The sequence below is a fragment of the Phyllobates terribilis genome, unplaced genomic scaffold (genome assembly GCF_046119375.1).
Source record: "Phyllobates terribilis strain yellow unplaced genomic scaffold, ASM4611937v1 Scaffold_1__5_contigs__length_1240528914, whole genome shotgun sequence".
Lineage (NCBI taxonomy): Eukaryota > Metazoa > Chordata > Amphibia > Anura > Dendrobatidae > Phyllobates > Phyllobates terribilis.
Window position 1 is genome coordinate 1,119,702,743 of NW_027362761.1, and position 72,089 is coordinate 1,119,774,831.

The window sequence follows — 72,089 nt, forward strand, 5'->3', positions numbered from 1 at the left end:
TAGGCATACTGATATCAGCAGCCAGGTTGGGTACTTTCCTGTCAGCAGAATATATAGGCACACTGATATCTGCAGACAGGTTGGGCACTTTCCTGTCAGCAGAATAGATAGGCACACTGATATCGGCAGACAGGTTGGGCACTTTCCTGTCAGCAGAATAGATAGACACACTGATATCAGCAGCCAGGTTGGGTGCTTTCCTATCAGCAGAATATATAGGCACACTGAAATCAGCAGCCAGGTTGGGCACTTTCCTGTCAGCAGAATAGATAGGCACACTGATATCGGCAGACAGGTTGGGCACTTTCCTGTCAGCAGAATAGATAGGCACACTGATATCAGCAGCCAGGTTGGGTACTTTCCTGTCAGCAGAATATATAGGCACACTGATATCAGCAGACAAGTTGGGCACTTTCCTGTCAGCAGAATAGATAGGCATACTGATATCAGCAGACAGGTTGGGTTTTTTCCTGTCAGCAGAATAGATAGGCATACTGATATCAGCAGCCAGGTTGGGTACTTTCCTATCAGCAGAATATATAGGCACAATGATATCAGCAGACAGGTTGGGTACTTTCCTATCAGCAGAATAGATAGGCACACTGATATCAGCAGCCAGGTTGGGTACTTTCCTGTCAGCAGAATAGATAGGCACACTGATGTCAGCAGACAGGTTGGGTACTTTCCTGTCAGCAGAATAGATAGGCACACTGATATCAGCTGACAGGTTGGGCACTTTCCTGTCAGCAGAATAGATAGGCACCCTGATATCAGCAGCCAGGTTGGGTACTTTCCTGTCAGCAGAATATATAGGCACACTGATATCAGCTGACAGGTTGGGCACTTTCCTGTCAGTAGAATAGATAGGCATACTGATATCAGCAGCCAGGTTGGGTACTTTCCTGTCAGCAGAATATATAGGCACACTGATATCAGCACACAGGTTGGGTACTTTCCTGTCAGCAGAATAGATAGGCATACTGATAGCAGCAGCCAGGTTGGGAACTTTCCTGTCAGCAGAATATATAGGCACACTGATATCAGCACACAGGTTGGGTACTTTCCTGTCAGCAGAATAGATAGGCACACTGATATCAGCTGACAGGTTGGGCACTTTCCTGTCAGCAGAATAGATAGGCACACTGATATCAGCTGACAGGTTGGGCACTTTCCTGTCAGCAGAATAGATAGGCACACTGATATCAGCACACAGGTTGGGTACTTTCCTGTCAGCAGAATATATAGGCACACTGATATCTGTAGACAGGTTGGGTACTTTCCTGTCAGCAGAATATATAGGCACACTGATATCAGCAAACATAAAACAAAATATTTAGGAATATTAATAAATGGAACCTATCTGGCGATTCATGCTGCTCAAACCATGTACAGTGTGAATCAGAGCCTGGCTGCATAATTGTAATCAGATATATTTTTCTCAGAAATGCTCTGGTATTTCAAAGAGAATATAGTTTGGAGGCCCATCTGGGGACCAAAGGAATAGACGTGCTTTGTCTGGTGCTGCCCTTGCCTGGCTTTTCCTAGCACAGTTACAAGTCATTCACAGATATATCCTGGCTATGTGCCCAACTGGCTCTTCAAACTATATTCTGAAACCCTGGAGCAATCATGCACCCAAGCTCTGATTCATGCTCCATTTGGTTTATGCAGCATCAATCACATAACAGGTTCTCTTTAAGATAGTAAGATTTTATATATTACTAATAGTAGGTGCGCAGAGGATTTTTTTTTTTTAAACATGCATAGGATAAGAAGGCCGGGTACTTTATAGTATGCTGTTTCATGGTGGCACAACATATAATTACTTGGACTATTTTACAAGATTGTATTGTAAACTGAAATTGTAGTTGGCATACCACCATAACTTGCATCATGGGGCCTTGCATTCCTTTACTTTTCATGAAACACCACTTACTAGAAGGGTAAATAAAAAGTTTTAAAAACATTTTTTTTGAATTTTTTTTGGGGCTGTTTTGATGCTTTTTTTGTTTGTTTATTGATTTCTTAAGGTTGAAAACTTTAAATGTTATTCAGTCTGTAAAATGATTATACCAACTGCAGTAATCCATAGTTAAATCAATTATATAAAAAAAATCATTTATCATATAGCTGGACATAAAGTTAAAAGGATTTTTCTAACTGACCTGTAATCAATAGGGTCGAACTCATTGAACCCCTGCTAATTCGCAGTACAAAGAAGCTGTGGCACTCACCGAAATTTAATGATCCCTTAATTTATTTTATACAGGCATGAACGTGTTTGTGTGTTCCTGGTCCTGCAGCTCAACCCCTTCAATTTGCTCATTGCTAGAGGTGTAAGTCTCCTGACAGTCGCCAGTCACAGACCTTTTGATCTGCCCGCTTATGGAAATCCCTGAGCTGGATCTGGATGGATCGTACACTGACTAGAGTTTAGCTTGCAACAGAGAAGGCTGAGAGGAGACTTAATAGCTGTCTACAAATATCTCAAGGGATGTCACACTGTAGAGGGATCAGCTTTATTCTTATTTACACAAAGAAAGACTAGAAGTAATGGGATGAAACTGAAAGGGAGAAGATACAGATTAGATATTAGAAAAATCTTTTTGACAGTGAAGGTGATCAATGAGTGGAACAGTCTGTCACGAGAGGTGGTGAGTGTTACGGATCCGGATGGTGGAACCTCTGTGCTGCGGTGCAAGGAGGGACCAGAGAGGCTTAACTAGGTATCAACTCGTACTGACCAAAGTCGCACGGCGGCTCAATCGACTCCGTGAACCAGGGAAGGACCGAGCAGAGGGACCAGGTGCTACTCTGGGTGAGTCCTTGTATGAGAGCAGGTGACTCCCACGGGTCAGAAGGCAGGGACTGACCGGTACAGCAGATGAGCATGGCAGGCAGGCTGACGGGTGATCCGGGTAGACAGACTGGCAGACACCACGGGAAACTGGGAGGAGCCTCCAGGTAGGCTGGCTGGTAGGCACGGCAGGTAACTGGTACTTTTTCCGGGTAGGCAGGCAAGCCTGGCCCATAGACAGACTGGCGGGTTTGGACTGCAGGCAGACCGTCGGGCTGGAGAGTGTACTTGGCTGGCGGAGACAGGTAGTCAGGCTGGCGGATTGGACTGGTAGTCAGGCTGGCGGACTGGACAGGTAGTCAGGCTGGCGGACTGGACTGGTAGTCAGACTGGCAGACTGGACTGGTAGTCAGGCTGGCGGACTGGACTGGTAGTCAGGCTGGCGGACTGGACTGGTAGTCAGAAAAGCAGCGGGACCTGAGGGCTGAAGCAGAGTTTAGAACACAAAGCTACAACCTTGCACGGGCACCTCCATTTTGGAGGAGGTGCCTTTTATATGAGAAGTCCTCCGGCCATTGGCCGGGGACTCCTTAGGACGGCGCGTGTGGCCCCTTTGAGAGGGAGGGAGCGCGCATGCGCCCTAAGCACAGTGCCCGGGAAGCTGCGCGTGCCTGCAGCAGCAGCAGGAGAGCCGGAAGACGCCTGGCCGGGAGAGCGGCGGTAAGGGGGGCATCGTCTCTGCCTTTTAGGGGTCAGAGACGCCGATGCTACAGTGCGTTCTCCTTCAATGTAAGTCTTCAAACAGAGGCTGAACAAATAACTGTCTGAGATGGTTTAGTGAATCCTTCATTGAGCAGGGGGCTGGACACGATGACCCTGGAGGTCCCTTCCAACTCTACCTTTCTATGTTTCTATGTCAGAGATGAGAGAACCCAAACTTAAAAGTTTCTGGTCCATACCAGACAGCTAGTGTCCGACGGTAAATGCCAAACACAGACTACTCCCGGAAGTCTGTTGCAAAGTTCGGAGTTTCGGGTGAAGTGTAGCAGAGAGAGATATAGAGAGAGAGAGAGAGAGAGAAATTTTTTCCAGATCCAAAGTTCGGGTCTTCATTGTTTTCAATGGGGTTTGGATTCTGGTTGAAGAACCAAACTTTGGAATAAAGTTCGGGTAAGGTAGCAGGACCCAAACTTCCATGGGTCCCCTCATCCCTACTGATGGCCCATCCTCAACATAAGCCATCAATTATAAATCCTGGTAAATCTTTTTTTTTAACTGTATGTGTTTGGATTCAGAATTAGTAGTATACTTTACAGCTTGAATAAATTTTGATTTTGAGATTTGATATTGAAACTTATTTTGGCAACCTATCGATGGACAAGAACTCTCAATGTCTTCTCCAAGTCACTTATAGACCAGTTCCAACAAGAGAGCAAAGAGTTTCCTATTTTGAGTTTATTGTGCAGCAAATTTACAATAGTGACAGAATGTTTAAGTCAATGGCTAGTTGCTTCTCTCTCCGGTGCTATAGATTTAACCTCCTTCTTTGAATTATAAGTCTGTTAATCTTGGTTTTAAGTTTCTTTAATCAATGCAGTAACATATGTAAAGTAGAATGCAGTAAATCTCTCTTCACACTGTTCAATGGAGACTATCAAGCTTTGAATGGAAAGCCACATTTCAAAGCTTCTGTTCACAAACTGAGCAGCACCATACTGGCCTTAAATCAGGATGTTCCTAATCTGATTTACAGCGCTCATATAATACAGTAGGACACCTTGATACAGTCTTCATAGTTTGCAAGGTGAAACTGCCTAATTTTCTCTTTGTCTCAATTTCCTTACTTCAACATAAAATTAAATATTCACTTAAAGGGAAATTAACTAAAAAATAAAGAAGTGATAAATTCCATGTGGCTAGAGGTTTCAATACACAACAAAGCAGATTATCCATTAAAACGTACCTGCTATTTCAGTAATTGCTCAGAATAATGGCAGAACTGTAGAAAAAATACATGGACCGCACATCCAAAAATCATACGTTGATCTAATGCCGCTAGGCAAAAATTTATAAAACTGAACATGAGGTTCTTAGTTTAACATTCTGATTGTATAAAGCCCACGGCCACGTCACGGCAAACCTCTTAGTGGGTGCCTAGCTTTTACTAGTCTTAAAGGAGCAGTGCAACCACTGCCATAGCAACAGTGCACCAGCAGGGGGGACACCTGGTGCCCCACAGTACCCATTCTACAAGGCTGAGTCCCCATGATTCTAGGCCACAGCACCCCACAGGCACAAAACCACAGCAACAATGGCCACAATACAGCACTAACACCAAGTGAATACACCTAAAAACTAGCCCACATATTCTCTGACTGTGAGCTGACGAAGGCTCATGTCCGGAGCCAATGTATCATACTGTGGACTTAAATTAAATTAATATTACTTGCCAAATATTGCACTTTATACATTTAATGGGCAGCGTACCCCCCACATCGCTGATTCCTTTGTTCTCCATCATGACAGTCAATCCCTGGCTGCACTGATTCTCCACCATCCAAAGTTACATTACCAAATAGATTGTTTTACTAACACCAGCATCATCACAGTTTACCTTACAAGAAAGAAAACAATTGCGTTCCAAAATAAGTTAACAATTTCAAGTTTAATAAATACAGCTGCAACTAGAGCTGTACATAATGTGTTATCGTACTGTGCCTTTACCAGCAAAACTTACATAATATTACTGGGCTCTCATGAGAATTCACACTTTCATTGTGCCACCTAACACAATCTCACACCTTGCTTACGCTTTCCCACCACTTGTCAGACACCTGTCTCTCTCATAGTCCTACGCCAAGATGTCGACTTCTAATTCCAGACCCTGATCTCTAGGCCTTGTCATTCCATCTGCCATTGCCCCAGTATCTTGAGAGATTTTGTTCACACGGGTATAGGTTCTGTCACAGTTCCCTGACTTTTAAAGATTCTGCCTATTTATCACTAGTGATGGGTGAACCCTTTGATGTTCGGGTCCGTCAGGTTCGCCGAACATTTAAAAAAAAGTTTGGTTCGGGTACCAGAATGGTACCCAAACTCAAACCCGGAACCCATTCACATGAATGGGGAGCCAGAACATCCGATGTTTCCCATGCTGTCATCTGTGTGATAGTGCGAGAAACACCGGCTCTGATCGGTGGTAAGTTTGTTACCGCTGGTCATAGTGCTGTGGTTCCCAAACAGCAGCTGTGACCAGCAGTAAAAAGCTTAGTAATACTCTAATCATCCTACACCTGGAGTATTCATCAGCCGGCGCCTGTGCAATAAATAGATACATTTAAAAAATGACCTGCGGTCTCCTTTATTTTTGTTATCTAGCACAAGTAAAGCTGACAGTTGCGGGCTGAATCCCCCAACTGTTAGCTTTATATTGGCTTGTTATAAAAAATATAGGGTTCCAACGCCGTTTTTTTAAATTATTTAAATAAATAATTTAGAAAAATAGCATGGGGCCCCCCCATTTTTGACAACCAGCCAAGCTAAATCAGACAGCTGGGGGCTAGTATTCTCAGACTGGGAAAATGGATATTGGCCCTCCCCAGCCTGAAAATAGCAGCCCACAGCCACCCCAGAAAAGGCACATCTATTAGATGCGCCAATTATGGCACTTTGCCCGTCTCTTCCCAGTTACCCTGGTGCGGTGGTAAGTGAGGTAATATTTGTGGGGTTGATGTCAGCTTTGTAATGTCAGCTGACATTAAGCCCACAGAATAGTAATGGAGAGGTATCTATAAGGCTAGGTATTCAGCTGAGGGCTAATATTAGTAGCCTGGGAAGCTACGTGGGTATTACCCCCTTCCCAGGCTTCAAACATCTGCCCCAGCCGTCTGCTTAACCTCCGCTAGAGACTAGAATTACGGGGGACCCCACGCCAATTTTTTTTTTTTATAAATCCTTTATTTTAAAACTAAATGACAAGTACAGTAACCAACACTGTCACTGTACTTATTATATATGTGACTGACATGTTTCTATCTATCTAAACTATGTGTGATGCTCTATTCTTTCTGTTCTAAATTGTCGGGTACTGATGTTATAACTGTATGCAGCTGCTGAATTGCCGGCTTTTTTAAAGAGATGGGTGCGTGAAAATCGGAGGGCACTAGTGTGTTCCAAGAGCCCTGCTATGTTTTTCATGCACCCTCTTATATACCCTGCCTGCCTGTCTGCATATATATTCAGCCTGCCTGCCTGACATGTTTCATTGAGCAATGTTCCCATCGATTTGGGCAATTTTTGACCTTCTGCCGACCGCCGGGGGGACCGCCGGAAAAATGCTCGAGTTTCCCATAGACTTACATTGGGCTCGTTGCTCGGGTCGAGCACCCGAGTATCACGATGTGCTCGGCCCGAGCTTCGAGTACACGAGCATTTTAGTGCTCGCTCATCACTAATTATCGGCGAAAAGGTGAGGAATATGGTGCTTTTTTATTTTTACTTTTACATTAATAAATAGGTGAAAGGATGTGGAGTGTTTCTTTCAAATAAAGGAGTTAGTGTTTTTATTTCAAATAAAGGATTTTACTCTGGCTGTGTTTTTATTACATTTGACTTTGGGGTTAGGAATGGGAGTGACTTATAAACGCCTCTCCATTACTAATCTGTGAGCTTGATGTCAGCTTGATGTCAAAAATAGGGGGGACCCCATGGCGTTTTTTAAAATTATTTATTTAAATAATTTAAAAAAACACATAGGACCCTCTATTTTTGATATCCAGCCAATATAAAGCTGATATCTCATCAGCCGATGCCTGTGACCACCAGTAACCTTTTTACCGCTGGTCACAGCTGCTACGTGGGAACAGCACAACTCTGAATGGTGGTAATGAACTTACCACCAATCAGAACCAATGTTTCTTGTGCTGTCACACAGTTGACAGTGTGGGAAACACTTGATGTTTGGGCTGCCGCACCCGAACAGTAGCATGGACTTCCCGGAGATGTGTTCGGTACAGACCTCGAACTTCTGGTTCGCCCATCCCTATTTATCACTATCCAGTGTCTTTCTATCACCACTTCTTGACTTTAAGGGATTAGGTCTTAAAGGTATCTTTCTTTCTTCCTAGAACCTCGGTCCAACAGGTGTCCTCTTCCAAGAGATTCTTACAAACTAACTGTAATCCTAGATCCAGAACTACAAAACCACAGATTTCAGTTGTTATCCCCCTCACTGCAGAATGACAAGTTATCATCTACAGTGACTTTTTTTGACCACCAATATTACGGCTCAGCTCTTCACGTAATATAATACACTCTCATCCTAATGGCATAAAACTTTGCAAATTTAAGGGCTTCCTCAAGTTGCCTACTACTAGTACAATCATGAATCATATTACCATCTCAATAGCATGTCCACCTAATCAACACCAAGCTCTTCTTAAGAATAACCAGGACAAAACATTCCTTCATTGTAATATTCACACACATCGATGTCACAGGGCACTGAGGTCCATCTGCTGCAGATTTGTGTTGCAGATTGTGATGCAAAATTACCTGCAATTGAAGTCTATGATAAATCTCTACATCTATAGATGTCACCAAATGCTGGGATTCCTCCTTTGTGACTCTTTGCCAGGCCTTTAGTGCAGCTGAATTCAGTTGTTGCTGGTTTTTGGGTCTTTCTGCCATAAATTTTGTCTTAATCATGTGAAATGCCGCTTGATGGGGTTGAGATCTGGCGATTGTCTCGGCCATTGCAGAACATTCCATTTCTTTGCCTTGAAAAACTCAGGGTTGCTTTCACAAAATGTTTTTGGTCATTGTCCATCTGTAATGTGAAGCGCCATCCAATCAACCTTGCTGCATTTGGTTGAATCTGAGCAGATAGTATCGCCCTGTACACTTCAGAATTCATCCGGCTGCTTCAGTCATCAATAAACACTAGTGACCCAGTGACATTTGAAGCCATGTATGCCCATGCCATCACACTGTCTCCACCATGTTTTACAGAAGATCTGCTGTGTTTTGGATCTTGTGCCATTCCAAGCCTTCTCCATACTTTCTTCTTCCCATCATTCTGGTAAAGGTTGATCTTAGTTTCATCTGTCCAAAAAATGCTTTTCCAGAGCTGGGCAGCTTCTTTAAGTGTTTTTTGACAAAGTATAGTCTGGCCTTTCTATTTTTAAGGCTGATTAATAGGTTACACTTTGTGGTGAACCCTAAATATTTGCTCTCATGAAGTCTTCTCTTTATGGTAGACTTAGATACTGAACCACATACTTCCTGAAGAGTGTTCTTCTCTTGGGTGGATGTTGTGAAGGAGTTTTTCTTTCTTAACCATGGAGATGATTCTGCGACCATCCACCACTGTTGTCTTCCATGGACGTCCAGACCTTTTTGAGTTCCCAAGCTCACCAGTGCGGTCTTTTTTTTGCAGAATGTACCAAACTGTTGATTTGGCCACTCCTAAAATTTCTGCTCTCTGATGGATTTCTTCTTTTTTTCAGTCTAATGATGGTCTGTTTCTCTCTCTCTATTCAATGCTGAGAGTCTGCACTTTAATCCCACATTCATTATGTAACTGTATCTTGAATATGTTTTTGGTAAACAGTTGAAATGCCAAAACCTATGTCACTGTCCAAATATTTCTGGACCTAACTGTAAATTATGCCATTCATGAATCCCCCTTAGAATCGATTTACATGGAGTTTATTGGAAGCAAAAAATAAATTGAGCTTTGGCAGATGATGAATCATGGTATAGGTCCCCCCCAAAAATTCAGTAGAAGTTGTACTATAAATGTGATTGCTATCTCAAAACAATTCCACATTTGTGAGTAAATATAATTTAGAGATATTCTTGTTTAGATTGGTGTATGAAAAATAAAAATGTTTAGACTTTTATTCTGCAAAACTTAAGTAAGTGAACATATCACTAAATGACTGATCCTATAACATGCCATGTAAATCCATGTTAAAATCCAAGGTAATTGGAATCTAGATTTGTTTTTGAGGCTCGCCTTTTACATTCTGCAGTCTCCAGGGCACAATTTATACCACAGCCACTGACTAGACCTAAATAAAATGGATGTTGTTAGTCACTTAAAAATACACTCACTGGATATACGTCAGGTTTGTTGGCAATTGGAGTTGGCATTCGGTGCTATAAAAATCTATAGACTGTGATGCCATCTGTTTAACCAAGTGAATATTGACCAATGTACTATCAAGCATGCTGATAAAATGGACACAGTCTAGCTTCGGAATATGTTTTATTCAATATGAGTCACTGGAGATGCATTATTGAAAAACGTGTGCAGACATCAAGCAGAATAAAGCTGAGAACGTTTCAGCCTTCGCAATAGAGAGCTCCATTTTACAAGAGACACATCTTATAAACGAGAGCCATTCCCAGCATCCTTATAATTCTTTAGTATTTATGATTGCTGCAGAATCGGCTCCGTATCTCTGGACAATATGACTTTATACCACCCAGCAGCCGATACTTCCTGGAAAGAACTGATGGGAAGAAGATACGTTGGGTGTCTATGGGTAGCTAGTATAATTTTATTGATCTCTTCGGTTAGCGAGCAGCTTAATCTGATACAAAGAGCCACTAAAGAAAAAAAGAAGAGGCTATATTTTCTTAACTGTCTCTTCCTCAAACAAGGCAATAGATCCATCAATCACTGTCTGTACACAGTTCTAGCTTTTACAAGCACTTGATTGTTGATTGCCCTTTCACATAAAACCTTCCGAATAGCATGGTCTGCCAGCCCTCATCCCTTACAACAAGTTAAAACTGTTTTAAGGGAACATAGCAGTCTAATAGGCCCAGGATATGTCCTCATGTTCTGTAGCTTGCTATCCTTTCTTTTTAAATAGTTGCTTCCTTTATATATTATAATTTTGTCAGCACTATTGGTGCAGGAACTCCATTTCTCTCACTTCCCAGCACTCAATGTGCCTGTCATTATCCAAAGGCTTGCTTGTCCTGATCTGATAGCCTGACTTTGTGATATCTCTGTATGTAGTTTGAGATGAAGAAGAGCAGGATGAGAGGGATAAAAATCCACTTCCACTTCCTGTAAATTCATCTTGATGTATTTGCTGCTTGAGATGGATTACACTTGACAACAGGCAGTGGAAAGTAAGTTAGACAGAAAGTAGACATCTAGTGATTGACACTTTTGAGTGATTTTTCAAGGGTAAAACAACATAATTTTTTTTAAAGATAACTGCAAATTTTAACTTATTACATGATTTTTAAAATGTAACAACAAAAATCCAAGATACATATACTCAGATTAAGAAGTCACTCATGGAATCTTTATTTTTAAAGCATTTTTTTTATTATAGAGAAATGTAAAAAACATGTAAAATAGTAAACAGAAGCTTTCCCAAGTGTAGTTGTAATGCCCCCTGTGGAAGAAGCTTAGGCGAAACGGCAGCGTCGGGGTGGTAGCCCTGACTTGCACAGACCTTGCATTCTACAAATTGCAAGTACACTGTCTCCTGAAAATGATTGCCATCATGAGTAGCCCAAAACTATATTCCATACATAAAGTTTATATGAATTATATAAGCACTTGCACTTTACCTAAGTTTAATATGTTTAAAAACTTTGCTGTGGTTAAAATTGCTTAAAGGCTGCTAGGCTGATACAAAAGTGGATTTATATGTACTTCGGTATTTAAACTGGCAAGTGTCTAGCATGATCAGTTGGCTACACTTGGGAAAGCTCCTGTTTACTATTTTACATGGATTTTACATTTCTTCATAATAAAAATAAATGTTTTAAAGATAAAGATTGCATGAGTGCCTTTTTAATCTGACTATATATATCTCGGATTTTTGTTGTTACATAGTTGACTCTAAGGTTAAATGTACCCATATTTTTTACATATTGTGTACAATGATTTTTAAAATGCAAGTTGTTTGAAAGTACAATGCCCATTTAACTTCCAACCATGGACATTTTCCAATACTCTTGCCCACAAAGTTTCAAAAACAAAAAAGTTGACTTGTTGGTAAAAGAGTTAGATTATTAATAGTGTTGAGCGAGCATGCTCGACACTGCTCGGTACTCGCCCGAGCATCTCACTACTCGGGATGTTCGGCGAGCACCGAGCATTTCCAGGTTACTTGGGCGGTAGCCAATGAACATGCAGGGATTGCCAGCCATTCACTGTAATGCCGCAGCCATGTTGGTTGTGGGCATTACAGTGATTGGCTGGCCGCACAGCGTCACCTCGAGTATTTAAAACCGGGCGCCACCATCTTGGACACAGTCGCTCTGGATCAGACAGTGTAGGGAGAGTGCTGCTGAGCTAGGGAGAGATTTATACTGCGAAATAGGTAGTGTAGGGTCTCTAAAGCCTGCAAAATCAAACAAACAATCCTTCTCAGGACTAATATCGATCCCAGATATCAGGCAGGCAGGCTGTATAGGAGACGCAGTGGTTATACCAACAAACACTGCATTACAGTCCTGTGTGCTGCTGCTTCTTAATTTGCTAGACTTAGCCCCAGCTATCAGGGGCCAGGAAAAATCCTTTTTTTTTCATCCAAATACTCTTTTTTTTTTTTTTTTCCTCAGTCAGACTGTACAAATACCCATCTTATGCTACTTGTGAACATAGCCCAAGGTGTGTAGGAGTATTTTTGTTTTTGGTTATTTATTTTACTTTATACACAAGTCTTTACCCTGGAAAGGATGTTCCTTAACATATTTCACAGGAAAACAGTTTCATTTTCGTTTTTGAACGTTTTATTGTGAGCTTGTAAAAGTGGCTTAATACCTCTGACCACGTTGTTGACAGCAGTGACCTTGGGGTCAGAAATGCTTCCTGCGGCGATCCCCATGCTGTCCCCATGTCATTTGAGCACTGTCACTATTGTTTTGGGCACTTTTTAGGCTTTCTACAGACTGCTGGGGGTGCCGCCGCAAAAATGCACGGGTCTCCCATAGACTAACATTGGGCTCGTTGCTCGGGTACCCGAGTATCACGGTGAGCTCGGCCCGAGCTTCATGCACCCAAGCATTTTAGTGCTCGCTCAACACTAATTATTAAGTGTTGATGTGCTACACCGGGCCACGTGGGGCCACAATTTAGCCTTTCCACAAGATGATGATATTGATTGTATTCCAAAGGAAACCTGTGGTGGGCACTATACGGAGGGATTTGTAGATGACACTTTGACAATCTCCATGGCAGGTAATTGAGAAGTGACTGAGAAAACTAGCTGCATATACTCTTTGGGTTCAGATTAAAATAAAAAGACAATCACTTTTCAAAAATCACTCAAAGCACTAAAACTTTCCTCCAATCCAATTCTTAACTTTCAGTTAGTGGCACCAAAATACTTACACTATTAGTACTTACACCTTGTTGTGGCAAGTGTAATCGATGCCGTGTCTCGTGATGCACAGAGGAGGGAGGGGCGCCTTCAATATTTGCGGAGATATGACGAAAACAAACTCACTTGGGATCCAATGAACCCCACATGACTAATTATAGATTAGAGGGGTTATCCCAGGAAAAAAAATATTCATCTATACAAATTATAGGTTGTATATTTTTGTGAGGCTCCAGTGCTTGAACACACAAGAAAACAATAGAATGAGGTCCCAAGACCAATTCTGGAGAAGTTTATATGGAGCGATGGTCACTCATGTTCCATCACACTCCATTTAAAGAGTTGTCTGGCCTTAGGGTTCAAGGCTAAAGTCACTCTGTGACTGCAGACTTGTAAATCCTCGCATTGCATGCACTGCACTCTGTAAGGATTCTCCAATGCCAGGAACAACGGAAGTGTGACCGCAAATATGTGATTTGCATATAAGTGGTCATATGCCGAATAGATGGGTGCAGACTTGCACAATGCAAGTTTATTGAGTGAGGCCGGACACAGGCTAGTCGGAATGTGGCAGAAAGTATGCATATTGCATACTTCTGGCTATATGACATCAGCTCCTGGCACCGGAACCCAAGATTCCTCACAGTGCGCAGTGAGGTTCAGGCTTTTAGCGTAGGCCTGACCACCCCTTTAATGTTTATGGGACTGATTGAGCCAGCTAAGTACATTAAGTAAATTGATCATCAGAGGGCAAACTTTAACGTAGTGTTATCTTGAGCTATAATGGTACACTTGAAATCACTTTTGCCTATTTGTTGTAACGGGTCTGGGAGGCGGAACCTCTGAGCAACTTGTACAAGGGGGTGGTCCTTGTAAGGAAGCGGGTGGCGTCCAGGGAAGACAGGCAGGCAGTCACAGCAGGTGACCGGGACAGTCTCTGGGTAAACGGGCAGGAGGTCACGGCAAGTGACCGGGACAGTCTCTGGGTAAACGGGCAGGAGGTCACAGCAAGTGACCGGGACAGTCTCTGGGTAAACGGGCAGGAGGTCACGGTAAGTGACCGGGGCAGTCTCTGGGTAAACGGGCAGGAGGTCACAGCAAGTGACCGGGACAGTCTCTGGGTAAACGGGCAGGAGGTCACAGCAAGTGACCGGGACAGTCTCTGGGTAAACGGGCAGGTACGACCTGTGACAGCTGAGCCTCCAGGTAGGCTAGCAGGCAGATGGCAGATGAGTGCTCCCAGGTGAGCAGGCGAGAGTCTCAGGATAAGCAGGTGGTCACAGCATGTGACGGCGGAGCCTCCAGGTAGGCTAACAGGCAGGTAGCAGATGAGCGCTCCCAGGTGAGCGGGCAAGAGTCTCTGGACTGGCAGGTGGTCACGGCACGTGACGGCGGAGCCTCCAGGTAGGCTGACAGGCAGGTAGCAGATGAGCGCTCCCAGGTGAGCGGGCAAGAGTCTCTGGACTGGCAGGTGGTCACAGTACGTGACGGCGGAGCCTCCAGGTAGGCTAACAGGCAGGTAACAGATGAGCGCTCCCAGGTGAGCAGGCAAGAGTCTCTGGACTGGCAGGTGGTCACAGCACGTGACGGCGGAGCCTCCAGGTAGGCTAGCAGACAGGTAGCAGGTGAGCGCTCCCAGGTGAGCGGGCAAGCTGGTCCATAGACAGACTGACAGGTGTCGGAAGGCAGACCGTCGGACCTCAGGCTAGCAAGCAGGAAAGCGGATGACAGGCAGGAATCAGGCAGCAAACTGGCAGGAAACTGGCAGGCAACTGGCAGGCAACTGGCAGGTAACAGGCAGGTAACAGGCAACGGGACCTGAGGGCTGAAGCAGAGTAGTGAACAGTGCAACAACATTGCTCGGGCACCTCCATTTTGGAGGAGGTGCCTTATATATGGAGGGATCCTCCGACCATTGGCCGGGGACTCCTTAGGGCGACGCGCACGGCCCCTTTAAGAGAGGGGGAGCACGCGCGCCCTAAGCACAGTGACCAGGGGAGAGCGGGCGCTGCAGGCAGAGTGGGAGGAAGCCGCCAGGCACGGAGCAGAGAGGTGAGGGGAACAGCGTCCCTGCCTAGCAGGAGGCAGGGATGCCGACGCTACAGTACCCCCCCTTTAGGCCCCCCCTTTTTTAGGCCAGACAGAAATTTAGCAAGGATGAGAGGGGCATGGATGTTCTCCCGGGGCTCCCATGTTCTCTCCTCAGGACCAAACCCCTTCCAATCCACTAGATAAAAGGTCTTTCCTATTACCCTTTTGGTGGCCAGAATGTTCTCTACCTCAAACTCGTCTTCAGCAGAAACCGGAGCAGGAGGCATACCTGTAGACTTGGAAAAGGAGTTAAGTACCACGGGTTTGAGAAGAGATACATGGAAGGAGTTAGCGATCCGTAAGTTGGCTGGGAGTTTCAATTTATAGGCCACAGGGTTGATCTGTTTGATAACCTCCAGTGGGCCGATGAACCAAGGCCCTAACTTATAGGAAAGAATCTTGAGCCGGACATATTTGGATGAGAGCCAGACTTTATCTCCGGGACGAAATTGTGGGGAATCCAGGCGTTTTTTGTCGGCGTGTCTCTTCATCCGCTCGGACGACTGAAGGAGTGCGGATCGGGTACTCTCCCAAATGGAGGAAAATTTGCTAACGAGAGATTCCGCGGCCGGGTTGTCCACAGAGGTGGATACAGGAAAAGGGATCCGAGGATGCTGACCGAAGACTACAAAAAACGGGGATTTAGAAAAAGATTCGCTCTCGTGATTGTTGTAAGAGAACTCGGCCCATGGTAGGAGATCCACCCAGTCTGAATGGTGGGTATTAACGAAGTGCCGGAGGTAACTGGTCAAATTCTGATTGATCCGCTCCACTTGACCATTGGACTGTGGGTGGTAAGCGGAGGAGAAGTCCAGGGTGACGTCGAGCAGTTTACATGTGGCTCTCCAGAAGCGTGAGGTGAACTGAACCCCACGATCCGACACGATGTGGAGAGGCAGACCATGGAGATGGAAGATGTGGCGGATAAAGTCCTTAGCTAGCTCGGGAGCAGATGGGAGGCCTGGCAGGGGAATAAAATGAGCCATTTTGGAAAAGCGGTCAGCGACCACCCAAATGACAGTACAACCGGCAGAGACGGGGAGATCTTTTATGAAGTCCATAGCTATATGTTGCCACGGGGCAGCAGGCACAGGCAGAGGAAGAAGGCGGCCAGCAGGCAGGTGTCTCGGAACTTTGTTGCGGGCGCAGGACACACAGGCAGAAACAAAGTCAATTACATCCTTGTGCAGGGTAGGCCACCAGTAGTGCCGGGTAATAAGCTGGAGGGTCTTTTTCTGACCGGCATGCCCAGCTAGCTTAGACGAGTGACCCCAGTGTAGAATCTTCTCCCGATCGGACTCCGTTACGAACATCTTACCGGGAGGGAGACGATTTAGGCCCACAGGGGCTACCTGCATTACTCTGGCGGGATCGATGATGTGTTTAGGCTCCTCCTCAAGATCAGACACCAGAAAGGATCGGGACAGGGCGTCAGCTTTGATGTTTTTGTCAGCCGGACGAAAATGAAGAATGAAATCAAAGCGGGCAAAAAACAAAGACCACCGGGCTTGGCGCGGGTTAAGTCTCTGGGCGCTCTGGAGATATGCCATGTTCTTGTGGTGAGTGTAAATTATTACCGGGTGAAGAGCCCCCTCGAGCAGGTAACGCCACTCCTCCAGTGCCATCTTAATGGCCAACAATTCTCGGTCTCCTATAGAATAATTGCACTCAGAAGAGGAGAAAAGTTTGGAGAAAAAGCCGCAGGTTACCTTTCTTCCGGAAGAAGATTTTTGGGTAAGTACCGCCCCAGCTCCGGAGGTGGAGGCGTCAACTTCTAGGAAGAATTGTTTGTTGCCGTCCGGACGATGCAGCACCGAGGCGGAGAGGAAGGCCTGTTTTAAGGAAAGAAATGCCTCCTCTGCTTTGGGCGGCCATTCTCTGGGGTTCGTACCTTTACGGGTGAGAGCAGAGATAGGGGCGGTCCGGGAAGAGAAGTGCGGTATGAACAGGCGGTAATAGTTGGCGAAGCCCAGGAACCGCTGAATAGCCTTCAACCCCTCTGGTCGGGGCCACTTCTGGATGGCAGACAGTTTCTCAGGATCCATTTGTAGACCAGTCTGAGAGATTATGTAGCCCAGAAATGGAAGAGAGGTCTGCTCAAAGAGGCACTTCTCATATTTAGCGTAGAGGTGGTTCTGCCTGAGCCTGAGCAGGACCTGACGAACGTCCCTCCGGTGAGTAGGAAGATCCGGAGAGAAGACCAAGATATCGTCCAGGTACACCACCACGCAGGAGTAGAGAAGATCACGGAAGATGTCATTGACCAACTCTTGAAAGACGGCAGGAGCGTTACAGAGACCGAAGGCCATCACAAGGTACTCATAGTGGCCGTCCCGGGTATTGAATGCCGTCTTCCACTCATCCCCCTGACGGATACGGACCAGGTTATACGCCCCACGGAGATCCAGTTTGGTGAAGATTCTAGCCCCCCTCAGACGGTCAAATAATTCAGGAATAAGCGGAAGGGGGTATTTATTCTTCACAGTAATCTGGTTTAGGCCTCTATAGTCTATACATGGACGAAGTGAGCCGTCCTTCTTTTTGACAAAGAAGAAGCCTGCTCCCGGCGGGGAGGTAGATTTCCGGATAAATCCCCGGGCCAGGTTCTCCTCAATATATTCAGACATGGACCGGGTTTCAGCAGCGAACAAAGGGTAGATTCGCCCACGGGGAGGAGTAGAGCCGGGCATCAGGTCGATTGGGCAGTAATATGGTCTATGAGGAGGTAAAGTCTCTGCCTCTTTTTTATTGAAGACATCCGCATAAGACCAATAGGGAACCGGAAGACCGGGCAGATTGGCTGGGGTAGGAGAAGGATGGGCAGGATGAACGGGAACTAGACAAGTCTTATGGCAGTCCTGTCCCCAGCGAAGGACCTCTCCGGTCTGCCAGTCAAGCACGGGTGCATGTTTCTGGAGCCAAGGCAGGCCAAGCAATAGTGCGTGAGAGAGTCCAGGCAGAACATGAAAGGAGATGCTCTCAGAATGCAGCATTCCCACCTGTAGAGTCAGAGATTCGGTGATGAGTTGGATGGGATGTGGTAAGAGACCCCCATCCACGGCGGCGACAGATATAGGTACGGCCAGAGGTATGGTGGGAATGTGGTATTTTTCTACCAGGGATTGAGAGATGAGATTTCCAGCAGCTCCAGAGTCAAGTTGAGCCAGTTTGAAATAGCGGTTCTCTCCGCAGAGGATAGAAACAGACAGCATCAGGGATGGAGAGGGTTTACTTTTGTTTAGGGCGACCTCTCTGAGTGATCCTAGACACAGGCGTTTCCCGACCTCTCAGGGCAGGAACGGATCCGGTGCTCCTTACTGCCACAGTAGAAACAGCACCCCTCGGCACGACGTAAGTCTTGACGGGTCTTGACCATCTTGGTCTGGTCGTCCTGCATAGGCTCAGGTGAGTGTGCCTGGGGAGTAACAGAGGGAGTGACGGGTCTCTGGAAGGTAGGGACTAGACGTGGAATCCTCCTCTCACGGGTGACCTCCCTAGCGCGCTCCTGGAACCGGATGTCAATCCGGGTGGCAAGTGTAATCAAGTCGTCGAGAGTGGTAGGAATGTCCCGACCGGCGAGTTCATCCTTAATACGGCCGGACAGACCCTCCCAGAAGACGGACACCAGGGCGTCGTTATCCCAGGCCAGCTCCGAAGCAAGGGTACGGAACCGTATGGCATATTGGCCCACGGTGAGACTCCCTTGACGGAGGCGTAGCAGAGATGAGGCGGATGAGGTCTTCCGTCCGGGTTCGTCGAAGACCTTCCGGAAAGCCGTGAGAAAGGCTGGCAGGTCGGACACCAGAGGGTCTCCTCTCTCCCATAGAGGATTTAGCCAAGCCAGTGCCTCTCCCGTGAGATGGGACATGATGAAGGCTACTTTGGCCCGGTCGGAATTAAACTGGTGGGACTGGTGTTCAAAGTGCAGGGTGCACTGGTTAATGAAGCCCCGAGCTTGAGCGGAGTCGCCTCCGAAGCGAGGAGGTGCAGAAAGCCGGATTCCAGAGCAGGATACTATGGTATTGGTGGGCAGCGGAGCAGCCGGGCTGCGAGTCATGACACTAGCGGTGGTTGCTGGTGGGGCAGTCAAAGTGTCCAGGCGAGTATTGACATTCCGCAGGTGACCCAGGATGGACTCCTGTTGGGACCTCTGTCGGGACAGTTCATGACAAAGGTCCGAGAGCGAGGGAGCTTGGGTGCCACCGGGTTCCATGGCCCAAGCAAACTGTAACGGGTCTGGGAGGCGGAACCTCTGAGCAACTTATACAAGGGGGTGGTCCTTGTAAGGAAGCGGGTGGCGACCAGGGAAGACAGGCAGGCAGTCACAGCAGGTGACCGGGACAGTCTCTGGGTAAACGGGCAGGAGGTCACGGCAAGTGACCGCGGCAGTCTCTGGGTAAACGGGCAGGAGGTCACAGCAAGTGACCGGGACAGTCTCTGGGTAAACGGGCAGGAGGTCACAGCAAGTGACCGGGACAGTCTCTGGGTAAACGGGCAGGAGGTCACGGCAAGTGACCGCGGCAGTCTCTGGGTAAACGGGCAGGAGGTCACAGCAAGTGACCGGGACAGTCTCTGGGTAAACGGGCAGGAGGTCACAGCAAGTGACCGGGACAGTCTCTGGGTAAACGGGCAGGTACGACCTGTGACGGCTGAGCCTCCAGGTAGGCTAGCAGGCAGATGGCAGATGAGTGCTCCCAGGTGAGCAGGCGAGAGTCTCAGGATAAGCAGGTGGTCACAGCATGTGACGGCGGAGCCTCCAGGTAGGCTAACAGGCAGGTAGCAGATGAGCGCTCCCAGGTGAGCGGGCAAGAGTCTCTGGACTGGCAGGTGGTCACGGCACGTGACGGCGGAGCCTCCAGGTAGGCTAACAGGCAGGTAGCAGATGAGCGCTCCCAGGTGAGCGGGAAAGAGTCTTTGGACTGGCAGGTGGTCACAGCACGTGACGGCGGAGCCTCCAGGTAGGCTAACAGGCAGGTAACAGATGAGCGTTCCCAGGTGAGCAGGCAAGAGTCTCTGGACTGGCAGGTGGTCACAGCACGTGACGGCGGAGCCTCCAGGTAGGCTAGCAGACAGGTAGCAGGTGAGCGCTCCCAGGTGAGCGGGCAAGCTGGTCCATAGACAGACTGACAGGTGTCGGAAGGCAGACCGTCGGACCTCAGGCTAGCAAGCAGGAAAGCGGATGACAGGCAGGAATCAGGCAGCACACTGGCAGGAAACTGGCAGGCAACTGGCAGGCAACTGGCAGGTAACAAGCAGGTAACAGGCAGGTAACAGGCAGGTAACAGGCAACGGGACCTGAGGGCTGAAGCAGAGTAGTGAACAGTGCAACAACATTGCTCGGGCACCTCCATTTTGGAGGAGGTGCCTTATATATGGAGGGATCCTCCGGCCATTGGCCGGGGACTCCTTAGGGCGACGCGCGCGGCCCCTTTAAGAGAGGGGGAGCGCGCGCGCGCCCTAAGCACAGTGACCGGGGGAGAGCGGGCGCTGCAGGCAGAGCGGGAGGAAGCCGCCGGGCACGGAGCAGAGAGGTGAGGGGAACAGCGTCCCTGCCTAGCAGGAGGCAGGGACGCCGACGCTACATTTGTGTTCAACACCATAATATAACAATGACCCCAATAATACCTACAGGGTTCTGGATCCTCATTTTATTTTATTATAGCACCTTAAATTAATATTTTATACATTACTTTCCTCTTGACTTGAAATATATTCCGAGATGATTGGCCCAAGATGGCCAGCTTTAAGAAAAAACTTACGATAGTTGGATGAGAGATGTTTATGTGTTATTTGTCCATATGTGGCCATACTGTAACTGTAATATGGACTATAGTTTTTCTACTATATTGTAATAAGGTATTGACTTTGTATTGTGAGAAATAAGACTCCTTATCAAAATTTAAAGAAGACTTATCACTATGTCCAAAACACACAGGTTTATTTTTTGTTTATCACTTCTATGTGGCTCCGTGTTTGGGATTTTTTTTTATAAATTGCTCTTCACAGTTAACCTATGAGCAACATCTTCTTAGTAAAGACCGTAAAAATTGTTACTAAATAGAAAGGACAATATCACTGGAACTGTTTGGCAGATTTTTTTTTAAAAAAAGCAACAACCAAAAAACAGAATAAATACCTATAAATGGCCACTAGATAATGAAGGTGCTTTCAACACATATACAAATTCGAAAAACAAAGGAAGCATAGAAAGCAAAAAATAATAATAATAATCTTTATTGATACAATAAAGCATGATGGCTCAGTGGTTAGCACTGCAGCCTTGCAGCGCTGGGGTCCTGGGTTCAAATCCCACCAAGAACAACATCTGCAATGAGTTTGTATGTTCTCACCGTGTTTGCGCGGTGTTTCTCCAGTTTCCTCCCATGCTCCAAACACATAGTGATAGAGAATTTAGATTGTGAGCCCAAATGGGGAGAGCGTTGATAATGTATGTAAAGCGCTGCAGAATATGTTGGCTGTATATAAAAATAAAGATTATTATTATACTAATCCAAAACAAATAGGTTAAAAGAGATAAAATTGGCAGTGTGGAACAAAAGAACCCCACTCGCTCAGGAGCCAGCTACACAATAATGACATCTACTGATGAGTAGAGATGAGCGGTGTTCGACTAGAACTGTTCGCCAATCTCAAATGCGAGCTGTTTTGGGCGGTGTTCGAGTTGTTCGACGAACCCGAACGATTTGCAAAAAATTCGGCTGTTCGAGGTTATGTTCGATAACTGTTCGTGCACCAAAAGCGTGTCCTGCATGTCTGGCGCTATTTAGAGCACCAATCATGCAGGGATTGTCTGCCACTCACTGTAATGCCACAGCCATGGTGGTTGTGGCATTACAGTGATTGCCCAAATCGATGGGAACAGTGCCAACAGTGAAACATGAAAAGCCGGCAATTCAGCAGCGGCATACACCGGTACCCGACAATTTAGAACCGAAAGAATAGAGCATCACAAATAGATTAGATAGATAGAAACATGTCAGTCACATATATATGAAGTACAGTGACAGTGATGCTTACTGTACTTGTCATTTAGTGTAAAGGATTTATAAAAAAAAATATTAGTGTTTTCATGCACCGTCTCTTTAAAAAAGCCGGCCGGCAATTCAGCAGCGGTACCCGACAATTTAGAATGGAAGCAATAGAGCATCACACATAGATTAGATAGATAGAAACATGTCAGTCACATATATATGAAGTACAGTGACAGTGTTGATTACTGTACTTGTCATTTAGTGTTAAAATAAAGGATTTATTTAAAAAAAAATTGGCGTGGGGGTCCCCATAATTTTAGTCTCTAGCGGAGGTTAAGCAGACGGCTGGGGCAGATGTTTGAAGCCTGGGAAGGGGGTAATACCCACGGAGCTTCCCAGGCTACTAATATCAGCCCCCAGCTGAATGCCTAGCCTTTACTAGCTATTAAAATGGGGGACCCCCCAAAAAATTGACGTGGGGTCCCCCCTATTTTAATAGCTAGCAAAGGCTAGGCAGACAGCTGGGAGCTGATATTAATAGCCCAGGAAGGGAGCCATGAATATTGGCCCCCTCCCAGGCTAGAAACACCAGCCGTCAGCCGCCCCAGAAATGGCACATCCATAGGATGCGCCAATTCTGGCACTTAGCCTCGCTCTTCCCACTGCCCTGTAGCGGTGGCAGTGGGGTAATAGGGCTGGGGTTGATGTCAGCTTATAATGCCAGCTGACATCAAGCCCAGGTTAGTAATGGAGAGGCGTCTATAAGACACCCCCATTACTAACCCCATAGTCAAAGTTAAAAAAACACACAAACACCCAGAATAAAGTCCTTTAATTGAAATAAAGACACAATTCTTTATTGTTCTAAATTAAACTCTACTTACCATCACGCCCATTCCAGCTGAAGCCAACGATCCCCTGCAATAAAAGAAAAATAATAAAGCAACATAATCCTTACCTTCCCATGGTTCCCACGACAGCTTCAGCTCTGCTACATCGAGATGACAGGCTGGACCGCAGCAGAAAGCTGCCATCCAGCCTGTCATCCCGCAGACACTGAGAAGCGCAGGCTTGCTTGCGCTCCTCAGCGTCTCTCTGTGACGGCATCCAGATGAGCCGAGTTCATGTCCAATGAACTCGGCTCACCTCATGCACATCACTGACAGCGTGGGAAAAATCTCACGCTGAAGCGCTGAGTGCAGGAGAATTCTCCCACGCTGTCAGTGACGTGCATAAGGTGAGCTCATGTCCAATGAACTCAGCTCACCTCCTGCACGTCACTGACAGCGTGGGAGAATTCTCCTGCACTCAGCGCTTCAGCGTGAGAATTCTCCCACGCTGAAGCGCTGAGTGCAGGAGAATTTTCCCACGCTGTCAGTGACGTGGATGAGGTGAGCTGAGTTCATTGGACATTAACTCGGCTCATCTGGATGCCCTCACAGAGAGACACTGTGGAGCGCAAGAAAGCCTGCTCTTCTCAGTGTCTGCAGGATGACAGGCTGGATGGCAGCGTTCTGCTGCGGTCCAGCCTGTCATCTCGATGTAGCAGAGCTGAAGCTGTCATGGGAACCATGGAAAGGTAAGGATGATGTTGCTTTATTATTTTTCTTTTATTTCAGGAGATCGTTGGCTTCAGCTGGAATGGGCGTGACGGTAAGTATGGTTTAATTTAGAACAATAAAGAATTGTGTGTTTATTTCAATTAAAGGACTTTTTTCTGGGTGTTGTGTTTTTTTTAAATACTTTACTAGAAATTCATGGTGATCATGTCTAATATTGGCATGACCCCATGAATTTTGGGCTTAGGGCCAGCTGATAATGCCAAGCTGGCCCTAACCCCTTTATTACCCAGTGAGCCACCGCATCAGGGCCCTGGATGAGTTGGGTACAGCGCCAGAAGATGGCGCTTCTATGAACGCGCCATTTTCCGAGGTGGCTGCGGACTGCAATTTGCAGCGGGGGTGGCCCAGAAAGCTTGGGCCTCCCTGCGCTGCGGATTCCAGCCCCCAGCTGCCTAGTTGTACCTGGCTGGACACAAAAACAGGGCGAAGCCCCACGTCAATTTTCTTTAAATTATTTCATGAAATAATTAAGAAAAAAAGGCCTTCCCTATATTGTTGTGTCCGGCCAGGTACAAATAGGCAGCTGGTGCTTGGGGGCAGCCCGTTCCTGCCTGCTGCACCTGACTGGACACAAATATAGTGCGAAGCCCCACGTCAATTTTTTTTTAATTATTTCATGAATTTCCTGAAATAATTTAAAAAAATTGAAGTGGGGCTTCGCACTATATTTGTGTCCAGCCAGGTACAGCAGGCAGGAACGGGCTGCCCCCAACCACCAGCTGACTATTTGTACCTGGCCGGACACAACAATATAGGGAAGGCCTTTTTTTCTTAATTATTTCATGAATTTCATGAAATAATTAAAAAAAAAATACGTGGGGCTTCGCCCTATTTTTGTGTCCAGCCAGGTACAGCAGGCAGCTGGGGGCTGGAATCTGCAGCGCAGGGAGGCCCAAGCTTTCTGGGCCCCCCCCCGCTGCAAATTGCAGTCCGCAGCCACCCCGGAAAATGGCTCGTTCATAGAAGCGCCATCTTCTGGCGCTGTACCCAACTCATCCAGGGCCCTGGTGCGGTGGCTCACTGGGTAATAAAGGGGTTAGGGCCAGCTTGGTATTATCAGCTGGCCCCAAGCCCAAAATTCATGGGGTCACGCCAGTATTAGACATGACCGCCATGAATTTCTAGTAAAGTATTTAAAAAAAACACAACACCCAGAATAAAGTCCTTTAATTGAAATAAACACACAATTCTTTATTGTTCTAAATTAAACTATACTTACCATCACGCCCATTCCAGCTGAAGCCAACGATCTCCTGCAATAAAAGAAAAATAATAAACCAACCTCATCCTTACCTTCCCATGGATCCCACGACAGCTTCAGCTCTGCTACATCGAGATGACAGGCTGGACCGCAGCAGAACGCCGCCATCCAGCCTGTCATCCCGCAGACACTGAGAAGAGCAGGCTTGCTTGCGCTCCACAGTGTCTCTCTGTGACGGCATAAAGATGAGCCGAGGTCATGTCCAATGAACTCAGCTCACCTCATGCACCTCACTGACAGCGTGGGAAAATTCTCCTGGACTCAGCGCTTCAGCGTGAGAATTCTCCCACGCTGTAAGTGACGTGCATGAGGTGAGCCGAGTTCATTGGACATGACCTCGGCTCATCTTTATGCCGTCACAGAGAGACACTGTGGAGCGCAAGCAAGCCTGCTCTTCTCAGTGTCTGCGGGATGACAGGCTGGATGGCGGCGTTCTGCTGCGGTCCAGCCTGTCATCTCGATGTAGCAGAGCTGAAGCTGTCGTGGGATCCATGGGAAGGTAAGGATGAGGTTGGTTTATTATTTTATTTTTATTACAGGAGATCGTTGGCTTCAGCTGGAATGGGCGTGACGGTAAGTATGGTTTAATTTAGAACAATAAAGAATTGTGTCTTTATTTCAATTAAAGGACTTTATTCTGGGTGTTTGTGTTTTTTTTAACTTTGACTATGGGGTTAGTAATGGGGGTGTCTTATAGACGCCTCTCCATTACTAACCTGGGCTTGATGTCAGCTGGCATTATAAGCTGACATCAACCCCAGCCCTATTACCCCACTGCCACCGCTACAGGGCAGTGGGAAGAGCGAGGCTAAGTGCCAGAATTGGCGCATCCTATGGATGAGCCATTTCTGGGGCGGCTGACGGCTGGTGTTTCTAGCCTGGGAGGGGGCCAATATTCATGGCACCCTTCCTGGGCTATTAATATCATCCCCCAGCTGTCTGCCTAGCCTTTGCTAGCTATTAAAATAGGGGGGACCCCACGTCATTTTTTTGGGGGGGTCCCCCATTTTAATAGCTAGTAAAGGCTATGTATTCAGCTGGGGGCTGATATTAGTAGTCTGGGAAGCTCTGTGGGTATTACCCCCTTCCGAGGCTTCAAACATCTGCCCCAGCCGTCTGCTTAACCTCCGCTAGAGCCTAAAATTATGGGGGATCCCCACGCCAATTTTTATTTTAATAAATCCTTTATTTTAACACTAAATGACAAGTACAGTAACCAACACTGTCACTGTACTTATTATAAATGTGACTGACATGTTTCTATCTATCTAATCTATGTGTGATGCTCTATCTTTCTGTTCTAAATTGTCGGGTACCGCTGCTGAATTGCCGGCCGGCTTTTTTAAAGAGACAGTGCATGAAAACACTATTATTTTTTTAAATAAATCCTTTACACTAAATGACAAGTACAGTAAGCAACACTGTCACTGTACTTATTATATATGTGACTGACTTGTTTCTATCTATCTAATCTATGTGTGAAGCTCTATTCTTTCTGTTCTAAATTGTCGGGTACAGATGCTGAATTGCCGGCCGGCTTTTTTAAAGAGACGGTGCATGAAAACACTAATATTTTTTTTAATAAATCCTTTACACTAAATGACAAGTGCAGTAACCAACACTGTCACTGTGCTTCTTATATGTGTGACTGACATGTTTCTATCTATCTAATCTATGTGTGATGCTCTATTCCTTCTTGTCTAAATTGTCGGGTACCGGTGTATGCCGCTGCTGAATTTGTCGGCCGGCTTTTTTAAAGAGAGTGTCTTCTGAGCAGTTTGTCAGCTTTTGGACACCTTTGCAGGTGTTTTCTATGTGTTTCTATGTGTTTTTGTTTGCCTGCCATTGGTTTTAACGGTGTTCGACGGTGTTCTAAGGTGTTCTACGAACAGTTCGACGAACAGTTCCTCGAACATCCCGGTGTTCGACGAACCGAACCGAACCCGAACACTACGGGGGTGGCTCAACACTACTGATGAGACTCTAAGGTGCAACAATTATATCAATACATATATATATATATATATATATATATACATATATATATATATATATATATATATATATATATATACACTGCTCAAAAAAATAAAGAGAACACTCAAATAACACATCCTAGATCTGAATGAATGAAATATTCTCATTGAATAGTTTGCTCTGTACAAAGTTGAATGTGCTGACAACAAAATCACACAAAAATCATCAATGGAAATCAAATTTATTAACCAATGGAGGCCTGGATTTGGAGTCACCCCCAAAATTAAAGTGGAAAAACCCACTACAGGCTGATCCAACTTTGATGTAATGTCCTTAAAACAAATGAAAATGAGGCTCAGTATTGTGTGTGGCCTCCACGTGTCTGTATGACCTCCCTACAATGCCTGGGCATGCTCCTGATGAGGTTGCGGATGGTCTCCTGTGGGATCTCCTCCCAGACCTGGACTAAAGCATCTGCCAACTCCTGGACAGTCTGTGGTGCAACGTGACGTTGGTGGATGGAGTGAGACATGATGTCCCAGATGTGCTCAATCGGATTCAGGTCTGGGGAACGGGTGGGTCAGTTCATAGCTTCAATGCTTTCATCTTGCAGGAACTGCTGACACACTCCAGCCACATAAGGTCTGGCATTGTCCTGCATTAGGAGGAACCAAGGGCCAACCGCACCAGCATATAGTCTCACAAGGGGTCTGAGGATCTCATCTCGGTACCTAGTGGCAGTCAGGCTACCTCTGGCGAGCACATGGAGGGCTGTGCGGCCCTCCAAAGAAATGCCACCCCACACCATTACTGACCCACTACCAAACTGGTCATGCTGAAGGGTGTTGCAGGCAGCAGATCACTCTCCACGGCGTCTCCAGACTCTGTCACATCTGTCACATGTGCTCAGTGTGAACCTGCTTTCATCTGTGAAGAGCACAGGGCGCCAGTGGCGACTTTGCCAATCTTGGTGCTCTGTGGTAAATGCCAAGCATCCTGCACGGTGTTGGGCTGTGAGCATAACCCCCATCTGTGGACGTCGGACCCTCATACCACCCTCATGGAGTCGGTTTCTAACCGTTTGTGCAGACACATGCACATTTGTGGCCTGCTGGAGGTCATTTTGCAGGGCTCTAGCAGTGCTCCTTCTGTTCCTCCTTGCACAAAGGCGGAGGTAGCGGTCCTGCTGCTGGGTTGTTGCCCTCCTACTGCCCCCTCCACGTCTCCTGGTGTACTGGCCTGTCTCCTGGTAGTGCCTCCAGCCTCTGGACATTACGCTAACAGACACAGCAAACCTTCTTGCCAGAGCTCGCATTGATGTGCCATCTTGGATGAGCTGCACTACCTGAGCAACTTCTGTGGGTTGTAGAGTCCGTCTCATGCTACCACGAGTGTGAAAGCACAACCAACATTCAAAAGTGACCGAAACATCAGCCAGAAAGCATTGGTACTGAGATGTGGTCTGTGGTCCCCACCTGCAGAACCACTCCTTTATTGAGTGTGTCTTGATAATTGCCAATAATTTCCATCTATTGTCTATTCCATTTGCACAAGAGCATGTGAAAATGATTGTCAATCAGTGTTGCTTCCTAAGTGGACAGTTTGATTTCACAGAAGTTTGATTTACTTGGAGTTATATTCTGTTGCTTAAGTGTTCCCTTTATTTTTTTGAGCAGTGTATATACATATATGTATATATTGTAGGGATTGTACTTAGGTGCGTGTGAGATAAACAGGAGGCATGTTCCTTGAAATGTTTATAGCTGTTTATTGCCTTCATAAACCGGTCAGAAAGTAAAATGCAAACAAACAGTCTTTAGGGCAGGCAAAAACAAAGTAAACAGTCCTTTAAGAAAAGTCTTTGGTAAACCAGACCTGTGGTCTCACAGGTTGGTCCGTATCCAGCACACAGCCCAGTCTGGAGACAACACAGAGGAGGACTTCTCCCTCCAAACACAGACCATGTGTCAAACAACTGCCTCCATTATATTGGCTGTTAACCACACCCAGAGGTGAGGTACAGTGGTGGCCAAAAGTATTGGCACCCCTACAATTCTGTCAGATAATACTCAGTTTCTTCCTGAAAATGATTGCAATCACAAATTCTTTGGTATTATTATCTTCATTTAATTTGCTTGCAAGGAAAAAACACAAAAGAGAGTGAAGCAAAAATCTAATTGTTGATCATTTCACACAAAACTCCGAAAATGGGCCAGACAAAAGTATTGGCACCCTCAGCCTAATACTTGGTTGCACAACCTTTAGCCAAAATAACTGCGAACAACCGCTTCCTGTAACCATCAATGAGTTTCTTACAATGCTCTGCTGGAATTGTAGACCATTCTTCTTTGGCAAACTGCTCCAGGTCCCTGATATTTGAAGGGTGCCTTCTCCAAACTGCTATTTTGAGATCTCTCCACAGGCGTTCTATGGGATTTAGGTCTGGACTCATTGCTGGCCACCTTAGAAGTCTCCAGTGCTTTCTCTCAAACCATTTTATAGTGCTTTTGGAAGTGTGTTTTGGGTCATTGTCCTGCTGGAAGACCCATGACCTCTGAGGGAGACCCAACTTTCTCACACTGGGACCTACATTATGCTGCAAAATTTGTTGGTAGTCTTCAGACTTCATAATGCCATGCACACGGTCAAGCAGTCCAGTGCCAGAGGCAGCAAAGCAACCCCAAAACATCAGGGAACGTCCGTCATGTTTGACTGTAGGGACCGTGTTCTTTTCTTTGAATGGCTCTCGTTTTTTCCTGTACACTCTATGTTGATGCTTTTTCCCAAAAAGCTCTACTTTTGTCTCATGTAACCAGAGAACATTCTTCCAAAACGTTTTAGGCTTTCTCAGGTAAGTTTTGGCAAACTCCAGCCTGGCTTTTTTATGTCTCGGGGTAAGAAGTGGGGTCTTCCTGGGTATCCTACCATACAGTCCCTTTTCATTCAGACGCCGACGGATAGTACGGGTTGACACTGTTGCACCCTCGGACTGCAGGGCAGCTTGAACTTGTTTGGATGTTAGTCGAGGTTCTTTATCCACCATCTGCACAATCTTGCGTTGAAATCTCTCTTCAATTTTTCTTTTCCGTCCACATCTAGGGAGGTTAGCCACAGTGCCATGGGCTTTAAACTTCTTGATGACACTGCGCACGGAAGACACAGGAACATTCAGGTCTTTGGAGATGGACTTGTAGCCTTGAGATTGCTCATGCTTCCTCACAATTTGGTTTCTCAAGTCCTCAGACAGTTCTTTGGTCTTCTTTCCTTTCTCCATGCTCAATGTGGTACACACAAGGACACAGGACAGAGGTTGAGTCAACTTTAATCCATGTTAACTGGCTGCAAGTGTGATTTAGTTATTGCCAACACCTGTTAGGTGCCACAGGTAAGTTACAGGTGCTGTTAATTACACGAATTAGAGAAGCATCACATGATTTTTCAAACAGTTCCAATACTTTTGTCCACCCCCATTTTTAGGTTTGGTGTGGAATTATATCCAATTTGGCTTTAGGACAATTCTTTTTGTGTTTTTTCATTGAAGACAAATTAAATGAAGATAATAGTACCAAAGAATTGGTGATTGCAATCATTTTCAGGAAGAAACTGAGTATTATCTGACAGAATTGCAGGGGTGCCAATACTTTTGGCCACCACTGTATGTGGGTAGCTGGACCCACCCATTCTCTCCTAGCTACCCATAACCCAGCTCCCAGGTGCATCAAACAATCCTCTTAATGCTTATGTGCACTAGAGAAACACTCCGGGTTACATCACAGAGACCAGCCATCTCTGTGATACATACCTCGCATCGCCTACGTGACCATTAGCCACCGTAGATACCTCCCCCTCTGCCTAAAGTCTTGGGGCTTGGCACCTTCGACTACCAGACAGGGTATTCTTGAGAGGGTATTGGCATTCCCATGTAGCTTTCCTGCTCTATGTTCTACATGGAAGTTGAAGTCCTGTAGGGCTAAAAATCAGCAGGTGTCCCTGGCATTTTTTCCCTTTGTTTCCTTCATCCATCTGAGTGGGGCATGCTCGGATACTAATCTAAATTTTTGACCTAACAGATAGTACCATAACGTGTCCACCGCCCACTTTATGGCCAAGCACTCCTTCTCTATGACCGAATAATTTTTTTCGCAAGAGGACAACTTTCTACTCAAGTAGAAGACAAGGTGCTCCTCCCCGTGTATCTCCTGGGAAAAGACTGCTCCTAAACCGATATCTGAGGCATCTGTCTGGAGTATAAACTCTTTCTTGAAGTCATGGGTCAACCAGCACCGTTTGCCTACACAGAGCTACTTTCATCTCTTGAAAGGCCATTGCCACTTTTCAGACCATTCGGCCATTGCCGATTTCGTCCCCTTAAAGAGGTCAGTCAGGGGTGAGGCCATCATGACGAAGTCTGGGATGAACCTCCTGTAGCATCCCACGATCCCCAGGAAGACTCTAACCTGCTTTTTTGACAGTGGTCTTGGCCAGGTTTGGATTGCCTCCACTTTACTGATTTGGGGTTTGATCTCGCCTTTACTAACTGCATAACCCAGGTATAGGGCTTCTTCTTTACCCATGGCACATTTCTTCAGGTTTATTGAAAGCCCCGCCTTCCTTAGAGCATCAAACACCACCTGGACCTTTTCCAGATGACTCTCCTAGTCCAGGCTGAAGATAACAATATCGTCCAGGTATGCTGCAGCGTATTGCTTATGGGGTGCAAGGATTCGATCCATAGCTCTCTGGAAGGTTGCATGGGCCCCCTGCAGTCCAAACGGCATCCGGACATACTGGAAGCATCCATCCGGTGTAGAAAACGCAGTCTTCTCCTTGGTAGTGTTGAGCCTCCCCCGTAGTGTTCGAGTTCGGTTCGGTTCGTCGAACACCCATATGTTCGCCGAACTGTTCGTCGAACTGTTCGTCGAACACCTTCGAACACCGTTAAAACCAATGGCAGGCAAACAAAAACACATAGAAACACATAGAAAACACATAGAAAACACTTCAAAGGTGTCCAAAAGCTGACAAACTGCTCAGAAGACACAACTAACATATGGAAAAATGACAAGTACATATAGTCATGCGAAAAGAAAAGAGGTGGAGGAGTAAAAGGAGGGGGAGACACAGATATAGGCATGTCATGCCCTTCTAAAATCAAGAAAGGCTGGAGTAAAAATATAAAATCAGCCTACAAACACCCAGACGTCGTGACAAGAAAATTGAAAAAAGAAATATCTTTAGGTAGAATGGCGGTTCCATTCAGAACACTTTCCTTACAAGACGTAGTGGTATCCCCGTTGTGAGTTGTGCCAAAAACGGAACCCAATACATTCGGACTAATCCACCATTTGTCATATCCAAGGGGCAGGTCAGTAAACGACAACATCGACGCGGAATCAAGTACAGTAGTATATATTGTACATCCTTTGACAAGGCAATCATGCGGATCAAGAAGTTGGGAAGGGTTACCCTAATGGCCAAAACAGAAATTGATGTGGCGTTCCGGTTACTTACTACCTGTGCCTCCGAATAGTGTCCACCTATTGGGCTACTTCTGGGAAGGAGCATACTATATAGATCGCTGTTTGCCCATGGGGTGGTCCAGATTCTGCTCACTATTTGAAGTGTTTAGTTGCTTCCTCAAATGGGTTGTAATGGACGTTTCTAAGGGGGCACATATTATCCATTACCTCGACAACTTCTTATGCCTGGGCCCAAAAGATTCACCACAGTGTGAATACACGCAGTAGTCCACCTGTGAGACGGAGAGAGCTGGAGGCAGAGCCGAGGGGTTAGATGGAGAACGGAAGAAGGAAAGAGTGCGAGGGAGGTAAGGGAGTACAGTGGAAGGCCGACCTGAGCTCCCCCACGTTCCTGCTGGGTGGGGAACAGCCCTGGGAAGAAAAGCCCTTGCGCATCCCTTTGAGGTTACGGGCGCGAGCGGGCAGAGGGACTATGCTGGAGTGCCAAGCCGACACGGCCAGTGCGTTCCTGCCCGTGCGACCTCCGTGTCGCCAGGTTTGTGCCAGAGCCGCGGTGGACCCTGACGGCCAGCCCCCTCTCCCAATACTGGTGCCTGTCCGCTGGTGGGTCGAGCCCCCCCGCGGTGGGGGGGAGTAACATCTGCAGAAGAAAGACCATCTTCCAGCCAAACTAAGATGTCTACTTCTTTTCGTGGACAATGTGATACGATCCCTTTCTTACGGACACGCCCATCGCTACAAATTCCAGATGAGGCACAAAAACAGCAGGTGCTTCAACGGATATCAAGTGCTCCTTCAAATGGGCTCTCCTCCACCTCAACTTCAACATCACAAATACTCCAGTCCTCAGAGGTGTCACCCCAATCGCACTTGCTTCCTCACAGCTCCCAAGTCTCCAGCTGCCCGTCTAAGTATGGGGTAACACAGATAGTTGAGTCTGCACAGCTGTTTACTCATACTATAGCCTGGGAAACGGAGGTCTGCTCCAGAGCATCTGTTAATCCAGATGAGGAAATTATCTGCACTGATGCCCAGAATCTTTATGAGTCGGATCCAGGACCAGATGAAGAATGTTCTGAGCATAATGTAGACCCTCGTTCCCAAACTGTAACTCCTGTTGGTGGAGACAATGATGAAGACTATGATGAGACTCAAATACCTTATTGGAGCGACAACTTGACTTTTCGGTAAGGGTAGGAAGAGGTTGGCTCTGAGGATGACGGGTGTGAGAACACACAGGGTGATGATGACGAGGTTGGAGATCCCACTTACTGTCAGCCCACAGTCAGCCAGTCGATGAGGTCAGCAGAGGAGGTGGAGGAGGATGTGACTAGCCCAGGGGATGGGGATGACTCGGTACCCGGGCCTTTGCCTGGCCTTGGGGATGTCGCGGTGGTCGGCTCCCAGGCCTGTACCCTGGGGTCACTCTTTAAAAGGGTGGATAATTGTTAATTTTATAAGAGTTCGTGACGCCACCTGTGGTATCTGGTGAGAAGCACCAGCGCTGCAGCAGTCCACTGAGGCCGGTGATAAGGCAGCTCGATGGTATAGCTCCCCACAGGTGGAGCTAGGCCTCAGGGCAACGTATGCAGGGGGAATGCAGGACAGGCGAGACCCAGCTGGGTCAGAGCAAGAACGGGAAAGGACACAGTAGTCACTTCAGTACCTTTTACTGGTGGAAATTCAGGCACATCACGGAGCACTGTAGGGTGAAGGGTGCTTATCAGGATCCTCCCCAATGAGCGGGTGTAGGGCCTTCTGTTTCTTGCCTCTGTGTAGTACATTTCTGACCTGCCTGGAGCTAGGCCTAACTTTGTCTCTGTCCTGCGCTGGCTGACCTTGTGGTAGGGCCTTGTCTTGGAGTTCATGCTCTCAGTATGCGGGGACTAAGCGTCTCCTGGCTTTGTTACGTATCAGCACCTTAGCGATCCTGGGACTTGTAGTTCTCCAGGGATTCCGGTTATGCCTTACTGGGTCATAGAGATCCCAGTAAGCTCGGATCCGGTGTCCGGTAAATGCTTCGGGGTGAGCTGGTTAAGCTCCTCTGCCCCGTATGTACTAACTCTCCACTCGCCTTCGGCCTACTCGGGCCCTCACTAGGCAATACACACTAACGGCAGCTTGCCGCACTTCACCGATCTTATGGCACCGGCACACCTTAAGCTCTAACTGGGCTCCCTGAATCTAGCTAGCAGGAGCCTCGTGCTCCACTGATGAACTATTAACTGAGTTCTCTAGACTAGACTGAGCTCCACTGCAGACTGATCTCTCTTAGGCTTCTCTACTGCAGGAACCCTTCAGAGGAACTGAGCTGCCTAGCTCCACCTTCCCTATTTATATCCCTAACGGGCTCCCTCTGCTGGTCTGAGGTGGAAGGTGGAGATGTGTGAATGTTTATGGGGGCCTCTTGTGGAGAATTCCATCAATGCACTCTTCTAGGATCTGTGATACCAAGCACAGCGGGGCGTCACAGATGCTATTGATGACGAGGTTAGGTTGCGCCTTCCTGGACAGAGACGGAGTACTGGAAGCACGTCAACAACTGCATCCTCAACTACAACTCTGCCTCTGACCACAAGTCGTGGTGGCTCTTCAGGTCGCATGGGCTCTAAGCCTTGCGTAGCCTGGGCATTTTTTCAGATCGATAAGGATGACCCAACTCGTGTTATCTGTAATATTTGTCACCAAAAGCTAAGTAGAGGCCAAAAAATCCATAGTTTGAGTACTTCATGCATGAACCGTCACATGGATATGAAGCATAAGTTGCAGTGGGAAGCTCACTGTGCTACAATGCGGCCTAGCGGGCCGGGCCAACCACTGTCTGCCCCATCTTGTGCATCCGCAGCCTTTTCATCCTCTGTGACTGGGGGGACAGCAGTCACACATGTTTTTGGACGCAGACCTGCCACCTCTTTACCCGCAACAGCCAGTGTGATTGACAGGTCATCATTTCATTTGGAAGTGGAAACACCAGCTGGTGTTGAGCGCTCTCCGACATCGAGAGCACCACCTTTGGATCAAGGCAACCTAACTTTTCTGCCTGCATCTTCCTCACAGACCGGCAGTTGGCCGGGGACACCCTACTCAACCCCGTCTAAGCACAACAGCCAGCCCTCGGTCCCTCAGATGTGGACAAGTAAAAGACCATTTCCTCCTAGCCATGACAAAGCTAAGAGGTTGAATTTCACCATCTGCAAGCTCTTGGCTACAGAAATGCTGCCTTTCCGCCTGGTGGACACAGAGGATTTTCGAGACCTTATGTCCGTCGCAGTGCCCCAGTACCAGATGCCCAGTTGGCACTACTTCTCAAAGAAAGGTATGACTGCGCTACACCAGCATGTCGCACACAACATCACCGCTTCTTTGAGAAACTCTGTGTGTGACAGGGTGCATTTCATCACAGACACTTGGACGAGTAGGCATGGACAGGGGCGTTACATGTCGCTGACTGGGCACTGGGTAACTATGGTGACAGCAGGACAAGGGGCTGCTGTCCAAGTCTTGCCGTCCCCACGAGTTGTACGTCAATCCTCTTTATCTAGAAGTTCCTCCACTGCTTCTGCCTCCTTAACCTCCTCTCGGTCCTCCACCTGCACCCAAAGCCTGTCTGGTAATGTCACCCGCTTTCTAACTGCGCAGAAGGAATCCTGCACACCTCCTTACTATGCTGGCAGCAGGGCTCAATGGCATCAGGCGGTGTTTACTTTGAAATGTCTGGGAAATGTGCGTCACACAGCTGAGGAGTTGTGGTCAGCTCTGGAGACCCAGTTTCATGAATGGTTGTCTCCACTGGACCTGCAACCAGGGAAGGCCGTGTGCGACAATGCTGCAAACCTGGGTGCGGCCCTTCGCCGGGGCAATGTCACACACGTGCCTTGTATGGCTCACGTGTTGAACCTGGTTGTCCAGCAATTTTTAGCCCACTATCCCGGACTAGATGGCCTTCTGCAGAGGGCACGGTCGCTGTGTGCTCACTTTCACCGTTCGCATCCCGCAGCTCAACGACTTACATCTCTACAGAAGTCGTTGGGCCTGCCAGTTCACCGGCTGAAATGCGATGTGCCGACACGGTGGAATTCAACTCTGCACATGTTGCAGCGACTGTGGCAGCACCGACAAGCCCTGGTGCAATACGTTATGACGTATAGCCTGGGCCAACGAGATCCAGAGGTGGGGCAAATCACGCTGCAGGAGTGGTCTCAGATCAGGGACCTATGAAGTTGATGCGCCCCCTGGGCCGTGGGGTACCCGGAGCCGGGCCGGTAGACGCTGGGGGTTGTAGTCAGTGTGGCGGTGACCCGGTCCGTGACCCAGGGCGGTCAATCCAAGGGTAATTTGTATATATGGGTTTTATAATGTCCGACTACGCCACCTGTGGAGTGCGGCCAAAGGGGCCGCCGTTGCGGAACAGTCCTCTGAAGCTGGTGGTTTTGCAGCAGTGGTATTATTACTCCCCACAGGAAGAGTGTAGCTTCAGGGCAGTGTGGGTGGATGATGGAGGGTTGTAGTGCAGGGAGTCAGTAATGAACACAGAGTCTGTGTGATGCAGTCCCAAGATCTTTACTCACAGTTGTTGCAGTCCAGATTACAGGTACCAGAGCAATCTCCCCCGTCGTGCTGTGCGTACTCAGTAAGGGGCTCAGTTCACCCCCAGAAAGCTCCGGAGTACTTAACAGAACCCCCTTCTGTGTGTCCTTTCTCTGGCCTTCTCCCTGCACCTCACACCCAGTGACACTTCTATCCGGTATCCTCGGGCCTTGGCGGGTGACGTGTGTTCCGTCCCCTGGGTCCTATGTGGCTACCTTCTTAGTGAGACTGGTGTGGACTTTGGCCTGCAGTACATGAAATGCTGCAGCCTCCGGTTTCTAGTTGAGCCTCCGCTAGTTGAGGGACCGGTTCCCCTTATCTGGCATGACCCCTCTACCTCCTGGTAGCAGCGGGCGTACGGGTGGCCTTCTGCACGGCCCATACCCCTAGGGTCCCTTCGATTCCTGGAGCCTTCCTGCTCCCACTCCTCTCTTCTCTCCTTCAGTCCTGGGCCTCCCAGGCTAGGCCCGCCTCCGGAGCAGAGCTCATGCAGAGCATCTGCTCCTGTCAATTCTCCTCCTCTGACTGGCTTGCTCTTTCTAAGATGGCTTCCTATTTATACTCTCCCTGTCCTGTGCTCCCCTAATCTGCCTTCTCCACCCCCACCCACTACATAGGAGCCTCACGCCAGCTAGGGACCTGGGACTGTGCTCTCCCTTAGGAGCAATCTCGCCCTACCCCCACTGCGGGTATGTATTGGATGCAGGTGTTAGGGTCACGAGCCATACTCCTTCCTTACCTGAAGGTGAGATAACACACCTCTGGGTGAGATGCAGTACCTCTGTGGCGACTGAACCCTCAGGGGCGCCACACACCCTTCTGCACAGTTTTGAAATGGCGACGAAGATGTTTAGTGCTGACGATGCCATTATCAGCATGACTATTCCGGTGATTTACATGCTGGAGCACACGTTAAACAGAATTTAGAGTCAGGTGGTGGGACAAGAGGAGGTGGAGGAAGTAGAGGAGGAGTCGTATGCGGAAGGGATAACAACTCCAAGGTCCAGACGGTCGGCAGCACCAAGGCGGCAGGCATGGGAGGGTGGGGGAGAGGGATTAACCAGGGCGCATGGTAGCAGCCAAACTGTTGAGGAAGGTGCAGGAGCCGAGGAAGAAGTGGAGAACGAACTGGCGATGGGCATGTAAGACTCATCAGATGAGGGAGACCTTGATCACATTTCTGTTGTGTGAGGTTGGGGGGAGAGGGCAGAGGAAAGAAGCATGATTCTTACCTCGCTACCAACACAACAAGGACTTAGTCCTCCTGGATGCGCAAGACACATGAGTGCCTTCTTGCTGCACTATCAGCAACATGACCCTTGGATTGTCAGAATTCGAAGTAATCCCGACTACTGGGTTGCCACACTCTTAGATCCCCAGTACAAAAGTAAATTTGCCGAAATAATTCCTGTCATAGAAAGGGATTCACGCATGCAGGAGCATCAGCAGAGGCTGTTGCAGAATCTTACATGTGCTTTTCCACAAAACACCAGTGGTGCACGTAGTGAATCTCACAGTTCTAACTTGCAAACCGTGGGACTGTCGAGTCTTCATCACTCAAACAGTAATAGTAACACAGTATCTGCTGGTAACAGCAATTTTGTGGAATCGTTTCACCACTTTTTTAGACCATCCTTTGCAAGGCCACAGGAGACAAGAAGTCTGACACATAGTCAACGCCTATAGAGGATGGTACAGGAGTATCTCCAAGTGAACATCGAAGCCATGACTGTGGCACTGGACCCTTGCTCATTTTGGGATTCCAATCTGGAAAAATGTCCGGAGTTCGCCACTCACGCCTTGGAGATCTTGTCATGCCCTGCAGCCAGCATTCTCTCTGAATGTGTGTTCAGCGCTGCTGGTGGTGTGCTGACAGATAAGCGCACGCAGCTGTCCACTGAGAATGTAGACAGACTCACGGTTATAAAGATGAACAAATCATGGATCCGCAAGGCCTTTTCTACCCCTGTGTCATCCTGGGGAGACTAAAAGCTTGAGTTTTTGTTAAAATCACCTCACCAACCGTTTTAAGCAACTCTGGGGCAATGCCACTTAAGTGGTGTCTGTGCCACAATTTTTGGAAAAAATGGAGACTCTTTTTGGAGTCCCCCTGCTGTGTTTCAAGTGACGTTGGCACCGTCAATTCCAGGTGGGTTGGGTCGCCCCCCCCCCCCCCCCGCTTTTAACTGTAAGAAACTACATACACTATGGCTTGGGGTAACACAGATGGTTGAGTCTGAAGAGCTGTTTACTCAGAGGTCTGCTCCAAAGCTTCAGTGTCTTCTAGTCAGCGTAGAATTTTTAACTGCATCTAGCCTAGGCAATACTTTGGGCGTAGTAGCCCAGCTGCGAAGCAAGCTGCACCGCCTGTGTATCTAATAAGAATTTTTAAATGCATCTAGCCTAGGCAGACTGTGGGGACCCCCAACCAAACCCAGACGCTCAGCCCCCCTACCGCCCCCCTTTCCTTGACAATACAATAATGTAACTCTTACAACTGGATGGGTGAGGATCGGTCACAGCTTTATTAACTCTTTATACTCATTCCATTAGAAAGGCATTTTATTTCTAAAAAAATTCAGCTTGTTGCAGCATGCCCTGGGTCTCCACACCGGCAAGTTGGCCAACAAGTGTAACTCTCCAACATGTCCTTTCTATTTCCAGGCCACGGAGGATCCTGCGTACTCGTATGCAGGACTCTGACCCCCATCCATCACTCTTAACGCTTGTTCCACTCCGTCCTGGAGTCCTGACAGGAATATGTCCAGTCCAATATCCATTAAGTGAACACCATCGGGCCGTATGAGTCCTGCTTTATCTCCTTCCAGTTGTCGGTGTTGTATCACTACACCGCCTCTGTCTCTTCTAAATTTTGCCATCCGAATATTTATTACCCGCCTTGTCCGTTCGATGGCCGTGATGGCGCACCTCGCCATACCGCTATCGGCACAATCTGTAACCATACTATAGTTAATTTTGTGAAAAATTATCTGAAGCGCTCAGTGTCTTGTTTCATTATTGCCATTAGTTATGCGCTCTTGTGATGACCTAGGTCGTTTCCCCCAGCCTGTATAACAAAGATGACCGGACCTCTTGCCTCTCTCCCTACCTTGATTACCTCCATTAGGACCTGTGGCCATAGCAGGCCTCTAATACCTCTCCAGTTGAAATATGTGTTATGAAACTCTAATTTCCTCCCGCCTGGGCGGACTTTCGCCCTTTTTTCTGCCCAATATATATATACAAGTGGCCTATCACCCACACTGTTGGCTTAGCGTCACCTGTAAAAGAAACAAACCATGTTAGGATAACAAGTCCGGTCTTATGTATCTCGCCAAACACGTGGATCGCCATCTCCCTATCCTCTGAACTTCCGTTTCTGACAGTCCTGCTCTTGCTGCTTCCGTGGCCGCGCCTATGCGGAATGAGTGTGTCTCATAATCTTTGGGGTGGTTCCCTGCCGATGTTATGCATTTATTAAATATAGCTTGGAACTGGTATCTTGATAATGACATTCCATCAATGTGTGATAGGATGAAATTACTTTGTGATCTGATGGCCATATATGTTTTTACTATTGTTACCCGACTCAGTGTACCTTTTGTGGGTTGTACCCAAGTGCCCCTGCCCGCTGGAACCGTTTTCGATTTGTGTATGCGTAGACGTATTGCATTATTGGCTATGACTACGTCCTGGTGTAATAAGCCTCCACTGTTGGTAATTTTGGATTGAGGGACTAATTCGCTTATGCATAGCGCCCCTAAGAAGGCGATCGCAAATGCAGTAGACAGTAGTGTTGTGAGTGTCATGTTAATGGTGTTAGAGATATGATGTGAGAAATCAGTTTTAGTGACACGGGACGGGACGTATAAACTCCTGACTTGGCTGACCCCTTTTCCACCCTTTTATGGATTGTCTGATGATGAATCTCTTTGTCACATCTCCCCAATTCAGTAGTTGGAAGTGAAATGCTACTCCGGTCAGACACCGCTGCGCTGACGCCCCTGATATGCCCCTCATCATTAGCTGGTGGAGAAATTCTATAGTGACTTGCAATCTGGCTTGTTCACATTGGTCAACCCGTCTGCCTGCTACTAGTCGTGTCCACTCTTCTCATGCCTTACCGTATGCTTGCCACGTCGACGGGGCAACTGACACTCTCATTAATGGCATCAACTATTCGCCACTAGATCCCATAGGGAGGGTGGGTAACTGTTGCCCGATGGGTGGGCGTTGGGGAGGAGCTCTGTGAAAATCTGCCAATTAAATTGTGATAAAGCGTTAGCAGCAGCTTTAGACCCCTCAGCATCGTGGCTAGCGCGGACCCATACATTGTGTTTTAGGCACAGGAATGCTAGCTGGCGTAGTAGGCCTAGCACTGGGAGAAACGATGATGCCATCTTATTAATGCAGTGCGCTAGGCTGGTGTTTTTTGTTATGAAGCGTATATTTTTGTTAGCCAGGCGCGCGCCCCATATTTCTATTGCTACCACTATTGGGAAGAAAAATTATTTTCCGGGCTAGATGCATCTAAAAATTCTTATTGATTTCAAAGCTGGTGGAGCTTGGTATAGATGGCCTAATACAATGAGTACCACACACTGCTACTATGCCCAAAATTATTTTCCGGGCTAGATGCAGCTAAAAATTATTATTAATTTCAAAGCTGGTGGAGCTTGGTATAGATGGCCTAATACAATGAGTACCACACACTGCTACTATGCCCAAAATTATTTTCCAGGCAAGATGCAGCTAAAAATTATTATTAATTTCAAACCTGGTGGAGCTTGGTATAGATGGCCTAATACAATGAGTACCACACACTGCTACTATGCCCAAAATTATTTTCCAGGCAAGATGCAGCTAAAAATTATTAGTAATTTGAAAGCTGGTGGAGCTTAGTATAGATGGCCTAATAGAATGAGTACCACACACTGCTAATATGCCCAAAATTATTTTCCAGGCAAGATGCAGCTAAAAATTATTATTAATTTCAAAGCTGATGGAGCTTGATATAGATGGCCTTATAGAATGAGTACCACACACTGCTAATATGCCCAAAATTATTTTCCAGGCAAGATGCAGCTAAAAATTATTAGTAATTTGAAAGCTGGTGGAGCTTATTATAGATGGCCTAATAGAATGAGTACCACACACTGCTAATATGCCCAAAATTATTTTCCAGGCAAGATGCAGCTAAAAATTATTATTAATTTCAAAGCTGGTGGAGCTTGGTATAGATGGCCTAATACAATGAGTACCACATACTGCTACAATGCCCAAAATTATTTTCCAGGCAAGATGCAGCTAAAAATTATTAATAATTTGAAAGCTGGTGGAGCTTAGTATAGATGCCCTAATAGAATGAGTACCACACACTGCTAATATGCCCAAAATTATTTTCCAGGTAAGATGCAGCTAAAAATTATTATTAATTTCAAAGCTGGTAGAGCTTGGTATAGATGGCATAATACAATGAGTACCACACACTGCTACTATGCCCAAAATTATTTTCCAGGCAAGATGCAGCTAAAAATTATTAGTAATTTGAAAGCTGATGGAGCTTAGTATAGATGGCCTAATAGAATGAGTACCACACACTGCTAATATGCCCAAAATTATTTTCCAGGCAAGATGCAGCTAAAAATTATTATTAATTTCAAAGCTGGTGGAGCTTGGTATAGATGGCCTAATACAATGAGTACCACACACTGCTACTATGCCCAAAATTATTTTCCAGGCAAGATGCAGCTAAAAATTATTAGTAATTTGAAAGCTGGTGGAGCTTAGTATAGATGGCCTAATAGAATGAGTACCACACACTGCTAATATGCCCAAAATTATTTTCCAGGCAAGATGCAGCTAAAAATTATTATTAATTTCAAAGCTGGTGGAGTTTGGTATAGATGGCCTAATACAATGAGTACCACACACTGCTACTGAGCCCAAAATTATTTTCCGGGCTAGATGCAGCTAAATATTATTATTAATTTCAAAGCTGGTGGAGCTTGGTATAGATGGCCTAATACAATGAGTACCACACACTACTACTATGCCCAAAATTATTTTCCAGGCAAGATGCAGCTAAAAATTATTATTAATTTCACAGCTGGTGGAGCTTGGTATAGATGGCCTAATACAATGAGTACCACAAAAAAACAAGCAATGTAAACTGAGGTCTAAGATGGTACACATGCAAGAAATAGGAGCATGTTCACACTAGCAAAAAGAAGCAAAACCTACAAAAGACAAAAAATAAATCTCATACCCTACCATCATTATATATAAATGTAAAGCAAAGTTGCATATTAAATATAGGGTACTTAGTGAACTATTTTTGATCAAAAAAAGTATACAAGCCGTCCCACCAGCGACAAGGTGACCCTAAATTGGGACGGTACCTACACTGTCTATATTAAAAACCTTACTGTATATCAAAGTTGAAGTAATGCATATAAAAGGGTAGACAAATAGGACCGGGTCCCAACTTCAGACCACCTAGGCCCGTGGTAAGCTACATATATACTAATCAGCTCAACAAAGGGGATGCCACACCCTTAATTTGCACAGAATGCAAACAAGACAAAAAACCAAGCAATGTGAACTGAGGTCTAAGATGGTACACATGCAAGAAATAGGAGCATGTTCACACTAGCAAATAGAAGCAAAACCTACAAAAGACAAAAAATATATCTCATACCCTACCATCATTATATATAAATGTAAAGCAAAGTTGCATATTAAATATAGGGTACTTAGTGAACTATTTTTGATCAAAAAAAGTATACAAGCCGTCCCACCAGCGACAAGGTGACCCTAAATTGGGACGGTACCTACACTGTCTATATTAAAAACCTTACTGTATATCAAAGTTGAAGTAATGAATATAAAAGGGTAGACAAATAGGACCGGGTCCCAACTTCAGACCACCTAGGCCCGTGGTAAGCTACATATATACTAATCAGCTCAACAAAGGGGATGCCACACCCTTAATTTGCACAGAATGCAAACAAGACAAAAAACCAAGCAATGTGAACTGAGGTCTAAGATGGTACACATGCAAGAAATAGGAGCATGTTCACACTAGCAAAAAGAAGCAAAACCTACAAAAGACAAAAAATATATCTCATACCCTACCATCATTATATATAAATGTAAAGCAAAGTTGCATATTAAATATAGGGTACTTAGTGAACTATTTTTGATCAAAAAAAGTATACAAGCCGTTCCACCAGCGACAAGGTGACCCTAAATTGGGATGGTACCTACACTGTCTATATTAAAAACCTTACTGTATATCAAAGTTGAAGTAATGTATATAAAAGGGTAGACAAATAGGACCTATTTGTCTACCCTTTTATATGCATTACTTCAACTTTGATATACAATGAGTACCACACACTGCTACTAAGCCCAAAATTATTTTCCGGGCTAGATGCAGCTAAAAATTATTATTAATTATTATTATTAATTTCAAAGCTGGTGGAGCTTGGTATAGATGGCCTAATACATTGAGTACCACACACTACTACCATGCCCAAAATTATTTTCCAGGCAAGATGCAGCTAAAAATTATTATTAATTTCAAAGCTGGTGGAGCTTGGTATAGATGGCCTAATACAATGAGTACCACACACTGCTACTAAGCCCAAAATTATTTTCCGGTGTAGATGCAGCTAAAAATTATTATTAATTTCAAAGCTCGTGGAGCTTGGTATAGATGGCCTACTAGATTGAGTACCACACACTGCTACAGGCCCAAAATGTTTTACTTGGCTAGGTGCAGTAAAAAATTTGTATTACATACACAGGTGGCGTAGCTTGCAACACAGATAGGCTACTCCACTGACTAACACACACTGCAAGAGGCCCAAAAGGATTTGCTTAACTAGATTTAGCCAAATGCTGTGAAAAACACTTGCACAGCACTAAAACAGACCTGCCTGGCAAAAAGTGATAGGAACTGATCTAACCTAGCCCTCAAAAGTGCTGGAATTACAACTAGTCACTACTCCCAACCTATCTGTCGATTTAAGAGCACAGACCTGCCTGCTAAAAGTGCTAGGAACTGCTGTAACCTAGCCCTCAAAAGGGCTGCAATTACAAACTAGTCCCTACTCCCTAAACCTTTCTGTCTATTTAAGAGAAAATTCGCTTGCAATTCAGTTACACAATATAGCGCTAACAGCAGCAGCAGTGCCGTCTAACACTCCGCTGCAGCAGTGAGAAAATGTTGGCGACGGGGAAGATGGCTGGGTCTTATAGGGCAAGGACATGTGACATACACAGCCAATGACACATGCCCTTGCTTGTGTGAAAAAAAGCACTTCACTCTGTGTGTGTGCTGCTGATAGGCTGACAGACTGCACCTCCCCACTGTAAATGTGGGAAAGAGAAAAAAAAAATGGAGATCTTCATTATTTCTGCAGAGATCCATCCCATGCCCCTTCCCCCTGTAAATGCGGGAAAGAGAAAAAAAAAATGGAGATCTTCATTATTTCTGCAAAGATCCATCCCATGCCCCTCCCCCCGCCCCGCTGTACACTCAAACTGTGTATTAACATTGATTATCAGCATTACTGTGAAAAAATCCAGTTACGATTTGGGTGCACGAACAGTTATCGAACATAACCTCGAACAGCCGGATTTTTTTCAAATCGTTCGGATTCGTCGAACGGCTCGAACACCACCCAAAACAGCTCGAATTTGAGATTGGCGAACAGTTCAATTCGAACACCGCTCATCTCTACTCCTTGGCTCCCTGTGCCATGGGGATCTGCTAATATCCCTTCGTCAAATCCAAGGTGATTATGTACCTTGCTGCCCCAATTCTCTCTATTAGCTCATCAACGCGTGGCATGGGATTTGCGTCGAACTTGGAGACCTCATTCAACTTCCGATAGTTGTTGCAGAACCTCAATTCATCGGGCTTTGGGACTAGGACAATCGGGTTCGACCAACCGCTCTTGGATTCCTCAATGACCCCGAGCTTCAACATATGAGCAACCTCTTTGGAGATCACCTCTCGTCGGACCTCAGCTATCCGATAGGGCTTCAAGTTCACCCGCACATGGGGGTCAGTCAGAGCCTTGTGTTCTATGACCCTTGTGCACCCTTGTGCGGCCCGGCAATTCCGAGAACAGATCTCTGTTCTTCTGCAACAACTTCCGACACTTATGTTTTTGGGCCTTCATTAGCGTTTCTGCTTTTGCGACTCCTCCCACATCCCCTTCTGGCTTGCCCAGCAGCATGGAGTTTCCACAGCCTCCCTGTCTTGCCACGGCTTGATGAGGTTGGTGTGGTATATTTGGTATGGCTTACGTCGTCCCGGTTGATGAACCTTGTAGATCACATCACCAAGGTTCTCAACCACCTCATACGGCCCTTGCTATTTGGCCAAGAACTTACTTTTCATTGTAGAAATTAGCACAAGGACTCGGTCTCCCGGATTGAATTGCCTCACTCTGGCTGACCGATTGTAGACCCTGCCCTGAGCTTCTTGTGCCTGGAGGAGATGTCTTTTTATGATGGGCATCACCTTCGCAATCTTCTGCTGCATCAGTGCAACGTGCTCAATGACGCTTCTATGGGGTGTGACTTCAGCTTCCCAGGTTTCCTTGGCTATATCCGGGAGACATCGCGGATGTCGGCCATACAGAAGTTCAAATGGCGAGAACCCCGAAGATGCCTGTGGAACCTCTCGGATGGAGAACAACAGATACAATAGGAGACAGTCCCAGTCCTTTAAGCAAAGTCTTTGGTAAACCGGACCTGTGGTCACACAGGTTGGTCCATATCCAGCACACAGCTCAGTCTAAAGACAACACACAAGAGGCCTTCTCCTTCCAAACACAGACCATGTGTCAAACAACAGCCTCCATTATATAGGCTGTTAACCACACCCGGAGGTGAGGTATGTGGGTAGCTGGACCCACTCATGCTCTCCTAGCTACCCGTAACCCGGCTCCCAGATGCACCAAACGATCGTCTTAGTGCTTATGTGTGAAAAACTTGTTGCATCATTCCCAAGAAGACTCATGGCTGTACTAGGTCAAAAGGGTGCTTCTATTCAATACTGCAAAGGGTCTGAATTCATATTTATGACCATGTGATATTTCAGTTTTTCTTTTTTAATAAATTTGCAAACATTTCTACAATTCTGTTTTTTTTCAGTCAAGATGGGGTGCAGAGTGTACATTAATGAGAAAAAAATGAACTTTTTAGAATTTACCAAATGGCTGCAATGAAACAAAGAGTGAAAAATTTAAAGGGGTCTGAATACTTTCCGCACCCACTGTATATATATATTGATATATTTGTTGCACCTTAGAGTCTCATCGGTAGAAGTCTTTGAACTATTTACTGTGCAACTGACTATTCAGCGAGTAGGATTCCTCTGTTCCACACTCCTAGTTTTATCTCTTTTAAATTATTTGTGTTGGATTTGTATTAATAAAGATTATTTTTATGATTTGGTTGCTGTGCTTCCTTTGTTTTTCGGGTTCATCCAAAAAAAAGCATAATCAAGGGAGCAGTGAGAATAAAATAAGAGCCAACACTGTCCATTTTTGACCTAGTGACAGGTCCTCTTTAGGGAGAGTTAAGGGCATCTCTACCAGTATACTAAGTGTGCAGACTTTCATGGAGTGAGGCAATTGCTGCGCACCGTAGTCTATAAATCATATGGCTACTTTCTGCTTTCTTCTCATAGTAAGCAACACACAAGGATATAAAGACAAAGAACAATTGAGATAATCTGCAGGTGCATCCCCCTCCTCCCACCGCTCCCGGCCTCCTATTGTCTTCTAACTACTGTATTACTGCAGACGGATCTTATAATAATAATATCAATTACAATGTTTTTTGTGCTCTCAATTACTTATTTATGTAAAAGAAATTATATCAATATGTATGCTTTAATGACAGTTAATTACCTATTATGTTATACTTTCTACAGATTTCCTTCCATTGTTGTCGTAGTGAAGATTTGCCTATTTTTATTTCAATCATTTATTATGTGGTATTAAAAAGTTTTCGTGAATATCTATTTTCACGGCTTGTTTGATAGAGAGAGAGGTGACTTTTCATTTTCGTTTTCTTTGTGCACAATGACAATAAAAATACATAATGCATTGTAACGGTTCATTATTTTTGTTCATTACTTCAGTGGATAGTTTTGTTTTTTTTTACCAACACTTTTTAATTGTCACTGTTCCATCACGTCCTTTTTGACTTGGGCTGACAAGGTACATGTTTTTAATGCATAATATTTTGCACAATGGGCACATTATAAAGATTCTCATTTACATATAAAATCTTCTGACACCAAGGAAATTAGGAAACACATCTGAAGTGACATTCTTTTAGTATTTTTTCTCTGTCTATTAGCTATTTATAGATTACTATAAATACACAGATGCATAATACATGATGATCACAGCTTTGTGTGGAGATACTGTTAATTCCCATGATACCTAATAGTGTATTCTCCAAAGTTTACCCAGGAGTAGTCTTTGATCTTCCAGATGTCATATCATCTTTTTTGGAGCCGTCATATTATTCATTGTCTTATGTTTCTTTTGTTGGATTCTCTGACTTCGCTGAGCAAAAAATATACATAAACTGCACTGGATTTTTACACATCCAGCAAACATATAGGCTGTGTCATATGCGTAGGTGGACCAAATTCACTAGGGATCATTTCCCCTGCCTATTTTTGAAGAAATAAAACAATACTGCCAATAAATACTTGCTAATAAATATCAATGTATTTAGGTCAACGTTATCCACCAGCAAATATAGTTGTCAGCTCTTCGATGCTACAGAAGAATTGTGGAAAACGGTACTTGAGGACAACTGATAACTTGAAGCCCATGAGATCCAGTCTAAAATGTGATGCAAGGCTCCACACAACAAGTACCATTTATAAGGATGGGTGCAGATGGCCTTTTTCTCTCTGTGTGAGAAAATCAGTCCAACTATGCTAATTAGACCCTGATCAGACTCTAATCAGAGTTTGACCAGAGCAGGATCCAATTTTATTGGAAGTGGAGGGAAAAAAAAAGTTTCTCCACTTTCTCAATGCAGTCAGTCCATGAAAATAGGACCACACTTGGACGTCGTCCGAGTGCGGTCAGATTTTTTTCACGAACCCATAGTCTTGAATGAGCGAGTATCATCCAAGTCTTGGAGGCAATAGTGCATGCTGCTTTATTTCCATAACACGGGTACAAGTGCTATCCGTCAAAACCACAATAGTTGGAAAAGAGGCCCAAGGACCTAGTACAACTGATTTTGATGAACTCTCTATATCTACACCCTTCATTTTCCAGGTTCTGATGAAAAAGAGCCAGCAGAGTGGTGGCCATGGCCTCGATGAGTGCAGAAAAAAATTGACATGACTTCCAAATATGTAAATTCATATCTCCATGAAAATCTAAGCTTCTCCTAAAACCTGATGCACACAACCTTAATAGAAGTATGTATACCCATGTTTTATCACCTGCTATGATATCAATATTCTCTCCTAGAAGCATTACTTGGATTTCAGTTCCCTATGGATGTGTAATAGACTGAAACCATAGTTCTGGGTTGAAATTCAACTAGGAAAATATTGTGCTTACCTATTTTTGTAGGTAATCAAGCGTCCTCCTAAACTTCTACAAAACTTATTCTTAGAGTGTTCTGTAATAATGGAGAGATGGTCATGCAAGCAATATTCTCTCTTTTCACTTGTGTGAGAATTCTGAAAATTGTCATACCTAAATGCCCCAGATGGTAACAGCATTTTAAGTTGTTGTTTTTAGTTTTAGAAGAGCTAAACTTATCGGTTGATGTTCTTAGATGCCTTAAGCTTATCTGACTTTTTGGATTAGTAACTGTCCTTTCCCCATGTAATGTAGCTCAACAATATATAGTTTCACAGGTCCAATAACTTGGATAAGAATTGAACCAAGAAAAATTGGTTAAGGTGCCAAGAAATATGTAGTACAAGAGTAAAGGGAATGTAGACAGTTGATCCAGGTGCTGGGACTGTCAGTAAAGCTTAATGGAAAACAAGCAAAGGTCAGAGCAGAGGAAGCAGGATCATAAATAGAAAACCAAGGAGCAGGAGAAGACATGGCAGTACCATGTCAAGGTCAGTACAAAAGTACATGTAAACCATTAATGGTCATTCTTTCTACATGAGGCTCATGTAGGCACTAACCTCTGGCGCTGAAGGTTCAGGTCAGAATTACTGTTCCACAATAATATATTTATATGAGTATATTCCGATTCTTCATTTGCATCATTTGTTGCCTTATCTTTCTTTTAGCGCTTTTGACACAAAATGTTTTATTAATTTAATGCAAAGATGCTTTTTATTTGCTCCTGTTCTTCTACTCATTCTGTTGTATACCTGGTAATGCTGCTTATTGATAAATTGGCTGTGCTGTAAACTGTGCACCACTTTAATTGATGCTTGGAAGAGCTAATTGAATCTTTTGAAATTCACATTCACCATGTTTGGTTATTTTTTACAAAACAATTCTATTTGCAGCAAATGTATTTTTAATTTTTGGCAGATTTTTTTTTTCCATATGAAAATTTGAATATGTAAAAAAAGAAAAATCTTGACATTTTTGCTGGTTACTGCTCCTATCTTAGAATCTACATGTACATTAGCAGCAACAGACTGACCTAGACCCTATATTTTGTATTGAGTCATCTAACGCATGTGTGCACAGGTCATTGTGAATGGAGGAGAACTTGCTGCTGGGACATCGCCTTTTATGATTGGTGGATCCTGTGTTATCTACTGGGAAAAGAGGTATTACCTGTCATGTAATCCTGTCTGTGCTGATAATAAGATTACTGAAAATTCTTCTATAACCCCTTCATGACCGGGCGATTTTCCGGGTGTTTTTTCACTTTTTTTTTCTCCTCTTCTTCTTCCAAGAGCCATAACTTCCTTCCACATAACCGTATGAGGGCTTGTTTTTTTGTGCGACGAGTGCTACTTTCGATTGACTTGATTGACTTTGTGTTATTATGTGATGCACTGGGAAACAGGAAAAAAAAGTGAGTTGAATTTGCAAAAAAAAATTGCAATTCCACAATAGTTTTTTTGGCTTTTTAGTTACCATGATCATTATATGGTAAAGCTGACCTGGCAATATGATTCTCTAGGTCAATATGAATATGCAGATACCAAACATATATAATTAGTTTTTTTATTTAAGTGGTGAAAAAAAATTGGGAAATTTGTAAAGAAAAATTTTTTTTTGCATGTGTCTACACTTTCCGAGACCCGTAACGGTTTCATTTTTCAGGATCTGGGTCTGGGTGAGGGCTTATTTATGCACCTAGTGTTGACGTTTTTACTGATACCATTTTGGGGTAGATACAATGTTTTGATTGCCTCTTATTGAATTCTATTATAATGCTGCAGTAGCCAAAATAACACAGTTCTGATGATTTGCTTAGTTTTCTCATTACGCCATTTACCGATTGGGTTAATTTACTTTATATGTTGATATATTGGACTTTTACAAATGCAGCGATAGCAAATACGTGTATTATTTATTTTTTATTGTTTTATTTTTAATGGGGCAAAAGGGGGGTGATTTGTACTTTTGCATTTTTTGGGGTATTGTTTTATATTCCCAAATCCTTTTTTTTCTTTACTGTATTTATTAGTCCCCTTAGGGGACTTGATGCTATAATCGTCAGATCACTTGTGCTATACATAGCAGGGCTGCAGTGTCCATTTTAGGACATGATCAGATATCAAAATCAAACATCAGAATGATGTCAGTTTGAGGCTAAATACCCTGTCTGAGAACTGATTTTGATAAGTGATTCTGACAAGGTATTTTGACAAGTGATTTTGACGAGTGATTTTGATGAGTGATTCTGACAAGTGATTCTGACAAGTGATTTTGACGAGTGATTTTGATGAATGATTCTGACAAGTGATTTTGATGAGTGATTCTGACAAATGATTTTGACAAATGATTCTGACGAGTGACTTTTACAACTGTAATAATAATAACAAATAAAAAAAAGTAACTGTTCTCTGATGGGACTTGACCCCAAAATTTTGCCTCCCAAAGCCAGTGCACTAACCACTGAGCTATAAATTCAGTTGTGAAACCTAGGAGTTCTATTTGGTTATATGATTTTCAGTGCAAACTTGTCTAAAACTCATTGGGACTTATGTACAGACTGCAAGCAAGCCAAATTAAAATGATGTTTGATTTTGATGTGTGAGTCTGATGTGTGACTTTCTTCAAACATCAGAATCAGAATCGCAATGACTTTTAGTCACCCTGAGTATTTTCATGGTTAATCTCATAAGACTAGAAAAGCTATCAGTTAGTATCACTTGACTAGGAATAATATATGTATTTTTTATTATGCCTATTTAGCACACAAACTACAGGGGTGTTTTACTTTTAATATCTGACACTCTGATTGCCATCCTGATGTGTTAAGAGTTTCAGACACGCTGTCTATTTGCATGGTAAATTACATAGCAAAAGTAAATTGGGAGTTTGCTGCCAGTACTTGGGTTAATGGAAATAAAAATTTACAATGAAGACATTTTATCATTAGACCCCTTTAAGAAATTATGCAAATATAAAGTCACTTGGAAATAGATATGTAGTAAATTATTGCCTCCCAATTTACTTTGGCTATGTAATTTACCATGCAAATAGACAGCGTGTCTGAAACTCTTAACACATCAGGATGACAATCAGAGTGTCAGATATTAAAAGTAAAACACCCCTGTAGTTTGTGTGCTAAATAGTCATAATTAAAAAAAACAAAAAAATCTTACTCCTATCAGGATTTGAGCTCTTAACACTGTAGCTTCAGAGGCTGATGCCTTACCATTAAGCTATCCAATCAAGTGGTACTAACTGATAGCTTTTCTTGTCTTATGAGATCAACCATGAAAATACTCAGTGTGACTAAAAGTCATTGTGATTCTGATTCTGATGTTTGAAGAAAGTCACACATCAGACTCACACATCAAAATCAAACATCATTTGAATTTGGCTTGCATGCAGTCTGTGCATACGTCCCAATGAGTTTTAGACAAGTTTGGACTGAAAATCATATAACAAATAGAACTCTTAAATTTTTACAATTGAGTTTATAGCTCAGCGGTTAGTGCACTGGTTTGGGGACACAGAATTCTGGGTTCAAGTCCCATCAGTGAACAGTTACATCTTTTTTTATTATTATTATTACAGTTGTAAAAGTCACTTGTCAGAATCACTCGTCAGAATCACTTGTCAGAATCGCTCATCAAAATCACTCGTCAGAATCACTTATCAAAATTACTCGTCAAAATCACTAACAAAATCACTTGTCAGAATCACTCGACAAAATCACTTGTCAAAATCACTTGTCAGAATCACTTGTCAGAATTGCTCATCAAAATCACTCGGCAAAATCACTCATCAGAATCACTCGTCAGAATCACTTATCAAAATCAGTTCTCAAACAGGGTATTTAGCCTCATCATTCTGATGTTTGATTTTGATATCTGATCATGTCCTAAAATGGACACTGTACAGGGCATCAGCACTGCTATGTATATTGAAAATCAGGCTGGCTTTCACAGGAGAATCTTCACGACGTGTACAGAGGTTGTCAGCAGACCCCCAGCTGTCATCTGCGCTCCGCGATCCCATCAAGGGTGTGCAGATGGTAGAGTGGAATGATGGGCCCCCCTGCCACAGTGTGTTAAATGCCACTGACAGAGATTGAGGTTATCAGCCACTGCTGTTTGAGGCACATGATGGCTGATTAAATCAGCCATCATCAGCCAGGAAAGATGCAGGCTTGGCATGCGAGTTTGCATCAAATTCAGGGACACGTCATATGACGTAACTGAACATCATATGTCATGGTGAAGGGGTTAAAGAAGAGGTAAGTCTAACATATCTACAGTGACCAGTGTGAAAACTGCAATATTTCTAACATTTTTATATATAGATTGTGATATAAAAAAAATAACAATTAAAAGAAAATACTTTTAACACAAAAGCTGATTTAAACAATAGGACAATTTCTGGTGGAACACTTAAGGCCAGTTTCACACGACCAGATAATTCCGGTACCGGAAAAATCCATACTGGAGATATACGTGTCACATGTGTTTACCTCTCCTGTGCCGCCCATGTGCCGCATCAGGAGCACATGTACCAGCATTTAGGAATCTGCGGTACAGTTAGCGCTGTTCCCAAGCGCCGAGTGCTGAGCGCTGCCCTCAACATTGTCCCTTGCTTGCGAGGTGATCAGCACCAGCAGGGACAATGATTAGGGTAATAGTGTCTGCTCCCACAGTGTCCATGTGTAAAAATAAGAATAAAATAATAAAATCCTTATACTCACCTGTCTGGAGATGTCCCCCACTGTAATCCTCTGACTGCTGATGCCGAGGAGAATGAGCCGCTCCAGAACGGGCCCTGCACTGAGCAGAGCTCCCGGAGTGACAGGACACCGCTCCTGAGCTCAGCACAGCTCCGGGGCCCGCTCATTGGAGAGGCTTTTTCTCCCCGGCTCCCCGGCATCAGTGGTCTGAGGATTACAGCGGGGGACACTTAGGATAAGTGAGTGTAAGGATTTTAATATTTTATTCTTATTTTTACACATGGACACTGCGGGATTAGATTACTACTCCCGACATTGTCCCTTGCTCGTGCTGATCACAGGGCAAGCCAGGGACAATGATGTGGGCAGCGTTCAGCACCCGGCGCTTGGGAACAGCGCTAACTGTACACTGGTTCCCAGGCGCTGGTACGCGTCACACTGATGACACACGGATGTCATCCGTGTGTGTTCAGCGTGAGACATTTTGCGGACTGTGCAGCGGGTAATAAACAGACATGTCAGCATGTTTTGCCCATGGATGCACAGTCTGTAGAAACACACTAACATGTGTGGAGATCCATAGATTTGAATGGGTCTGCGTGCGTCAGTGTCTCCGGTACATGTGCAAACTGTCACCACACATACCGGACACACTGACGTGTGAAAGAGCCTTAAAAGTGCATGGACCTATTGTGAGGGGTGCAAGGTGGTAGTAGTGGCGAGATACTGCTGTTGCTGTGTATTCTCACCCTGACAACCCACAAATATAACATAATGTTCGGGTTGTCTTGTGGTTTGCGTGTAGTGCAAAACACTCACAGTTTTCCGGAGAATCTCCATCTTCTTTAGGAGTCCAGAAGTTGAAGGGAATCAAACACTTTCACACTCAGTCTCTTTTTTATAAAAAACAACTTTACTTAACTCTTGCCGCCGTTCAGCTTTAGTCACAGATACAGTCTTTTGGGACATCAGCGTTACAGATTCAGTTTTCTCTTCTGTCCCTTCCAGTTCTATCCTCTCACCCATGCTCAGAATTAGTTTCCCCGGTACCGCAGCTTTCCAGAACATGGTCCTACTCTCAACAGGTAAGTCCCCGTCCGTTCTCCCCTCCTTGGGAGTAGTGAAGGCTGGCTCTATCAGTCCTTCTAAAGGCTGTAGATCTCGGACGTTTAGGGAAGTTTCCCCAGAGTTGTCCGCTTTCTCATTCCCCAATCAGCTTAACTCTTTTTCTACCTCTTCCTCCTTCTGTATCTCTGCTGACCTTCAGCCCCCAGGGCCCTGAACTCTTCCTCTGCCTTTCTCCAATGTTCCTCCAGCACAAACTTTAATGTTACAACCTACAACTACATCTCTGACTGACTGACTAGAAAAACTGTTGCTCCACTCTGGCCCAAACACCTACCATTTTTTTAACTGGACCAATCACCAACTCGCATTTGGTTGTTGGGCAAACTTCCCCGTTACTACCCTACTGCAGTCACTAAACCTCCTATGTCCTAAACTATGCCTTATCTCTTATATACTAATAGGCCGGCCCCTGCCTATGAGCCCTAATGTTTCTATCACTAACTAAACCCTAAACTATATCCTATGCTTTCCCTATACACTATACATAAATAACATTATACATGAATCACAATACATTACATTAACAGTGTACAACAGTGCCTATGAATTAATGCAGATTCATATATTAATATAGTCACAAAAATATAATAAAACCATACGCTTGGTACAAACACTGTTTTGAGAGGCATATGACAGCCCCTGTTACACCCTTACACTATGAACTAAATTAACCAATAAAATGCCTTTTATACACACCAACCCCCACAGGTTGTACTATCAAACACTGTAGAAAAGAATAGAAGTTACTGTATGGTGGCTTATTATCATCATCATGCAGGAAGGGGCCCGAATAACAATGCCATATAATTGCCTAGATAACCAAACTAAATAATGCTCTGCTAAAATAATATTCCATACAGAGCCACATAATGACTAAGTAGTTACCGCCATACAGAGCTCGAATAATACCAATATACAGTGACCCCCTATATACTAGACTACGGGAAAATATATGCAGTTCTGGGATTTTAGATGTGTTTTTTGAATAGCCAGCCTTTATGTATACCTGGCTGTAGCAGCGAATAGAAGTAGGAATAAAGGGTTAAATAGGCTGATAATGCTCCAAAAGTTGTATAGATATTCTGCAATCACCAGTTTGGATTGATATGAAGGGGCACCTTATTTTTCTGCAAGTAAGGCTGAGTTGACACGATGCGTATTTAATGCGTTTCCGCGGCGTTTTTGCAGTTGCGTAAATGCCGCGGAAACACATTAAAAACGCATGGTAGAAGGGAAGCAATGTTCCCCAATTGAAATCCGCATGTGCTGTGCCCATGATGCGGATTTTTCCGCAGCATAAACGCTGCGCTCAAAAATCCACAGCATGTCATTTAATTTTGCGTAAACGCGGCGTTTTCGCCGCCATTGACTTGCATTAGAACGCTCCAATTCCGCAAGACTGCATCTGTACTTGCGCTATTGGCGCGTTCTAATGTGCGGATGGTACCCGGGTGTAGAGGAGAGGAGAGTCTCCTCCACACCCAGGTACCATTAAAAAAGCTGTAAAACAAGAATAAAATAAAAAATATATATATACTTACCATCTGTCGGCCCGCGCAGCGCTCCTGCTTGGTTCCCAGCACTTGCAGTGAGTTGAAGGACCTGCGCTGACGTCAGAGTCATGTGACGGGTCACGTGACGCTGACGTCGGCAGGTCTTTCAATTCAAAGTTGCCGGCGATCGAGAACGGATTGAGCAGGACAGCGCGGGCCATCGGAGGTAAGTATATACACTCTCTCGGGTCATACTATATAAATCCATGCTGTTTGCATGGATTTATATAGTGTGACCTAGTTGTCAAGCACTTTCCAGGTGATGCTAAAATCGCATGGAAAGCGCTTGTCAATCCACATGCGGAAACGCACGTGGAAACGCATGGGAATCCGCATGTATTCCGCAGGAAAAACGCATGCACAATCTGCATGCGTTTTTTTCTGCCAGGGAGATGCAGAAATGATGCAGAAATTTTCTGCTTCATTTCTGCATCGTGTGCACATACCCTCAGTCTTGATTCTTACTGTTGTCATCACAGAAAAAGGGGTGGAAGCAACCAAGCAATAACGGCTACCGATTCCATCTGCATTGATATACTTCATACGGAGACACATAATTAGATGCCATTCTTATAACTGAATGTAATCTGACTTCTGTTCTTTTAAGACTTTACATTAGTAGTAACCCTGCGTAACAACCTGACCTTTCTCTCCACCGTTCACCTGCTTCATGACTAAGAGGTAGCGGGAAAGACCATATGCAGGTCACACTTTGATGTACTCCTCTAGATGACTGGAGTCAGTGACTCCGTGCACAGACAGATCCACTCTATAGGAATATCCACATTACTCCCTAAAATTACCTTCAGGTTATAAATATTTAGGCTAATCCATCAGACACAGACATGGCCAATCTTACATCTCAATCAGATGACTATTTATGGGATCTGCTAATGGAAAAATTGTTATTTTTGTGTATTGAGTGAAACAACGAGTTCACAGGGTACTATTGTATCGTGTTCTGTATGAGGATGGGATCCGCATTAGTAATCTCTGAGCATCTTGTATATTCTTAGTGTCTATTCTTGTGCCAGGTCTCTTTATTGGGAATTATTATTGTTTCATTTTTTTTTCATATAAGGAAACTAGATTTTAACAAATGGAACTTCAGATCATAACTTAGCAATAACAGACTGCATTATGTGTAGTTTACCCGGGGTGTATAATTTATATTACAATAGCATTATCATAAATTCTCTTTAATATGATCAGCAGAGTTGATTCCTGGACCATTTTCTACTTTAAAAACTGTCATTTTGGGCTATTGTAATATTTTGGCTATAACATATAATGCCCCCTACTTTTTAGCAAAAACAAAACTATTATTAACCCCTTGCTTTCAGAGCCATTTTTCATTCTTGCATTTTCTTATTATTTCTTCCTCTTCCTCTAAGAGCCATAACTTGTTTTTATTTTTCTGACAACATAGTCGAATGAGGATTTGTTTGCTTTTTATTTTTAATGGTGGAATTATAGCTCAGAACGATACCTTTCATTTTACCGTGAACATTTTATGGAAAATAGAGACCAGAAACCATGATCTTTTATTCTATAGTAAAATTACTGATCTACAAGATTGTGATGACTGAGGCTTTCCAGCTGTAATGGCAACTAGTGTTGAGCGAACTTATACGGCATTTCAAATTCGGGTTCGTGTTTGGGGATCCGGCTTGTTAGCCCCAGAAAATCGGCTCCACCCACGAACATCCCTGATTTGCCACGTTGTCATGCAGATGTGTGACTGCGTGATGAGCTGATTTTTTTTGCGCAAATAAGCCGGAACTCCAAACACGAACCCAAATTTGAAATGCCGAACATCTGCGTGACAGCGTGGCAAATGAGGGATGTTCGTGGGCGGAGCCGATTATTTGGCGTGAACAAGCAGCAACCCTGAACACGAACCCGAATTTGAAATGCCGAACAAATTCGCTCAACACTAATGGTAACCCATTAGCTCCCCGTGAAAGGGCGCATTGGTTATGCAAGGTGAGGGAAAGACTAAGTGCACAACAACTAGAAGAGGGTGAGAAAGTCCAAACACTAGGAAAAGGGGTAGTGGAGACCCCTAGGCAGATATGACAACACCCTGGCTCCCCTAATGTCCCTGAATAGGTTTTGCACCTATCGCTGAGCATGAAACTTAATCCCTGACTGCCCCTAGCGATAGGCCCTAGATAGGGAGGGGACCGGGTGAGCTCTAGTCAGCCCCCCACTGCAACTAAAGACAAGCAGGTAAACAGACAAGGGTAACACTTAGCTTGAGAAGACATCAGAGAGATCACGCCAACAATCCTCCAAGGGAACTCCAAGAAGACACTAGTCGACTACTAGTACTTCAAGCCTGGACAGAGGAAAATAGAGCTATCACCGACCACTCTCTGGAGAGACTGAAGGCATTTAAACATCCAGCAAGGGTGTGTCAATTAGCAGCAAAAGGTGGAAGTCACTTCTAGGTCCTAGAGGGAGAAGGATATCACTACACTACAAAGATGAAAAGATCATGAAGGTGCCTGCAGAGCCAAGAATAATGACCTTCTACAGTTGGATCCAGAACGACTGTCAGTCACACCTGACACACCCGTGACATTGGTGCAGGAGGATTGATCTTGGTCAAAGATTTCCAGCAGAATTTAAATGGTTAAACATTAGCTGTAAGAACTGTAATTAGAAGCAGGTGCCAGCTGTGTAACACAGCTGGCACTTGCCTGGTATGGAGCCTGACTTTGCTCCCTACACCTGCACCCAACGTGTTATGTACATGTATGTCACATTTAGGGAAGGGATTCATATCCAAATTTCAGATTCAAATTCAACTAACAGTTATTAATTAATTTGTCATATCATATAACCCATACTATATCACCTATTTTAATGCCGAGGGATTACCCAACATTAGAAAAAAACATGGTTGCATTTTTCCAAAAGTTTATAGGACTGGCTGAAGTTCCTCCTACAACCTCTGGTGTGTCATTACTTATGAAATATAAAGCAGTCATGTTTCTTTTTAATTCTGAACAATCCATTTACATTCACATTACAAAGGTTGTCCACTGCTTTAACAATGATGGCCTATCCTTAGGATAGATCATCAGTGTCTGATTGATATGCAATACCTGGCACCCCTGTCGATCAGCTGTTCTCAGTATTGGCGGCAGCCGGAACTGACCAGTTATGAAACTGCACATTTCCGACGAAGGAATAGTTACTGCGGACGAGTACTGCACACTCCCTATTCAAACAAATATGGAGCAGATGTCCAGTACTCAGTCACGGCCACTATTTCGTTGACGGAACTGTGCTGGCTGTGCAGCACCGTAACTGGTGCCGGGTGGCGCACCCCCACTGATCAGACCTATCCTAAAGATAGCTCATCAATGTCAAAGCAGTGGACAACCTCTTTAAATGTAAATAGTTCATTAAAGAAGCCCTCCTATGAAGTTTTATTTTTTACTAAGTCTGTATATATGTGTATGTAATGTAGTCTATGTATTGTAGGGTTTGGTACTCACTCGGCTGCAGTTGAGGTAGGCAAGGCTGGTTTATTTTGACAGCATAAACCACTCATGAAGCAAACACAAAAACAGCCTTTTTCTGGCACAAAAAGATATATCAGAACAAAACTCAAAATAACAAGTCCATATAGCACGGCCTCAGTCATTTAAATAAAGTGCCTTTCTCTGCCTCCAGCAGAGTCTGAGCCACACGTGCAAGGCCTGCTCATCTTGCAAAACACGCAGACAGACTGGGACAGCTGCCTTAAATCAGGACATTTCAAGACCTGGACTGAAGGTAAGTGAGCAACCAATCCCATCCAGCTCTTTCAGCTGCACGTAAAACCCAGCCCTATAATTCGGGCCCATTAACTACCTCTCAGCGCTATGTGTATGTGAAGTGCCCCAGCGAGGTAGTCGTGGGCGAGCTGTGGCCCCTGCTCGCTCTGGCACCTCACAGACAAAGTGTGTCCTCCCTCTGATGTGCTGCAGTGTATGTGGTGCATTCCACTTACTTCTGACCAGCCGGTCGTGTCTGTACCCAGGCATTTCTCTTCTGGAACCAGGGCAGCAAAAATTTCAGAGGACATGAGGTTCATAACAATAACTGGGACATTACGCTGGGAAGAGGTATATGTACAATATTTACAGGCACATATAATGGATAAGGCCCAGAGGGCTGTCATCTTTCCCACATGTACTTGACACAACTTCAGCTCTGGTTCCCAATTTAAGTGAAGCATCTCTGTTGCTCTGTTCTCTAGCCCTAGAGAATCTTTCTCACCAGTGACAGTATATCCGGATCCTAGTTCTCCCCACATCCTAGATTTGAGTCCTGACTTCTTCTGCAGCCTGCAGACAGAATGTGCCCCCGAGTCCTCAATGACTTTCTTGAGTTTCCCAGGCTGGCTTAGGGGACTCTTGTGGAGGGAATTTTCTCTCTGGTGATCCGCTGTCTGAGATACGGGGCCCACGTTTACCTTAGTAGCCAGTTATACGAAGCCTGTCTGTCCTGTACCAGGTACTGCACACTAAGGGCCTGAACTTCCTGCTTCTGGGAACTAACCAGAGATTTTTTAAAGTGCCCACCCTCTATGGGCTGTCCTCACACACAGCTGTCCTCACTATCCTAAATACCTGCAGTGCTACTGGAAAACTTCCCCTGCCATCTGCATTCTAGACAGTGGCATCTTGTGGCTGGTTACCAACATTACAGCCCACAAGGAAACATTAGAAACAAAGCCTTATTCACATTCTATGCTCAACCATAGCACTGGGTTCCTCTTTCCTCTACTTGGCTGGATTATCACAGCTAACCCCTTAAGTGAACCTAACTACAGCCCAGAGAGATCTAACTCTCGGTAACATTCTCTTTAACCCTTTTAGTGCCAGAGGGAAGCTACTTCCTTCCCCACCACTACATGTTCTTGAGCCTGCTTCTCCAGGTCTAACATCACATAGGCCTCCTGTCCAGCTGCAACCTTACATTATTAATATACTCACCCACTGCTGCCTTCTCCGGGATCCAGCACTGTTCTTCTCAGTGATGTCACGGCTCTTCAGACTTTCCACGTCACGTTGCGCTATGCATGATCCAGAAGTGACTTTTACAATGTAAGCATCTATAGAGCGTCAGAACGAGGATCCATGCATTTACATTGTAAAAGAGGCTTCTGGCTCATACATAGAGAACAGAATGAGCAAGACAGTCTGAAGAGCGGTCACTCAGAAGAGGAGCAGAATGGAGCTGGATCCCAGAGAAGACGGCAGTAGGTGAGTATATTAAGTTACACTCACACTGCACTGCATTACATACAGTACAGACCAAAAGTTTGGACACACTTTCTCATTTAAAGATTTTTCTGTATTTTCTTGACTATGAAAATTGTACATTCACACTGAAGGCATCAAAACTATGAATTAACACATGTGGAATTATATACTTAACAAAAAAGTGTGAAACAACTGAAAATATGTCTTATATTCTAGGTTCTTCAAAGTAGCCACCTTTTGCTTTGATGACTGCTTTGCATACTCTTGGCATTCTCTTGATGAGCTTCAAGAGGTAGTCACCGGAAATGGTCTTCCAACAATCTTGAAGGAGTTCCCAGAGATGCTTAGCACTTGTTGGCCCTTTTTCCTTCACTCTGCGGTCCAGCTCACCCCAAACCATCTTGATTGGGTCCAGGTCTGGTGACTGTGGAGGCCAGGTCATCTGGCGTAGCACCCCATCACTCACCTTCTTGGTCAAATAGCCCTTACATAGCCTGGAGGTGTGTTTGGGGTCATTGTCCTGTTGAAAAATAAATGATGGTCCAACTAAGCGCAAACCGGATGGAATAGCATGCCGCTGCAAGATGCTATGGTAGCCATGCTGGTTCAGTATGCCTTCAATTTTGAATAAATCCCCAACAGTGTCACCAGCAAAGCACCCCCACACCATCACACCTCCTCCTCCATGCTTCATGGTGAGAACCAGGCATGTAGAGTCCATCCGTTCACCTTTTCTGCGTCGCACAAAGACACAATGGTTGGAACCAAAGATCTCAAATTTGGACTCATCAGACCTAAGCACAGATTTCCACTGGTTTAATGTCCATTCCTTGTGTTCTTTAGCCCAAACTAGTCTCTTCTGCTTGTTGCCTGTCCTTAGCAGTGGTTTCCTAGCAGCTATTTTACCATGATGGCCTGCTGCACAAAGTCTCCTCTTAACAGTTGTTGAAGAGATGTGTCTGCTGCTAGACCTCTGTGTGGCATTGACCTGGTCTCTAATCTGAGCTGCTGTTAACCTGTGATTTCTGAGGATAAACTTATCCTCAGAAGCAGAGGTGACTCTTGGTCTTCCTTTCCTGGGGCGGTCCTCATGTGAGCCAGGTTCTTTGAAGCGCTTGATGTTTTTTGCAACTGCACTTCGGGACACTTTCAAAGTTTTCCCAATTTTTCGCACTGACTGACCTTCATTTCTTAAAGTAATGATGGCCACTCGTTTTTCTTTACTTAGCTGCTTTTCTCTTGCCATAATACAAATTCTAACAGTCTATTCAGTAGGACTATCAGCTGTGTATCCACCAGACTTCTGCCCAACACAACTGATGGTCCCAACCCCATTTATAAGGCAAGAAATCCCACTTACTAAACCTGACAGGGCACACCTGTGAAGTGAAAACCATTTCCGGTGACTACCTCTTGAAGCTCATCAAGAGAATGCCAAGAGTGTGCAAAGCAGTCATCAAAGCAAAAGGTGGCTACTTTGAAGAACCTAGAATATAAGACATATTTTCAGTTGTTTCACACTTTTTTTGTTAAGTATATAATTCCACATGTGTTAATTCATAGTTTTGATGCCATCAGTGTGAATGTACAATTTTCATAGTCATGAAAATACAGAAAAATCTTTAAATGAGAAGGTGTGTCCAAACTTTTAGTCTGTACTGTACATATATGCATAAATTTAGAAAAAAAACAAAAAAACCTTTATGGATGAGTTTCTTTAAACTGTTCAAGTCTAAGGCAATATGCAAGCAGCCATATTACGGATCCAAAACTTATGACTCCATAATATGAACAAAACCCAATTATTGCTGATTTTTATGCTATTAGCTTCTTTTTTTTCATTACTTGCATGAAAAGTCGAGCAACAAGTAAGGTGAGAATGTCGCATGTTGCAATGTGACCATGGAGACAATCATTAGATGCAATATTGCAGTGCAACCTTACAGTCTTCATGTTGGGTGACCGAAATTGTCATGTTATTCTCAAATAAAGGGGTTGACTTTGGTCTTGAAGTTTGCAGTCACTCTATGGGCTTGGGATTCAAGTCTGCAGCCACTCTATGTGACTGCAGATTTGGGAATCCCTACAATCTGAACACTGTCAGGATTAGCCAGCGCTGAGAGCGGGTGGTCAAGTGACTACAAGTGAGCAAGCTGCATATTTCATGCCACATTCCAACTAGACATGTCCAACCTCACTCAATTCACTTGTATTTGTCAAGCCTCTGGATTCTAACCCTTGAGCCTATGGTTTGTGGTTGACTTCTCTGTCCGCTGAGCCACAACAGATACATCTTTTCTCTGGATGTTTAGTGTCTTTTATCCTTGCTTCAGTCTTTATAGGGTATCAGGTGTTTTCATTTACTTATTTATTTGTCTGCCCTATCACCTTTCGGGTGCAGATTTATATACTTTCCCCCTGCTAGTATTTCCTGCTGGTGATATTCTCATTCAGACGTCCAGCCATACTGCTGTAGTTTAAGCCAGTCAGTGAAAAACCGGCTATGGTTTGTCTCTCTGTTGTTTATGTTCTTTACCCTGTACCTATCTTCTGTTTATTTTTAGGAAGTAAGCAACATATTCTCTAACAGTACATACTTAATCCTTTATTTTGTATTTCATGGTTGGTTTTACTCACTCTGGGATCTCTTTCTATTTTAGCACGCTTTCCCTTCTAATTTTCACTCTGCTCTGCCCTCCGGTTGTTTAATCATAGAATCATAGAATCATAGAATGGTAGAGTTGGAAGGGACCTCCTGGGTCATCTGGTCCAACCCCCTGCTCAAAGCAGGATTCACTAGATCATCTCAGACAGATGTCTGTCCAGCCTCTGTTTGAAGACGTCCATTGAAGGGGAACTCACCACCTCTCGTGGCAGCCTGTTCCACTCATTAATCACCCTAACTGTCAAAAAGTTTTTTCTAATATCTAATCTGTGTCTCCTCCCATTTAATTTCATCCCATTGCTTCTAGTCTTTCCTTGTGCAAATGAGAATAAAGATGATCCTTCTACAATGTGACAGCCCTTGACATATTTGTAGACAGCTATTAAGTCTCCTCTCAGTCTTCTTTTTTGCAAGCTAAACATTCCCAAATCCTGCAACCGTTCCTCATAGGACATGGTTTGCAGACCAGTCCCCATTCTGGTCGCTCTTCTCTGAACTTGCTCCAGTTTGTCTATGTCTTTTTTAAAATGTGGTGCCCAAAACTGTACACAGTATTCCAGATGAGGTCTGACCAAAGAGGAGTAAAGACCGATAATGACTTCACGTGATCTAGACTGTATGCTTCTGTTAATACATCCCAGAATTGTATTTGCCTTTTTTGCTGCTGCATCACACTGTTGACTCATGTTCAGTCTATGATCTATTAGTATACCTAAGTCTTTTTCACATGTACTGTTGCTTAGCTCTATTCCTCCCATTCTGTATATGCTTTTTTCATTTTTATTGCCCAGATGTAGTACTTTGCATTTTTCCCTGTTAAAAACCATTCTGTTGGTTGCTGCCCACTGCTCCAGTTTATTTAGGTCTTTTTGAATCCTCTCTCTCTCTTCTCTAGTATTAGCTATCCCTGCTAGCTTTGTGTCATCAGCAAATTTAATCAGTTTACCCTCAATTCCTTCATCTAAATCATTGATAAAGATGTTGAACAATACAGGTCCCAGGACGGAGCCCTGTGGTACCCCACTTGAGACATTCATCCAGCTGGATGTGAAGCCATTTACAACCACCCTTTGAGTCCGATCACTAAGCCAGTTATGAATCCACCTAACAGTTGCCTGGTCCATTGCATACTTGGTCATTTTTTCAATAAGGATGGTGTGAGATACTTTGTCAAATGCTTTGCTGAAGTCAAGATATACTATATCTACAGCATTTCCCTGATCCACCCAGTCAGTGATTCTGTCATAGAAGGAAATTAAGTTAGTCTGACATGACTTGTTAGTTACAAACCCATGCTGACTCTGGTTAATCACTTCATTCTTATCCATGTACTTACATACATGTTGTTTAATAATTTGTTCAAAGATCTTTCCTGGTATAGAAGTCAGACTCACCGGCCTATAGTTCCCTGGGTCCACCTTCTTCCCCTTTTTGAAGATAGGAACAACATTTGCTCTTCTCCAGTCTTCTGGGACTTCTCCTGTTCTCCAAGAATTTTCAAAGATTATGGAGAGTGGTTCTAAAATTTCTTCTACGATCTCCTTCAGTACTCTGGGGTGTAATTCATCTGGACCTGGAGACTTGAACTCATTTATGTTAGCTAAATATTCCCTCACAATCTTTCTGTTTACAGATAACTTGGATTCCTCTATTCCTTTAAAAGGACAGTGAAGATCAGTTGATGTTACATTTTCTTTCTGAGAGAAAACAGATGCAAAATAGGAATTAAAAAGTTCGGCCTTCTCAACATCCTCTCTTACCATTTCTCCATTTTCATCCTGTAAAAATCCTATAGCATCTTTGACTTTTCTTTTACTTTTGACATACCCCCAAAATCCTTTTTTATTGCTTTTGACATCTCTTGCAAGCCTTAATTCATTGTCAGCTTTAGCTAACCTGATACGTGCCCTGCAGGATCTGCAGACTGCATTATAATCTTCTTTAGATATGCCTCCCTCTTTCCATTTAATAAACATTTCTTTCTTTCTTTTTAGCATGTGTTTAAGTTCTGTGTTCATCCATCCTGGTTTCCTTAAATGCTTCCCATTCTTCCTACTTTTCGGGATTGTTAACGATTGTGCTTTGAGAATCTCATTTTTAAAAATTTCCCATCCTTCCTGGACATTTTTGTCCTTAAGGACATCCAGCCATTGGATCCCTCCTATTCTCTTTCTGAGTCTCTTAAAATCTGCCTTTCTAAAATCTAACCTTGAAGTCTGAGTCTTCACATGTCTTCCTCCTCTAGTTATCCAAAATTCTATAATAGCATGATCGCTGCCTCCTAGGGTCCCAGCCACCTTTACCTCCTCAACCATTTCCTCCCTGTTTATAAGGATTAGATCCAAAGTAGCAGATCCCCTTGTTTTCTCCCCTACCTTTTGGAAGATAAAGTTGTCAGCAAGAGAGGATAAGAATTTGCTTGACCTGTTAGTTTTACTTGAGAGAGATTCCCAACAAATGTCTGGATAGTTGAAATCTCCCATGACCACTACGTCATATTTTTTGGAGAACTTGGTCATTTGATACATAAAGAGTTCATCCATATCTTCAGCTTGCCCAGGTGGCCTGTAGTAAATGCCTACAATGGTGTCCTTTCCGTTGTTCTCTCCTTGTATTCTTACCCAAACAGTTTCCACAGAACTCCCAGTCTCTGAAGCTTCAATCTCTGTGCAGATATACGCTTTTCTAACATACAATGCAACACCTCCTCCTCGTTTATCAAGTCTGTTTCTTGCAAATAAGTTGTATCCTTTTAGCCTTTTATTCCAATCATGTGTATCGTCCCACCAAGTTTCAGTGATTCCAATGACATCATATTCCTTTTCCTGCATTAGTAGTTCCAATTCTCCTTGTTTGTTGCCCATGCTTTGTGCATTTGTATAAAAACATTTTAGTTTGTGATTGGTTTCTCTTCCTCCCATATTTTTATTATTTAAATTGTTTTGTCTTTGTTCTTCCTTTCCACTTCCAGTAGCAGAGATCTCAATAGTATTTGTCAGCTGTATGGCTTTTTCTGGCCTTTTGCTTCCCTTCCCACATTGTTCTAGTTTAAAGCTCTTCTGATGAGTGTAGCAAGGCGACTTCCAAATACATGTTTTCCAGTCTTCGTAAGGTGCACCCCATCTCTAGCAAGTAGTCCATCGTATAGGTAATTCATTCCGTGATCCAGAAATCCAAATCCTTGTTGACGGCACCATCGACGTAGCCAGTTGTTCACCTGTAGAATCTTATTCCACCTCATTGTTCCATGGCCATCCACTGGGAGGATGGATGAGAAGACCACCTGCGCTCCCAATTCTTTCACTTTCTTGCCTAAGTCTTCAAAGTCACTGCAGATGGTTTCCAGGTCCTTTCTTGCGGTGTCATTTGTCCCCACATGTATTAGCAGGAATGGGTAGTGATCTGTAGGTCTGAAGAGTCTTGATATCCTGTCAGACACATCTTTAATTTTTGCTCCTGGAAGACAGCACATTTCTCTTGAGGTTATGTCTGGTCTGCAGATAGCGGCCTCTGTTCCTCTTAACAGGGAATCCCCCATGACCACCACTCTCCGTTTTTTCTTCACAACATTCTTCTTTCTCCATCCAGGAGGATTCTGAGGGTTTACAAGGTTATTCATTGCTGGCAAAGTCTTATTTTGCTGTATTTCTTCATGGTTCTCCTGCGTGAGAGCCTGGTACTGGTTCCTGAGCAGTATGGGTGCTGACTGCCTCTCGATCCTCCTGCTTCTGTGGGTCACATGCTTCCATTCCTCTGTTTCGTCAGGTGCAGTTCGAATTTCTTCTCTTTCTGAATCATGAAGAGATAATTCTGCTCTGTCTAAGAACTCTTCACCTTCCTTAATGATTTTCAAGGTAGTTAACCTCTCTTCTAGATTTCGCAACTTTTCCTCCAATAGGGACACAAGCTTGCATTTCTGGCATGTGAAGTTTGGCTTTTCCACTGGCAAGTCTGTGAACATGTAGCAGGATATGCAGCTCACCAAATGGCTCCTGGACTCTTCCATGTTCTTATTGTTAATGTTCTGAAAACAGTGAAAAAAGCTTAAAAAAAAAGCTTCAAAATGCGCGCGCCGGTAGGCGCACGGTTTACCGATGTCCTCTTTTCAGCTCCAACAGCCAAAATCCAGTGTTCTTTGAGCTCGCGGAGACTCTTCACTTACTCCAAAATGCAGTGGGAATATGCAAATTATCTCCTCAGGACTCCTCCCCTGGTTTAGGAGGAATATGAAGTACTCGAGGATCTTTAAGGCAGCATAAGTCCAAGTTGCCATCATCTAGTCTGTGGTTAGGGCTATCTTAACTTGCACAGGAACCTGTCACGGGGATACAGCAACAGAGAAGGGCCAGGAGATCGCGGTGTCTGATTACGCAAACTCCTGCACTTATTATAACTGCTTCACCATCCTATTGTTTTTTACTATACCTGAGTATATGTGTAAGTAATGTAGTATATGTATTAATATACTCACCTACTGCTGCCTTCTCCAGGATCCAGCAATGTTCTGCTCCTCTTCTCAGTGATTTCACCGCTCTTCAGACTTTCTGTGTCACGTTGTGCTATGCATGACCCAGAAGTAACTTTTATAATGTAAGCCTATGGAGAGTCAGAACGAGGATCCATACACTTACATTGTAAAAGAGGCTTCTGACTCATACATAGAGAACAGAATGAGCCGGAGAGTCTGAAGAGCGGGGACATCACTCAGAAGAGAAGCAAAATGGCACTGGATCCTGGAGGAGATGGCAGTGGCTGAGTATATTAAGTTACACACACACACTACACTGCATTACATACATATATGCACAGATTTAGAAAAAAAAAAAAAACCTTCATGGATGAGTTTCTTGAAACTGTTCAAGTCTAAGGCAATATGCGCACACTTTCCCTTCTTCAGATAATTTGCACTCTGCTCAGCCCTTCAGCGGTTTAGGAGGAATGTGAAGCGTTTGAGGACCTTTCAGGCAGCATAAGTCTGAGTTGCCATCATCTAGTCTGTGGTTAGGGCTATCTCAGCTCACGCAGGAACCTGTCATGGGGATACAGCAACAGAGAGGGGCCAGGAGATTGCGGTGTCTGGTTACACAAACTCCTGCACTTATTAGAACTGCTTCACCATCCTATTAAACAGTGCAAGTTTCCTTGCTGCCATGGCAAGGGTTAATCAGTTCAGTTGATCTCCTGGACCTTTCCATCCTGAATAGTCTTAACTGTTCTGCGTCAGCCACTCCCCTCTTGTATATATATGCTCGCAACTGGCACTTGGGAGATGCCAGTAATAGTTCTACTTCATGGTTTGGTGGTGAAGGAGAAAGGACTGTGTTTGGAACTGGCAGTTGGAGAGTTTTTCTGGATATTGCTGCGTGGAGTTGGTTTGCATGTTTTTCTTTATCCTCTCACATTTGGTTTCTAATTCCTATACCTCCTGTTTCCCACTCTATTGCTTTGTGAGTGTATTTGTATGATTGTAGTTTTCTTTTATTCCTACCTGTTAACTTTGTCTGTCTGGTTAGTGTTTTCCTGTACACTTCAGCCCCTCACCTCCCTGGGTAGGGGAGGGATCAGATCAGGGTAAGTTAGGAGTAGAGATGAGCGGTGTTCGACTAGAACTGTTCGCCAATCTCAAATTCGAGCTGTTTTGGGCGGTGTTCGAGTCGTTGGACGAACGCGAACGATTTGCAAAAAACTCGGCTGTTCGAGGTTATGTTCGATAACTGTTCGTGCACCAAAAGCGTGTCCTGCATGTCTGGCGCTATTTAGAGCACCAATCATGCAGGGATTGTCTGCCACTCACTGTAATACTACAGCCATGGTGGTTGGTGCATTACAGTGGTTGCCCAAATCGATGGGAACAGTGCTCACAGTGAAACATGAAAAGACGGCAATTCAGCATTGGCATACACCGGTACCCGACAATTTAGAACAGAAAGAATAGAGTATCACACATAGATTAGATAGATAGAAACATGTCAGTCACATATATAAGAAGTACAGTGACAGTGTTGGTTACTGTACTTGTCATTTAGTGTTAAAGGATTTATTAAAAAAAATAATAGTGTTTTCATGCACCTGTCTCTTTAAAAAAGCCGGCCGGCAATTCAGCATCTGTACCCGACAATTTAGAACAGAAAGAATAGAGCATCACACATAGATTAGATAGATAGAAACATGTCAGTCACATATGTAATAAGTACAGTGACAGTGTTGATTACTGTACTTGTCATTTACTGTTAAAATAAAGGATTTATTAAAAAAAAAATTGGCGTGGGGTTCCCCGTAATTTTAGTCTCTAGCAGAGGTCAAGCAGACGGCTGGGGCAGATGTTTGAAGCCTGGGAAGGGGGTAATACCCACGGAGCTTCCCAAGCTACTAATATCAGCCCCCAGCTGAATACATAGCCTTTACTAGCTATTAAAATGGGGGACCCAAAAAAAATGACGTGGGGTTCCCCCTATTTTAATAGCTAGCAAAGGCTAGGCAGACAGCTGGGGGCTGATATTAATAGCCCAGGAAGGGTGCCATGAATATTGGCCCCCTCCCAGGCTAGAAACACCAGCCGTCAGCCGCCACAGAATTGGCGCATCCGTAGGATGCGCCAATTCTGGCACTTAGCCTCGCTCTTCCCACTGCCCTGTAGCGGTGGCAGTGGGGTAATAGGGTTGGGATTGATGTCAGCTTATAATGCCATCTGACATCAAGCCCAGGTTAGTAATGGAGAGGCGTCTATAAGACACCCCCATTACTAACCCCATAGTCAAAGTTAAAAAAACAACACAAACACCCAGAATAAAGTCCTTTAATTGAAATAAACACACAATTCTTTATTGTTCTAAATTAAACCATACTTACCATCACGCCCATTCCAGCTGAAGCCAATGTCATCTGCAATAAAAATAAAATAATAAACCAACATCATCCTTACCTTTCGATGGTTCCCGCGACGGCTC